This window comes from Maylandia zebra, linkage group LG7 (assembly GCF_041146795.1).
Source record: "Maylandia zebra isolate NMK-2024a linkage group LG7, Mzebra_GT3a, whole genome shotgun sequence".
NCBI lineage: Eukaryota > Metazoa > Chordata > Actinopteri > Cichliformes > Cichlidae > Maylandia > Maylandia zebra.
The window spans coordinates 43,693,815-43,765,903 of record NC_135173.1 but is presented as its reverse complement, the minus strand read 5'-3'; the positions used below and the strand labels follow the sequence as shown (position 1 = coordinate 43,765,903).

General features: G+C 39.5%; 1 protein-coding gene across 3 annotated transcripts; it reads right to left on the bottom strand.

The window, feature by feature from the left end:
- Nucleotides 1-13,885: 13,885 nt before the first annotated feature.
- sfswap (splicing factor SWAP) lies at nt 13,886-68,380 on the bottom strand. 3 transcript variants are annotated; one of them, XM_076886421.1, is made up of 19 exons: nt 67,996-68,380; nt 66,354-66,517; nt 57,479-57,610; nt 54,923-54,999; nt 49,214-49,439; nt 48,927-49,027; nt 48,095-48,233; nt 44,785-45,037; nt 44,323-44,475; nt 44,057-44,150; nt 38,974-39,040; nt 37,644-37,747; nt 37,390-37,519; nt 34,270-34,466; nt 28,247-28,662; nt 27,241-27,372; nt 26,107-26,247; nt 24,344-24,416; nt 13,886-14,571 (listed from the first exon to the last, which is right to left on the bottom strand). In XM_076886421.1, the coding sequence occupies exons 1-19, from the start codon at nt 68,187-68,189 to the stop codon at nt 14,506-14,508; spliced, it is 2,859 nt and encodes a 952-aa protein (XP_076742536.1). In that variant the 5' UTR covers nt 68,190-68,380; the 3' UTR covers nt 13,886-14,505. The 3 variants fall into 3 exon arrangements, with proteins under 3 accessions (XP_076742536.1, XP_004538293.1, XP_076742537.1); XM_004538236.4 differs by having other exon boundaries at nt 44,785-45,034; nt 67,996-68,379; XM_076886422.1 differs by having other exon boundaries at nt 66,936-68,134.
- Between the last annotated feature and the right edge of the window lie 3,709 nt (nt 68,381-72,089).

Genomic DNA, 72,089 nt, shown 5'->3' with positions numbered 1-72,089 from the left:
TACAGCAGCATTTCTTCATCACGTACAAAAACTGAGACAAACTGTTAAAATTGCACTTCTTTTTCTCTTGTTGTGTCTCGTAGTGAACGTGCAGAGGGTCATTTTTCTACTGTGCCGTTTGAGTTATTCTCATTTTCGATGGACTCACCATTGTCACAGATAATAAACGTGTGTGCTTTAAAAAAAAAATTACCCAAAGGAATATAATTTATTCAGTCTGTTCTCCAAAATTGGCTGTAACTCAGGTCAGGGTGGGTTAACTAGCAAGAGGTACTTGGACCTGAATGTAGGCGCTGGTACGCACCAGGTGGATGTACAGGCAATTTACAGCAACAGTTGGGACCAGACACGTAGGTCAAAATCAGAGTGTCTGCAGATTGGCTGGACGTCAAAATCAAATCAGGCAAAAAAATTTTCTGACAATTGCAAAAGATAGCAGATGGGAACAGCTGAAATGATAAGGGATGAAGATAACACAGGAATCGAGCTGGTACTGATGACAGGCCTATACTGGAAGGCTCGTGAAGGAGTGATTGACGGCTGAGTTAGACCAAAAACCCATTATATTTTGTCCGAAGCCATGTAATGCAAACACAAGAGGAAGGCTCGACTGGATGATGTTTGGTTACAAGTACATATTTGTATTTTTGTTTCCAAGTTTCAGTTTGGTTATGATCTTTCTATGTGTAACCATTCTGTCATTCAGTGCACAACATGATTGAAAAATGTCCGAGAGAATGACGGAAAAGAAAATTAGAGCCAGCGAGGGTGAGCGAACGAATAAAAGGGTGCAAGATGAGAAAGGAAGAAGGCATTTTCCACGTGCATAAGCAAGTTAAACACGTATCTAGTGAGAAACACAAATGAAATTTTATGCCACACTGGCACCGGTCAGCCATCAGCTTGTCCACTCAATCCATCTTAAAAACATGTAGCTTACTGCAGAGCCCCAGACAGATACAGGTACTGTAGAATACAAACTACAACAAGCCCCAGAAGGATAGTCAATCCACATAGACTGAAACAAGACTGACCAGTTCTCTCTTTGTTGCATTTAAATGCTGATAGTTCAACCAACAATTAGATATCATTTTAATAATCCTGTTAATTACACTGGCAACTTGCAGCAGATCAATGCATTTTAACTAAAATGAGATTTATTTTTTTTTTTTAGCTCAGGCTGTAATGAAAAGATATCCAGGATAGCTTCGCTGAACACAGGCAAAGCATTTAGGACAGTAATCACATTAAGTGGATCGGATGGGGCCATGAAGCAGATCGTCTGCTCTGTTCGGTTTAAGTGGGACAGACTTCAAGCCCCCACTACCACCGCCTTCACTATAGCAGCTACATGAAGCAAAGAGCGAGGGCACCTTTGTCTCAGACAGAGACACAGTGGTCTATTTAAGTCCAGTGGCAACAAGGCGGAAAGGAGGGACGTTAAAGAAGTCTCTGATTTTTCAGCTTCCACAGCGATCAACAGACTGTAGAATTAGATAGATAGATAGATAGATAGATAGATAGATAGATAGATAGATAGATAGATAGATAGATAGATAGATAGATAGATAGATAGATAGATAGATAGATAGATAGATAGATAGATAGATAGAATATGAACAGACACAGAGAAAATCTTTACATCTGTCTCATCCTCGACCATGTTTACCACTGGGATTTCAGCCAGTCTGCTCTCTTTCTTCTTGCCACATGTCTTAATTAGACCACTGTGTCTCTGTCTGGATCTGTGGCCAAGGTGCTCCGAGTCCTGACTCTGCTGTAGCTCCTTCTACTTGGTGGTCAGACCACATCTGTCACAGCCACTTGAAATATATTGGAACTTTGAACCATGATTACACTAAAGTACTGCAGTATTTCTTTAAAATTAAACACCAAATAGCCAAGCGCAGAAAAAAGAAAGTCATATGGTACATCAGTGCCATGTCAAATTCTCTCCTGTCACGGTTGCTTGAGGACTGAATCATCTTAATGCTCACCATAAAATTAAGAATATAGACATGAAATGCACTTGGAGATTGAACACTTCCATTTCACCGCCAACTTTCTTTTTTATTCCTCCTCCCTTTTCCCTCACATGTCTCACTGAATTACAATGCATTCAGGTCCCGTAAAGCAAACAAATCACTCCCCTGCCCTCATGTTTCTCTCTAACTGCTTGCCTGAGTCACTTTGTCCTGCACACACTCTCATCCTGCTTCAGTGTCTTGCTCACACCCACACACACACGGTCTCTCTCTGCCAGTATGAGTTAATGAAATTGCAAATGCCAGGCAGCAATCGAGTCTGGAATCAATCAGTGCAGATGTGATGAGCTTGATTTGATTACATATAAAATTGTGATTTAATGTTTGGCTGAGGTCTTGTGGTTATTATGGCCACCACTGACAGGGGTTTGAGCAGGCAGACTGGAGTAGCTATTTAAATGACTTATTGACCTGTTTGTTTTTGTTTTGATGGGTTATTGGCACTAATGTGTCATGATAATAAGACTTTAGTATTGCCCCTTTTGTGAGGTTGAAGGCTTTTGAAAGTTTGCCATTGTCCTCTAAATATGGCAGATGTTTGAAAAAAAAAATATGAGCATAACATTCTGATCCAAGAGCAACAGCTTCAGATTTGTGCCTTTGCTGTGCATCTGTCTCAAAATGAGCTCATAGGGTCATAAGCCATGACTGCTTTGCTGTTTTCCACTGTCACTCTTTGATGCTCTAAGATGGCATGTGTGGGATCTGATGCCCAGAGATAATGGACCTCTTTTCACTACAAAGTGCTTTATGAGGCTGGAGGAGTGCCAGTGTAGTAAGTCACAAGTTTGCCAGCCATGACATCACAATTGATCTGCCAGTATTTGGAGTTTTGTGCTTTGTGTTTTGTATGTTCGTCATTCATACTTGTTGGTGAGGTGTAAAGACCAAAAAAAAAACACATATAATACCAAAAAATTATTAAATAAAATACTTTATACTTTAAAGTTTAAGTTGAAACACTTTCGTTAAATACAAACCCTCACATCCTTAAAAAATTGCTCTGAGTTTAAATGCGATGCAATGAATACCTTCACAAACTTTGATACGTATAAGTTGGGAGTATTCATATCCATCCCACTATTACAATAAGGATATGTGGGGTATCATAATTGTTTTTAATCCTGTAACGTCCAGTATATCATATTTGATACATGAGTTTTTGCAGCTTTTTGAGACCTCTGCATCATCAGTGTGATTTTCCCCCCTGAAAAGCCTAAATAAATTGCTCAACACATTTTTTAACAAGAAATTGTAATAATGTAAATTTGTGAAAAGGTTCAATGAACACTCCAGTTTCCAACAATGTTAATTTTCTGTCAATTATCAAACAGTTCCGGCTATACAAGGTTAGATTATAACCACTAAGTAAAGAAATAAAAATATCAAAAATACTGCATTTGAATTTCAAGATGAATTTTTGACCATTTAAAGCAGATCAGAAGTCAGCGAACACAACACTGGCTCACATGTATGGCAGTTGTGGTGTATTATTTACATAAAGTCATGGGCACTTGCAGTTCTTTTTCTTTTGTCTGATCCCTTTAGGGATTTAGCTCCATCTCACTCTATCCCTAGCATCCTCTTGTGTCACACCGGCGAGCCACACGTCCTCCTTCAGCACACCCATGAGTCTTCTCTGTGGAGGTCCTTTTTTCCTCCGTCTTCAATATCCTTTACCCGATGTATCCACGAGCCCTCCTCTGCACATGCCCACACCTTCTCAGCCTCTCCTCTCTAAATCTGTCTCCAAGCTGCTCATACTGAGCTGTTCCTCTGATGTACCAGCAGTACGTTTCCGCTGTGGAGACACTCTGCAGTTCACAAACCCCTGTTGACTCATGATTGTCTTATTGGTTAAGCAGAATTTATCACTTACTTGCAATCATATTATTTGTTTTAAAAAAACAAACAAACAAACAAAAAAAGAAAACCTGACACATCCACATACAAGACACACGTATTGCCACTTTATTCCAGCTATTTATCACGCCTTACAGTCCACACTTTAATTATCCAAGTTAAAAAGTGCTAAATGTGACACCAAGGAGAAGAATGGAGGTCCAGAAGACCTTATGCATCCCAGTCCTCATGATTTTTGCAGCCTTTTAACAGAATGAGAGTTAACTACAGGTTAACTCTACTTGGTCTCTGCTGTGATTTAATGTGACTGTTGCTACAGAATAACCAATACCTCTTTGTTTGGAAAGTAAGATGCTAATATATAAAGTAAATAAGGGCATAAGATGAGGGGGAAATAGTCTATAGTATCAGCAACTTGTTTCTTGTCTCTTTTTGACATCTGTAATATAGGCCAAAAGAGCTGAGAGTTACCAAAACTTTATACGTGCTTAGAAGTACTATAAGACTATCTGCTTTAGTAATAAAGGGATACAGGCTCATCCCTCACATAAATCTTCCTCACTAGACTCTGTTTGACTCATACTTATCTATTCCTCAGTGGTAGCGTACAATTACCCCTTGAAAAATGCTGCATAAGGCATCACTCGCCTTCCTTATCAAAGGCAGCGCAGCTGTGCAGACAGATAAAGAACCAAAATAATAAAATAAGTGTCTTTTCACACACACTGGATTGGCCAGATGAACTTCTTGCTGAAATTCTGACCTGTGTGTTGTACAATATCAAGGCGAGACACTTGCTGATAGAAATAATAGAATGCCAAAAATTGAGTTTAAATTATTTATCAGTTATTACTGACTTTAGTTCAGTCATACCCCAATGCATTTATTTTTACATGGTAGTTTATTTACACGGAAAACAGTTCTAGATCATTCAACCGTGTAACAAACAGTCTCGTTATTCATCTGAGAAATGGGCCAAATCTATGGTTCTGCCTTGATTGTTGTCTGTCTTCTATAAACTGTACAGATGAAACTGGTGAAAGCAGTCTAAAGGGGTGGACATGACTGGCAGCAATGCTCAGGCAGGCTGTGGTGCGCCAAGAAAATATCCCCTACACATCACCACCACCAGCAGCAGTTTGAACTGTTGATACAAGGCAGGATGGATCTATGTTTTCATGTTGTTTACATCAAATTCTGACTCTCCCATCTAGATGAAGCAGCAGAAATTGAGACAAGGTAAATTTGGAGGACAGCAAGGTGTTCTCCAAGCCAGTTGGAAGATGTCATGTCTCCAGTCCGTCATGGGGCCTACACCTGTTGGGACATGCCTAAAGGTTTACCACTGTCACCACTGGGATCCTCTCTTCTTAACAAAAGTCCATAAACATCTGAGAACCAAAGGGACCAGCAGCTGGACATTTGGGAGAGGAATGTCCCAAAAGAAGAATTTAAAAAAAATTGTTTGGCCAGAGAAGTTTTTCACTTTTCTACTTTCCACCCTTTTGTTTCCCCAGTCCAATGTTTTTTCAAGAGTTGCTGCTGCCATCAAATTCAAAATATTTTTCTTAAAATGATATATGTTCCCACTTATTTCCCACTTCCACATATTATTATGTGAGAGCACCTTCAGGTAAATATTATTTAATTAAATCTTTATTTGATTAGATCCGGTATAAAAGAATGTGATCACAAATCACGACTCCCCAAATAGTGTAGAAGACAGAGCAGTTAAGCTGCCTTTTGTATTTTAGCGATATGTTTTATAACAAGTGTGGTGTTGATGTCTTTTCACCTGCAACCGTTCATGTCTGCACAAAGGGGGTTGCACTTGACTTCAGACTTGACTGAAGAACTTGTAACTTGACTTAAGGCTCACACTTCACTGACATACTGCAGTCCGTCATTTGGACCTGTTCCACTATCTCTTTTTGAACCTGACTTGAACGTTTCTGCACTCAGCTAAAGGTTTAGTTTCAAATCAATAAAGAACCTTTGAGTTTGGAAAAAAAAAGGCTAGTTTTCAGTACCTACTGCTGTTCTCCTTTGACTTTTTCCATCAAATGTTTGGCTTCAGTTCCTTAAAGCAAAAAAAGAAGAAGAAAAAGAAGAAAAGTGGAGTGTGGGTTCAGGTTTGTTTCTTACCAGAGCATGTCAGCGTGATGTCAGTCTGTACCACATGACCCCACCAGTCTTGAGATGCTGCAGCTCATTGTTGCCTGATGGCAGAAACAAATGTCTCCTTCCACTTTCACTCCCTGCAGCATGGCACAGCCTCTGTGAATGTTAACTGTAGTGATCGATGGATATATTGCTAGCTATTGCAATATGCTAAATATATTATCAACTTCATCAGTGAATGGATTTAATTAACTTTGCTGTAAATTATGTGAACTCTTCTTATATTGCTGTTTTTGCTGTAAAACATTTCCTGCCTTAACTGTGTGAGACTCTCCCCCCTCCAACCCCACTCCTTACAGATTTTATATGATTAGATAAAAAAAAGTCTGCAACATAATTGGATACATGGTGTTATTAGAGAAGCAATTTCCTTCCAATCTATTTCTACCCATAAACATTTGGGTTGCAAGACTTTGTGTTCAATAGACACTCGTGATTTTAATTAAATCTAGTTGATTATCGACAGATTATTTTTGCCTTTTTTTAAGAGTCTCATTTGCAGAGAAAGATTTAAGAGCTTTTTAACTTCATTAGGAGACAATTGTTGCTGTTTCCATTATGCAATGCAAATGTGATTAAAAACCTCTATCGACCAGATAGAAGCAGAGGCTGGAAGGAAAAAGTTTTGAGTCATATTACTCTGGCAGATGTATTTACATTTTTACATTTATTATTTCAATGAAAAAATATGTATATGAATTGTCTATATGCTAAATAGTAAGTATTGAGATTGGGGTCGGAGGTGTCATCTGATTGTTGGGTATATCTGTTTTCTTTGTATTATTGCAGGGTCCTTACCTTATGCAGCGCCTTGGGGCAACTGTTGTTGTGATTTGGCACTATATAAATAGAGTTGACTTGAACTGAACTGAACTGAATTGGACAACTAACTTGGACAAAGTAGTTCCAGTTGAGTAGACCAAACGTAACAACACCCCCGAGCCCTCTTTGGACAGCAGAGTGCTAAAGTTAGATTGAACACATGCAAAATCTTTCCAGCATTTTTGGGCTTGAACTAAAGGGACAAGTTTTTAGAAAATATTGCTATTGCTCCAATAAACCCATTGGAGAATAAAGCGGCCAGGAACTGAACCACCAACCTTTAGTTGGTGGATTAGTAGATGACCTACTCTTCCTCCTCAGCTACAGCTACCCCCTTAAAAGTGCTTGCTGTAGATTTTTCTCTGAAATACATTTTAAGACTTCATAAAGGGAGCAGGGATACAAGTTAAGAGATAATGCAGTCAGTAGTATCAATGCTTACTGTAATAGTTTGACACTGGTGAAGTGGTAACATGTCTTCTTTAATAATCTAAGCATTACAGCAGGAAGCAGAGTTAATACCAAATAGGGAAATGACAACAGGTAAGCTCATAAGAGGGGATTACTATAGAAGGGAAAAAAACAAACAAACCATCAAAAGCAAAGTGTGTCGGTTTCATCTGTTCATGTTTTTCTGAAGGGAGGAAACATTTTCACGGCCGGAGGCTTGAAGCAGCTCTTCCTTTATTCTCGTTATGTTTCTGTAGAGTTTCCCTGGTGGCACGGGGGCAGAACTGAGTATTAATGCAGTCAGAGGAGGTTTTGAACTGCTCTCTGTAGAGATTTTGCATCAGCAGGAGCACTAAGGATGTGTGTGATGGTGCATATAGAGCACAGGAACATGCTGACTTTGGATGGCAGAGCACTTTGTTTCTCCGACTGAAGAAGTTTTGTCCTCCAGATGCTATCGCGTCAGGTCATCTGAGTTATTGCGCTAAATATCCCTCAAGTGTGCCTAACTTGAAAACACTGCCATGCTGGCACACAGCTGTAACTCACAGTTAATGTAATGGATTATTATCACCTTGCCACAGCGTTGCAGGGCTCTGCAGCGCTCTGCTCAGGCTGCTGGAGCAAAACTTTAAATGTGAGCAGAACAAACAGAAGCATCAGTGATTTTGTAATTAGTTGCCTGTTTGAAAATAGGTTTTACATTTTAGTGATTAAAGACATGGCTTTAAATGGATTATGGTTCAGAACATTTAATCACCGGTGAGCCAGCGCTCGCACCCCAGTAATTCGAGCTGGAGTTTACCAACAATTTCTGCATCCTGGTTTAAGTGAGCACTGGGTCGCAAGGGCCATCGCAGCACCTGCCTGGAGGGTATGAGGCAATCAACAGTCTTCAAGGTTTATGCTGCAATGCTGCTGTGACAGTAAACTTTATGCAGTCAATAGAGGTTATTGCTTGGGGGCAGGAAATCTTTTTTTATTTTCCTTATAAGCTGGGCACCCCAAATAAAGAGAAGAAGAGAAAGACTTAGATAGGGGGTAAATGTGCTGTTGAGCTTTGCACACCTGTCTGTCTTAATGGAGAGGGAGTCACAACAAAACCCCTTTAGAATTACTTGTTTCTCTGCTTTAATTAGTTTAACAATGTCACCTAATCCCCAATAACACACAGACAATTACAGCATTTCATTCCTTTGTTATAAATGTCGACAAATAAATACTTTAAATCTCTGAAATTACTTTGTAGTACTTAGTGGTGGGACCTTTCCTTTTTGATTGATATCAGATAATTCAGATCAAACTGAAGATGTGTTTTCAGTAAGCTAAGGCAGCTCTAACAAACTTTCAGACTTGTTTCACTAATTCCACTCATGCAGTAAGTGACATACTAACCAGCCACGCCGTTCAGTGGTTTGTTTCAATCAATATAGAGACAAGAACACCACCGTGGCTCTTTTTCTTAGCTGAAATTGATTGTTGGTAGTTGCTGCTCATACAGTGCTGTGCAAAAGTCTTGTGCCACCCCAAATGTCTTTGTATTTTTCTAGAAAAATGCAAAGTGTACAAGGCAAAAAATATTTTTACAATTCTAACAAGATTGAAAGTCCATATTTGGTTTGATCACCTTTATTCTTCTACACAGCCCGAACTCTCTTAGTGAAGCTCTTTTGTAGTTTCTTCAAGAAGTCTTCAGGGATAGTTCTCCAGGCTTCATGAAGACATTCAAAGCTCTTCTTTGGATGTCGGCTTCCTTTCGTTCTGTTCTCTGTCAAGATGATCCTACACTGCTTCAGTAATGTTGAAGTCCAATCCATGACTGGTACTGTTCCAGTGTTTGTGCTTTTTTCTTTGCAGCTGGTTTTGCAACTTCAAATCTGATGATACTTTTCGACCTTCGTTTAATTCAATTTTGACAAGATCTCCAACACCACTGGCTGCGGCCCCAATGACCATTTTAAATGAAACTCAGATACAGCTGAACTCCCGACTGTCAGTTTTAATTCAGGGGGCTGAACAAAAAGATTACATAAAAATGTGAGGAACTAAAGTATTTTTGAATACACTCCCTTCATTTCAGGGGCTCTTAAGTAATTGGACAAATTAAATAACTGAAAATAAAAATGACAATTTCTAATACTTGGCTGAAAACCCTTTGCTTACAATGAGACCGAAGTCTTAAACTCTGTCCATCTGTATTATGGAACGCTGCTCAATCAATTTGACTGCATTTAGCTGGATTTGAGCAGACAGTATGTCTCTGAACACCTCAGAATTCATTCGGCTGCTTCTGTCCTGTGAGACGTCATCACTAAACACTCTAAACACTAATGTCCCAGTGCCACTGGCAGCCATGCATGCCATCACACTGCCTCCGCCGTGTTTTACAGATGATGTGATGTGCTTTGGATCATGAGCTGTTCCAAATCCAATTTTCCTTTCTATTCCTGAGACTTATGAGTGGCTTGCACCTTGCAGTGAATCCTCTGTATTTACTTTCATGCAGTAATCTCTTTATGATTGGATATCGATACGCCTACCACCAAGAGAGTGTTGTTCACTTGGTTTGCTGTTGTGAAAGCATTCCTCTTCACCATAGAAATGATTCTGAGATCATCCGCCACTGTTGTCTTCCATGGACATCCAGGTCTTTTTGTGTTATTGAGTTCACCAGTGCTTCCTGTCTTTCTTGTTTTCTCAAGCTGTACCAAACTGCAGTTTTTGCCACTTTGACATGTTGTCTGTTCACAGTAAAATCTTTCTGCTCAATTGATAATGACATAATGAAGGAACTGCCCCATGAAATATCCTTTGAGTCAATTGTCCAATTACTTATGGTCCCTTTAAAAAGAGGGTGGCACATGTTAAGGGGCCGAAACGCCTAAACCCTTCATCCAATTTGAATGTGGATATTCTCATATGAAAGCCGAGAGTCTACACATTATAACCATGTCCATTATATGACTATAACTGAAATATGTTTCAGTGAACAGGTAAAAAACAAAAAACAAAAAGAACTTGGGTTCACATATATTTGGACAATGACAACTTTTTTCAGGCCTGACACTTCTGTCCTCCACTTTTCCAGGCGGACAAGTGGAGGACAAGTATCTTAAGTACACAATACACAGCAAGCTAAAATATGCTGAGTTTTTGGGTAATGGCTCTGTGTAATCACCTTATTGTTGCAAAACCACTATTTTATCCCTGTCGAACTGTGTTAGCTTTGACATTTTTCAAAGATTTTACTAAAGAAATGGTGGCAGATTATGTGTTTTTGTGACAGGCTGCTGTAACAAAAGATATTGGTTTGTAAAAATACAATTTAAAATTGGTTCTTTGTTGCCTGTTATATGTAGACAGAGCACTCATTCGTCCCTTGAGGTTACATTTGACTCGTGGGGAAATTATTACATTGCTACATATACACTGAACAAAAATATAAACGCAACACTTTTGTTTTTGCTCCCATTCCCCATGGGATGGACGTAGAGACCTAAAATTCATTCCAGATACACAATATAACCATCCCTCCCAAACAGTGGTCACAAATCAGTCCAAATGTGTGGTAGTGGGCACATCTGCTATATTGAGATAATCCATCCCACCTCACAGGTGTGCCACATCAGGATGCTGATCTGACATCATGAGTAGTGCACAGGTGTACCTCAGACTGCCCACAACAAAAGGCCACCCTGGAATGTGCAGTTTTGTCTCACAGCAAAATGCCACAGATGCCACAAGCAATGAGGGAGCGTGCAATTGGCATGCTGACAGCAGGAATGTCAACCAGATCTGTCGCCCGTGCATTGAATGTTCATTTCTCAACCATAAGCCGTCTCCACAGGCGTTTCAGAGAATATGGCAGCACATCCAACCGGCCTCACAACCGCAGACCTCGTGTAACCACACCAGCCCAGGACCTCCACATCCAGCAGGTTCACCTCCAAGATCGTCTGAGACCAGCCACCCAGACAGCTGCTGGAACAATTGGTTTGCACAACCAAACAATTTCTGCACAAACTGTCAGAAACCGTCTCAGGGACGCTCAACTGCATGCCCGTCGTCCTCATCGGGGTCTTAACCTGACTCCAGCTCGTCGCCGTAACAGACTTGTGTGGGCAAATGCTCACATTCGATGGCGTCTGGCACGTTGGAGAGGTGTGCGCTTCACGGATGAATCATGGTTCACATTGTTCAGGGCAGATGGCAGCTGAGAATGTCCCAGTTCTTGCATGGCCAGCATACTCACCGGACATGTCACCCATTGAGCATGTTCGGGATGTGCTTGACCGGCGTATACGACAGCGTGTACCAGTTCCCACGAATATCCAACAACCTCGCACAGCCATTGAAGTGGAGTGGACCAACATTCCACAGGCCACAATTGACAATCTGATAGACTCCATGCGACGATGTGTTGCACTGCATGAGGCAAATGGTGGTCACACCAGATACTGACCGGTTCTGGGTCCCCAGACCCCCAATAGTGCAAAAAACTGCACATTCCAGGGTGGCCTTTTGTTGTGGGCAGTCTGAGGTACACCTGTGCACTACTCATGATGTCAGATCAGCATCCTGATGTGGCACACCTGTGAGGTGGGATGGATTATCTCAATATAGCAGATGTGCCCACTACCACACATTTGGACTGATTTGTGACCACTGTTTGGGAGGGATGGTTATATCGTGTATCTGGAATGAATTTTAGGTCTCTACGTCCATCCCATGGGGAATGGGAGCAAAAACAAAAGTGTTGCGTTTATATTTTTGTTCAGTGTATGATACACGTGCACAGGAGGTTGTGTTGCTCCAACATACAGACAGAATCTATTCACAGACACACACAAATACCACGTCTAATCCACGTTTGTGGCGATTAGAAGTGTCTTCCCATTCACAGAGAATCCAGTTTCAAATTTTATTGATCACTTTTGATCACTACATAGTACGACTCCATTTTATATCTCGACACTCAGACTTTGATCAACCACCTTATTTTGAACTCAGACCCCTCAGATCAGAGAATCAGTTACCATCAGAGGTTCCAGAGTGCAGAGTGCTTAAATCAAAGGGGGAGTTATACTTGTGCTGAGGGTTTGCTGTGGGATAAGCTCCAGTTTGATTTTTTCCCCTCCCTCTATATATATTAATTTACTTCTATAGAAATAGACTGGCTTTGTTTTTTAATAATACATGTCATGTCACTATGGATCTTTTGTCTTTTTTCCCTTCGTTAATTCTGTGAAACACATTTTAAGTGTTTTTGAAACAAATACCAAGGGCATTATCCCAGCTGGTGAAGAGGGAAAGCATCCTAAGAATAAATTATGACACTTCTACTTAGTTTGCAATCTGCAAAAGTTGATTCTGTTCATCTGGACGTAGCGTTTTGTGGGAGGAACGTTTCGTCACTCATCCAAGTGACTTCTTCAGTCTCAGCTGACTGTTTCTCCAATCTTATAAACAGTACATTTGCATAATGACTGAAACCAGCCCACTGAAGGAACAATGGGCTGGGAGGTCAGTTCCTTAATCTTAATTATGCAAATTGTCATGACCATTGATCAACAACCACTGATCAAAGACCACTGATCAATGGCCATGAGTACCATTCAGAGAGAGTTGGGGAACGGCTGCAATCACAGCATTGTAAGATGGTGATGTACCCTTAGGCCCCCTCCTCGATTCAGAGATGGTTTTTCCCTTTTCACGTAAATGGCTTCCTTGACTTCCCGCTCAAACCAGCGTTCCTCCCTGTCCAGGATGTGTTCAGGATCCTCATCCTTGAAAGAGTGTCCACTGGCCTGTAGGTGTAAATAGACTGCAGAGTCCTGGCCTGACGAGGTAGCCCTTCTGTGTTGTGCCATCCGCTTAGCCAGAGGTTGTTTGATTTCCCCGATGTATAAATCCTGGCAACCCTCCTGGCACTTAACAGCGTACACTATATTACTCTGTTTGTGTCGGGGGACCCGATTCTTGGGGTGGACCAATTTTTGGCACAGTGTGTTTTGGGGTTTAAAAGCCACAGAGACACGGTGTTTAGAAAAAATGCGTCTCAACTGCTCGGATACTCCGGACACATACAGGATCACTACAGGTTTTTGCTGGGGCAGCGGTTGTCCTTCTCTCTTGGATTGGCTGGAGCTTCCTTTAGATGCTGGGATAACCACATTTACTCAGGGCCTTCTTGATGTGCTGTTCTTCTGCCTCCCTGGCTGCTGTGTCAGTGGGGATGGTATTCGCTCTGTGTTGAGTGACGAAACGTTTCTCCCACAAAACGCTACGTCCAGATGAACAGAATCAACTTTTGGAGATTTACTTTCCTGGATGATTGAGAATGCATCATTAGTTTCTAATCATTTTATATTTGAATATTCATGTTCCAATTATGTAATCTTTTTTTTTTTAGCCACAAGTACAATTTTTCCAATATCTAATGCACTATAACAACCTGCATTGTATCCATTTTCTTCTCCTGACGGTTTATTTTTTGTTAAAATAAAACAACTGAAGGCCACACGTAAATCATAAAAGAACTTTTATTTCATTTTGGATTAGAAAGTTGTTCTGCATTACTCATTACAGTACAAACCAGGAACCAAAATTCAAAGGCTGCACATTGCAGCTGATGGACAGAGTAAAAACAAATTACTTCTCAGGTAGTAGAGTAGGCGCTGAAGAGAAAAAGGAAATGAGGAAAAATGATGGGAAAATTAAATTATCAAAACATAAGCCTTCATAGAAGGAGAGCTTCCAGATTTCCTGCAGCTGATGCTGCAAAGAGTGACTCGTAGGAGAAAAGCATCTCAAAACAGGAGGCAAACATTATTTCACATTTGATTCTCCGTGCACCAAAAACATAGCTGTGACTTAATCTCCTGTGTTATGAGCGGTTTTCTCACACCGGCCGTGAAACCAGGTGCTCAGGTTTCACTTCAGCGTACTTCACACTTACGACTTGGCACAAGACGTAACACAATCAAACTGAAACTGTCGATGCTCAATTCTTGATGAACTGATAAATCATGGATAAACAGAGGGCTCTGAAACCGCTGCGGGCCAGATAAATCTCCGGGAAATCGGAGAATACCACGCGCCTGCAGGCAAAAGTTGTCACATCCAGAAGAAAGCAACGTCCTTTTTAAGAATTGGGAGGCTGGAAGGTCTTGGAGGTGGCAAGCATGGCTCGCACTTTGGCCATCAGATCCTGCACAAAGAAGAAGAGAGAGAAAAACAAAACATGAGATGAGTTTTAATGTACAGCTTTCCCACTAAGACCCCCAGTACAATGTTGCAACTGGCATGGCAAGAGATATGCCATGCCTCGGTGGGTATAATAACAATACAACTAGTAGTCAGTTAGAACCGATCAAAATTTAGGAGCGGAGCAAACACACTGCACTGGAAGGGGACAAAACAAAGCACTTTATTTTGAAAGAACTACAAAATGGAAAAAGTAGATCTGCCAACGCTTTTCTTTTCTTGTCACAGTGTTTTACTTCTCCTTAAAGAGGAATAGTTTCTCCTGTAATTCTTCAGCAAACTATTCCCTGCAGTACGAAAGAGCTGCTAGTAATGGTGTTCCCACTGAGAATCAACCATGCGGCTGACAGACACACAAGTTCATCCATTTGTTTTTTTGTTGTTGCTTGTGGGATGAATGAAGGCAACACTTTCATTCATTTCATAGAAGAAATAAAAAGCGAAGGAAGGAAGAAAACGAGTATGCAGGAATGTATAAATAGTCACTGAAATGTTACACCAGCCTCAAAGTTTTGTTGCACTGCTGTACATTTTAAAAGATTAACAACAGAATCCCCTTAAAGGCAATTAGAAAACACATATATGAACTCCCCGGCCAACCCACACATATCCCTGACAACTGTAAACAGGTTATTTACTTAAAACAATATAATTAATAGGAAGTTGCAACGAGAGTGCACAGCAGGGAAACAGAAACAAAGTGGAAGAAACTGCCAAACAGCAGTTTTTCATTTCCACTTTCTCCTCCTTCACTCTTCAGGTAGAAATGTAAACTTTGCACACCACGGGGGCAAGTGCTTACGCTGCAGAATAGGAAGTGTTAATTTGCATCGCGGTGCACGAGCGATTCATGCACGCATGGACAAATATCCACCCTCGAGCTCTCCTGACAGATGAGACGAATTAACAGCTGTAATCACAAGAGGGGGGAAAGCTGTCATATCAAATCGCTCTAAAGGCCGTTTCTCTCAAAACCCTGATGTTCTCGGATATACACAGATAACGGACACGCACAACGACAACGCTCAGAATTATCATCAAGTGGCTGGACGTGTGCTCTAAATACAGCCACAAGTGTCCCGTCTAACTAATGTGCAGCTAAATTCTGGAGGTCTTTGCGTGCTGCACTTCAGTCGTCATGTATGAGACCATGTTGCATGACTTCTGGGACCAAAAAAAAAAAAGTTTGCTCATGAGTAAACAATCAATACATTCATCCATTTTCTTAACCACTTATCCAGTTCAGGGTCGCAGAGGGGCTGGAGCCTATCCCAGACACAGTCGATACAGTATTAACCTAAACAGTCCCTGCACTGCCCCACGTTCTGTAAAGAGAAAAAAAATTACAAAGATAAAATCTGAGAACATCCAAAAACCAGCAGGCTGCTCAGCATCAGTGAGACACAGCACTCTGCTCGCGTCACTGTAAGTCAGCAGTGGCATGTTTAAATCTGGAATCTAAATCTAAAGCTAAATTTAACCAGCAGGAGTCGTCTAATTGGAACGCTTTCCTATTACTAAATTAATTAAAGACAGACACCTGAGTTTGATGTTGAAACTTTTCATAAAGTTCACATTCGACTTTTTGTTTGATGCTGGAGTTTTAGTTGAGTGTGACAGTTAAATTGCCAGCTGTACTTATACCTCTGTAATAATGAACAGGGATACCTGTAAGAAAAGCATGTTTTTTTTCTCCACACTTGTGCATAATTTAAGTCCTTATCATTTTATTATATTTCTCTCATCTACACTGGAGTAAAGACCAATGGGCAGCTGCTACTCCACAACCCCACCACATATACACTTTACACCAACATAGACGACATTTAACGACCTCCCCGCACCCATAATGACGGTTTTGACACCTCAGTATACATCAATAAAGATACAGTTTGATAACCACTAGAACAGTTTTGGGTTTTTACACGGGTACCAGCAGAGGAAGAGACCACCCTGACTAACTTCTGACGCACACCCACTCATTTTGTTCTATAAGAAGGCCTGAAGACACACACTGGTCGCTTTACACAACGCAACTACAAAGCTACTTTCTAATTGTGTGTCTGTGCTTTTAAATGCCGTCTGGCTTTAAGCTGAGAAGTACAGCACAGTATTTCCTTATTTGACTGCAAAATTACACCAAAAATGTAAAAAACTTTTCCACAGGAAGCTTTAGTATTAAATGTGAACATTTGTGATATCGTAACATTTGTATGTTGGTAATAGTGGGGAAATTGAAGGAATAGATCGTGCGAGGTGCACACCTTCATCTGCTAAAGAACACGGCCTCTATTTAGACGGTTTTGCTGTTGTGTGTGGGGTGGAAATCAGATTGTGGCTGCGATTATTATTGACCGGCTTCTTTAGAAAACAATGTGAGACTGTTTGGAAGCAAACAGATATCACGCCTGCCTTTCTGTTGTATGTCTGATAAAGCTGTGCCAGAATCCTGTCATGAACATTACAAGGACAGCTTTATTTTTTCACTGAATTGGGATGTTGGGTTTTTTTCCTCATTAGGACAAACTATTTTCCTTGTATGCTGTCAGTTAACCACATTTACCTGTTTAGGATTGAAACCTAATTTTACAAACACTAGGCCTGAAAAAACTAACATGGAAGCACTATTTATAACTCTCACTGGGCCCTTAAGACAGTTTTAAAACTATAACCAGTGGGTCAAGTTAGGAAGTGAGATTACAGAAATAAGGGTGTCACATGTTTGCTTTTAACGGCAACAACCGTTAAACAAACAAAAAAAACTGTTAGGAAAATCTTGAGGGAGCAATGTAGCAGCCACATGTATTGATATCTAGCCTTTCTGTCATTAGATCCCCCCCCCCCCAAGAAACTATGCAGTGTTTGAGATACCCACACTCCTAATTTAAAACACTCCCGGTCCCAGTGCAGTTCACTGTAAAGGTGAACAAAGTATCTTTCAAATGTACAGCAACAGGGAAGACGGGAAAGAAGAAAGAGGAATACAGACAAACACGAGAGAAATAAGAGCTGGAATGAAGCAAATAGCAACTAGGCACCCGGAGGGAAGCAGAGCCCATTAGGCAGATGAGGATGTGCTGAATTATTCAAGATGTGTTTGTAAAACATCACAGATGGGGTATAAGTAGTTAGCAGTTTTGAATCAGAGCATGTTGCAGCAGCATGTTTCCACCAGCTAGCTTGTGTTGCTATGTTGAGATGAAGGTGGGAGAAGCGACTACGAGATAATGAAAAAGAAACTGAAATAGGACTTTTTTTTTTTTGTTGTTGCTGATGACAGAAGAATCAAGAGATGTTCATTGTGGAACACACACACACGGCCAGGTGAGCGAGTTAGTTTCACTTCAGTTGAAGTTATTCCAGTGTTCATAGAAGAGTTAGTGTGAACGCAGAGGCAACAGTATCGACCTGCATTACATCAACTCCCAGAAGCTCTAGAAATCCAGCACACTGCAGCCTCACTGTAAGATGCTGTCTAGTATGTACAGTATTCAATACATGTGAGAGCACCGCTGTGTTTATTAAATGACTTAAAACTGTATCGCCGCTTAATTAATGCATTAGTCACAACCGGAAAAAGAGTATCTCGCCTTTTAAATGGCGTGGATATCGTGATGTGAACCGCTGACTTGTGAAGACCGCCTTGAATCCTTAAGATAAACATTTTCACCATCGCTGTCTTAGTATTTTAAAATTGGATGTGAAACTGCATGCCCATTCACTCCTGACTCTGCTCTAGGCTCATCTTTTTATATCGTGTCCAGTTTTACACCTACAGTGAGGTGAAAAAAAGCTTTTAGTCACGCTAAAAATGTTTCAGATCCTCAAACAAATTATAATATTTGGCAAAGATAATCTGAGTAAATACAAAATGTAGCTTTAAATGAGGACTTTATTTATTAAAGGGAAAAAAGTAATCCGAACCTACCTGGCCATGTGTAAAAAAGTAATTATCCTCTTGTGAAAGTATGAATTAAATGATTACTCACATTTATGCAAAGTTGAGTTCAATTTCCCTCACCACACCCAGGACTGATTAATGTCAGACTTACTGAATAATGAAATCACTTAAACAGCACCTTTCTGACAAAGTAAAGCCTAAAAGATCCTAAAAGCAACTCATCATGCCATGATCTAAAGGAGCAGCTGGAACTGACATCTATCAGTCTGGAAAAGGTTACAAAGACATTTCTAAGGCTTTAGGACTCCAGCGAACCACAGAGAGAGCCATTATCAACAAATGGAGAAAACCTGGAACAGTGGTGAACCTTCCCAGGAGTGGCCGGCCTACTAAAATTCATTTCCCATCGAGGACTCATCCAGGAGGTCACAAAAGAGCCCAGAACAAAATCTAAAGAGTCACAGGCCTCGCTTGTCTCAGTTAAGGTCAGAGTTCACGATTCATAACAAGAAAGAGCCTGGGTAAAAATGGCATCCATGGGAGAGTTTCACAGCGAAAAACACTCTGCTGACCAAAACATACAGAAAGGACACAACACGCACGCACGCACACGCACACACACACACACACACACACACACACAGAGGGGCTTTGGAGAGTCTGGACCAACTGACATGCTTGGCATGACCTTAACAAGAGGAGCTATTAAAGTGTGACTTATATGCAAAAGAGAAAAAGCACTGAATGGGCTGCATCTGTCTAAAATCATCACTGATCTAACAGTTCTTCAGGGAGACTAATGATACATTAGAAAAACAAATATTAAATACAGTTGAAGCAATAATCAGGAGGTAGAGAACAAGCCATGGTCCCACTCAGAATCAGAGTGGCTGTTCGCTGCCAAACACACTGAACTACTTGCACATCTTTGAAAACAGACGGACAAGTGCTTTACCCTGGGCACAGGGGTTATCGCTGGAAATTACAGCTTCTGTGTTGGCTCAGGCAGTGTGAAGAAAATAGCATAACATCAGCTTCTATGGACAGTGCCCCCCCCCCTAAATACCATTTGCTCTTCAACATAAAGGTGCAAGATTACACTTTGCTAAAGTACCAGAAAAGAAGCCTGACTGACACTGGGAGCACCCCCTTCAGTCAAATGGGAATATTTTTGATATTTTCCTCTGATGAAATTAGGGCTGCCACAAACGATTATTTTGATAGTCGACTAGTCACCGATTAGTCAACTAATCAGATCATGCATCCATTGGACGTACAGCGTTCAGCTTATTGCACCAGCATGAATCTGCTCTTATATAACTATCATTAGCTTACAGCTTTAAGCTTTTAAGGTGCTAACTAAAAATAAAGACAAGATGGTAGTTTATTAAATTTTAATGAAATTTGCAGATTGTTTCGGTGAAGTTTAATAAACTCCTTGCTATCTAAAATATATCAGGACACCGGAGTAAACTCTCTACCATCTCACACTTCTGATAATCAGCTGTCTGCTTGACGTTTATTCAGCTGTGTAAAAACTATAACTTTAATCTCAGCCAAACCGATTTACTCAGGAACAAATAAAACACTAAAAAAAGCCAAACAATAACATTTTTAATTTATCTAAGTGACTCATATATATTTAACCTGAGTAGCGAAAGACGGCGGTGGGTTTGAAAACAATCTGTCGGGAGTCCGGTGTTCTCACCGGCTCTAGTGAGCCTTGCCCCCGGCTAACACTCGAGCTAGTGGGTAACAGATGCCTCCGAAAACGTCGGCGCGCTTTTGAAAATATGTGGTGTCTTGATAAACTGAGCAGATATTTGAGGTTTACACAGCTACATTCTCGCCTGAAAATATGTTAAACATTTATTTTGTGGCCCAAAAAGAATAATAAGAGTAATATTAAAACTAACTAGCTGTCGCCATTGTTGGAAACTGAGCTGGGCTGCGCTATGAATTCTGGGACAGAGCTACTTCTTCTTCTTCGGGGTTTAACGGCAGCTGGCATCCTTGTACATGCAGTGCTGCCATCTTCTGTTTCAGTCCGTTATTGCACTCTTAAATCCTGCTACTTATTCCTGCGTCTTTTGTGATCTTACAAAGCTTCAAACGACACGTCGACTATTAAATCAGTCGTCGACGATTTTGATAGTCGACGTAATCGTGACTAGTCGACTAATCGTGGCAGCCCTAGATGAAATCCAGCAGGCTACACATGAACCTGCCCAAGACTGCCACAGTGAATGCATAGTCATAAGAGTAAAGAATGGAGGTGGAAATAAAGATGAGATGGGCTGCACGGACACAAAAAGTGTTGGAAGAGGACACAGATGTCACCGTGAATGCCTGAGGATATGACAAACTCCCGTCAGACGAGATGACCTCCAGCCTCCAGAAGCGCGGCAACAGAGGAATATTCCTGCATGATAACAATCTAAAGCACACAGCAGACACACTGTGATGTGGTTAAGTACGTCACCTAATGTCAATCCAATATACCTTTGGAAGATTTTAAAGAAAGGCAGAGCAACATAAACCCTCCAGACTGTTTATGAATAATGGCAGAACACTTCTCCAGATTTGGCGCCACATAAAAATCGATGCGAAAGACGATTAAAAAAAGAAAAAGAAAAGTCAGTGGACAAACAAAGTACGGAAGAAATAAAAGATCCAAGTTTACATGCGAGTAAACGCTCTGCTCAGCTTAGAGAAACACATTCCCAGTAAGGTGACACAGTTCTGAATAATCAGTCTTTTAGGTGATATTGCACAGGGCTGTACTCCCACGTTTGACACTTTATGTTTACCTGCATGCTAGGTTTATTTCGCTCAGTTGGAGGAGAATCCGTGTATCAAAATAATGCATTGCAGAGGCAAGTATAAATTAAATTACTGACATTTAATCAGAGAGGTTTATGGTGATGTAGACTTAAAAATCAAAGTACGTACAGACATTTTTAGGCTTCTCAAAGTTCTCCTAAGGTTTTCAACAGCAGTCAAATACAAGTAGATTAGGAGCAAAACAAAGAAGCTTCAGGAAAGAGATAAAAGCTACATAATAAATATGAATCTAAATGAGCACAATGTCCAAATGAGGACTGACAGGACTCAACAGTAACTGCTCGTGTTTTTGCACTTTTGTTTTGTGGATTTTACAACAATTTTAAGGAGAATCATTAAACAGACATTAATAAAGACAGTGTTTAAGAATATCAATGATCTCTGTGGATTATATAATGCTTCGTCTGTAGAAGTGATACGCGTGAATGCACTTAATCTGAGGTGCACTTCTGAAAGCAACAAAATAGTGGCTATAAATTGTCTATAGCAATTTAAAAACATGCAGGCAAGGACAGTGCCTGCCGGGGTCAGAATTTATTGGCGAGCCGTGTGTGAGGTTACACTGTGAGTTACGGGTGTGTAGCACTTACTCAGATGCAACTGTTTTTCATTTTTCGCACCCAAATGAGACAAAACACCAACACAGCCTGCCACTTATCTACATTAAACAGGCCCAATATGACCCAGACGCACTATAACAATACAGCAATAATTATGTGACACCAATAAACACGTTGGTTCTCCTTTGGTCTGGAGGTGCCTCTCACTGTCAAAATCAAAGGAGAACCTGATGCTACGATGTGCTTTTATATTTTGAGGCATTCTGTGCTTCAGCAGCTTGAGGAACAAATACCCCGTTGCATAAAACAAGACTGAGATGCTGCACAAGCGCTAATTTTACTGTTGTGTTGTTTTGTGTGTGTTCGCAGAGTTTTCAGCCATGCAGCCTATTTGTCAGCCACAAAATGAAAGGGTGGACTAACTGGCATTGTCCCGTCTAGACAACTACAGGATAGCTGCTGTAATCCATGTCAGTGCCACCTTATCAGGCTGCATCAGAAACAATTGTATGCAAATGTTGGATTACTGTTAAATGCATGGCACTGATGTAAGCAGCACACACACACACACACACACACACACACACACACACACACACACACACACACACAGTATTTTAACATTTGGTTTAGTCAACTGTCAGAAAGCGGCTACACGCAGAGCTCTATGTGCAGTTACTGTAATTTTACAGCTGGAAGTGTCTATGCTGTGCTCATCACTCAACAGGAGACTATGGGTTGCATTAGGGCATGACGACAGTGGCAACTATCCAATCAAACCTTTTCAGTAAGTTTTCTTTGGGTGTTTTTTATTAAAACAGAAAAGAAAAGCCTGACAATTAATTTTTTTAAGCAATTTGGGGAATGTGACTTCTCATCCTGCGCTCCCAGGATGAGATGCGCTGGGCCGAAGAGCAATCTGGAGCCAAGATGCACTGCCACGACGAGAAGTGATGAGAAGCAAAACTGACACAAGGTTCAGGTTTTAAGTTGAAGCGGCAACTTCTTAGCAAACACTCGCTTATTTACACATCACGTGTGTCGTTTAGTGCCAAGCAGGTAGTGTATGGCGAGCTTTTACAGCTTTAGGCTTAAACCCAAGCTTCCAAAACTGTGGGCTTAGTTTTTACACAGCTAAGTAATAAACTAAAACAAGTTATAAAGTTATGTGAAGCCAACCTCTGCTTCTCTGTTGCGTTATAAAATGTAAAAGAAAAAAAAACACATGGGGTATAAAACCATACTGAATGTTGAAACCTGCCATTTTCTTAACTTGAACTGACAACTTGCTGAACTTGACCTTGTGTTTCTCAGCAGTAATGGTAATGGTCCTTCTTGTCTGAATTTACAAGTACCACTGGAGAAAACATTTTCAAGACCATGTGCTGCTTCTGCCTCCTTCCTTTGCAGTGAAGTGAAATCCATCTCCCAAAAGACTTCGGCAAGTTTGCAGAGGTTTCTGTTTTTGCCTCTCGCTTGATCGGCGCCAACTAATATTCAGTCTCTCTTATCCTAAATTCTTGGCGAAGCTCCCAGGATGAGATGCGCAGGGCCGAAGAGCAATCTGGAGCCAAGATCCACTGCCACGATGAGAAGTGCTGTTTGTTTATTAAAATAAGAGCACATGTACCCCAAACAGTGGTAAACAAGACCTCAGCAACACGGTTCAACAATGTTATCCAACAAAACACTATTAGAAACCTGCGCCATCAACCGGTCAACCATCAGTCGACTATAAACTTAGCAGACACTTTTAACAAATCGAGGCCATCTACAAATCCGTTCTCACCGCTTTGTTTTGACAAGTGTTACTTCCAAGGTTATGAGAGAAATGTTAAGTTACATTTTTATCCAAATCAAAATTGATGACAAGTCCCAGAGGCAAGCAAAATCATGACGGTTTAATATCGGTCGTTCGGTGGCAACGAACCAAATTCAATTTGCTGCGGATGATCATTCAATATGGCTGAAACCGAGTGAACCTGGAGTCCGCACAGTTTTCTTAACAACAGTTTCAAACTGTCAAGAAACAAAATCAGACCGGCAGTTTTTCTCCAGGTATGATGCATGAGATTGGATTACACTGCCACTGAATACAGAGTGCAGCTTTATCACATTTGCACCACATATAAATGTAAGACATCGGCCTCCCCATGGTTCAAACAAACAAATATAGCACACCGACATGCTGTAAAAACACACAGAAGGTACCGGGAGAAGTGGATAAATATAAAATGAGTTCAAGTCAAAAGCTCTAAAAACTAGCTATATTTTGGTGTATGAAAGAGAACAGCACTTTCCATCCTTCCTCTTTGCATGATGGAAACAAAGAACACCACTAAGTACTTTCATTGGATGGGATGGAAAAGTTCAGCAGGGGATGCATCTGGGATAAGAGCAAAGAACAATACCTGAGTTATTTTAGACTGAACAGAGGATACTATGGATGAGGACACTGCCTTGTCTTTCTCCAGAGAACCACCCCTGAAAAGAAAACAGAGGAGAAGGACACAAAAGAGTCAAAAAGCATAAAATCAATCATGTAAACAGGAGAGAATATTCAATATTTATGATGTTTCTCTGAAATGCCCAAAGTTCGACAGGCATTGAGAGCGATAGAAAGAAAAGATGGAAGGAAGGAAAGAGGTGAAAGAAGTGTCCTGTAACACTGAAATTTCCATCTAGAGTTAAAAGACCAAACACAGACAGAGTATTTAATCATGCAGACAAATTTCAGGCCTCAAGTTCAGCTTCACGGCTCCTTCCGAAGCTTAAATGTCTCTACAGTCCAGCATTTCATAATTCATCAAGAGATTAAAAAAAAGGAACAAATCATGTACAAGTTGATTGAACACAACAGGTGAACATAACTGCAGAAAAGACCGCTGCTCATGATAAAAAGTTTAGCTTTTCTTCCTCTCACGAAGATGGAAGATTTCAAACGTTTGTGTGTGTGCACGGCACTCAGTATAAAGTACTACCTGCCCCTCCCGCTGTTATTATGGCATCATGATCTAGTTTCCTTTCCCCGGAGAAAGTAAACAGCAAAACCTTTCATGCTTTCACCCACAGTTTAGGAAGAAAGGGCAACAAAAGACTGTCTTCTATTGGAATGACTCCTGCATCTGCCAGGATAATTGCGCCCCACATGAAAAGACGAGCATTTACTAAATCTATGGAAGAAAAAGCATTCTCCTTCATAACAAAGCACATGAGACGGCTGATATACTGGTTAAGCAGAGCTTTTAAAAACATTAAATTATGGTGCATGCAATACTTCAGTTTGAACATAAAAGGAACTGTTGTGTTTTTCCAATTTTGCAGAAGTCAAAAATATTTACATTGTTTCCTGTTTTCCCAGAAGCCTGTTTTTTAATGACGGCAGATTTTAAAAGTTATGCTGGGTTACACAAACTAAAGACTGAAAAATTAAACTTTTAAACTACAAAACAAGTGAACATCCACAAACGCACTGGTTGGTATCAGCTAGAAGGCATGACGCTTAAAATCTGGAAACTTTGCAATAAAACTTTGGAAATAAAAGAGGTGGAATTTAAAATATTGTTATTTTGTAATTAACAGGCTCTATTTACCAACAAGCCACAAGTTCATAATGAGTCCTTCTCTTTTAGTAAGATATTGAAGTGAACAGAGTGCGCCTGGCCAACATTTAGTCTTCTTGCATTGAAAAGTCAACACGCTGCTAAAGTGGCAGACTACCAACTGCAAGTCTTATCAAGTCTGTGGCCAAGATCATTAATGCGCTTTTGCCCTTGTGACCTTTAAGCTGAAAGACCCAAGCTGTGCGCTGTGATATCAGGAGAGCAAACACTGTTCAGTAGAAGGAGTTTAGAAACAGAAAAAAACAACAACAACAACATAAAAATAAACATTTCTAAACATTAGTCAGTGAAAAAGAGTGCATCAGCATAACCTCTGTTAGGTTCTTAAATCGGCAGCAGCTGGAGTGTTCGATTATCAGACCTAAAGGAACAATCTATTGTTGCAAATAAGAGAGATTTAAATGCAAGAATACATCTTCTCATTTACTTGAAGCTAAAACAAAAACAAAAAAACCCAAAACAAAACATTTAAGCCTTCAGTAAAGAGACTTTCATTTACATCTACATGCTGGATGCAAGCTGGATTATTGACAAGCGTCTGGAGGGGTTACCTTGAGTGAGCCAGGCTGGAGGCGGGGCTCGCTGATGGAGACAAAACTCTGCCGGGTGAAGAGTATGGTGAGAACGAGGAGGCCGCAATTTGCATCTGTCCTGAGGATGCCAAGGAGCTCCTCTGCTGTTCAGGAGGAGACCTGACAAACGCAAGAAGAGCACAGCAGGAGCTAAAAACTAAAACGTCTCAATCAGATATTAACACTGCACAATAAACAGTGGTGGTTTGTATCTGCCAAGCCTTGCATGAAATATTGGTGTACTCAAAACAAAATGTACAAAATAAACGTCTTTAATTATAATTTAACTGAGCATATGAACTGCTGTAATATACACCCTTAACTTCACAGGCCAATTAAACTCTATTTAAGAGGCATTTTGCATAGTTATTCCCAGTCTCTTACTCTGGTTTGAACAATTCCCTGCAAATTTCATTCAGTTACAAGATTTTTGAGGATTTTCTTGCTTGTGCTGTTGTTTGTTTATAATATTGTAATATTAGTATTGCCTTGTGGTAACAACTAGTCCATTTCATAAGGCTTCATTCTTTCATCATTATCGTGATGAGAGGTCTGTTTCTGGTTCAGCTCTTTCTTTTGGACGGATGCCTTAAAAATCTTTAGAGACTCTTTGGTATGTTGCAGATTTCCCAGGTGAATCAATGACAGGAGGCTGCCCAGTGCCTAAAGCAGTGAAACGCTAGTGAGCATATTTTTTTTTAAAAAGACTGTACTTTTATTTTTTGTAACAATGCCTATTTATCTGTCGGTATCAAGCGACTGTTGTACAATTATAAAGACAAAACTATATTTACTGGGATGAACTCTGCAATGCATTTGCCAAAACTTCCTCATGCCCTCCCCTTTTTGGGGAATCAAACTGTCTTCGAGTTACATGAAGTTGGCCTTAATGACACATGGAAAACCTTGAACACTGATAACGGTTCCCCCGCTGCTTTTGTAAAAATAAAGAAAACTGAAGAATATCAAGAAAATATGGACTAACCACCCAAGAGTCGCATCATTTGTGCCCCTTCTCAGCTTTAAAGGCAGCAAAAATCAATGTTTTTAGTGTGAAAACAAAGCTGCATGTGAGGACCTATGACTTGTGAAGACACCTGCTGTTAGATTTACCTGGATCTTGAAAGCCCCCTGGGCAAGTTGGAGCTGCTGCTGGGATGATGGTGTTCCCGCTCTTTCTCCTCGCGTCTCCTTTCTGATGAGTTGCCTCTTCTGTCTTTTCTCCCTGGGGAGTGTGAACGGGATCTGGACAGAGAGCGGAACAAAGAGAATGAAAGATGGAAGAAATCGTTAAATATCAGAAGGCAGAATATGAGAGAGAAGCAAATGAATTGGAAATAAAGAAAAAGAGGAGAAGAGTGAGGCAAAAACAAAATGATAAGCCTAATGGCGTTAAAGTGAAAAAGAAAAAAAAGGCGACATGAGGGCTTTGCACAACTGAAAATGAAGAAAAGATAGGTTTGAATAAGACTTTCAATTATTTCAGTAAACTTTTGGAAGACCTGAACGTGGTGCAATTTACAGATAAACACTGTTTAAATACTGAGGAACTGAACAGGAAAAAAAATCATTATTCAGTTCATTACTTTAATACAAGTTATATAAAAGGACTCACAAAATGGAAATACTACTTTTATTCTTAACTAGGCAGAAAAGCATTAAGTATTCATAAATATTTTAAGAAATTAATAACCTTGTCAGATTTCTTTCCATAAAGGGCAGTCAAATTTATTTTGTCCCACTGCCTAATATGCAGAACATGCATGCCATTTACAAACACAGCATAGCAAGGCTGGAAAATGAAACAACCAGGATAAGATTAAGAATACAGCCTGTGTGTGTGCGTCTCTTTCCTATCACAATGTTCTAATAGTTGAACCTCTCAGTTCAGTTACCTTGCTCAAAACAAACAAACAAAAAAAATCCCCAAACCCCACAAATCTGTAGAAAGGCAGCATAAACTCAAAGCAAAACATAATGACAAAAAAGAAATAACAGAAGCTTCTTTTCAGCCGCCTGTGGCTGGAGTGAGCAGCATCACTGTTGCATTCACTCTGACTTTTTTGTGGTGGATTAAAAGAAATAAAAAAAGGCTGACTTTTCAGTGGGAGCGTCTTACCTGGACCTGCGGGATCTCCTGTAGGCACTGGGAAGGGAGTGTTTGCTCTTTGATCTCGATGCTGACCTGGATCTTGACCTCCTCTTGTGTTTTTTCTTCTTTTTGTCTTTGTCTCTCCCTTTGTTCCTATCCTTGTCTCTGTCTCTCTGTCTGTCCCTGTCTCTGTCTCGATCTCTGTTTCGATCTCTGTTTCGATCTCGATCTCTGTCGCGATCTCTGTCGCGATCTCTGTCGCGTTCTGGACCTTTGGAGGAGGTAATATACGAGGAAGATGATGACGAGACGGATGGGGGCTCCCTGCTGTGGTGGCTTCTATGGTTCTCCACAGACAATCTTTGATCCTGAGCATAAACAGGTGGTGCAGGGGATACTTGAGGAGGTGCAGGATCCACAAAAGCAGAAAAAGCTTCTTGCAGCTAAAGAAAGACAAAATGAGGACAGAGAGCAAACAAACGTCAGTTTTATTTTGTTGTTTATTTCCCCCCACATGCACAGTACCTTCCTATATCTGATATTGTGGACAATTAACAAGCTTGTCTACTTAAAAAGATGAAGGCAATGGACAACCCTGGCTGGAATGTGTTTACCCTAGCTGGGGGAACACTGTGCAAGTAATTAGGTTAACTGGTGACAGATCAGTAACATAACCGGGTATTAAACGAGCATCTTAGAGAGCCATTGTTTCTCTAAAAGACAGGCAGAGATTCACCAATCTGCAAAACACATACGTCTACAAATTGTGGAACTATTTCAAAATCCATGTTTCTCTGTACAACTCTGAAGACTTTGAATATATAACATCAAAAGATTCCTGGAATCAGTATTGGATGCTTGTGATCTTCAGGGCCTTGAGTGGTACTACATTAAAAACAGGCATAATTCTGTTATGGAAATCACTGCATGAACACAGCTCACCGTGACATTCACAAATGCAGGTGAAAGATTTATCGTGAACAGAAGCCACAGATAAACATGAACCAAAAACGCCACTCTGGGCTAAAGCTCATGTAAAATGGACTGAGGCAAAGTGGAAAACTGTTGGTCAAATTAATTTAAATGTGAAATGTCTTTTTGGAAAACATGAATGCTCCGTCCTCCAGACTAAAGAGGAGAGGGAGGATGTGGCTTTTTCCAAAGCAAAGTTCAAAAGCCTGCATCTCTGATGGTAGCTTGCATATCTGGAAAGGTGCCATGAAAGCTCAAAGGTATATACAGGTTTTAGAGCAACATATGCTCCAATTCAGACAACAACTTTTTCAGGGAAGGTGTTGCATATTTCATATCATTCCATATTTACATCTAGATGAGGCCTTTCACAGCAAGACATTGCTCAACCGCATAGTGCATCTATTCCAACAGCATGGCTGCCTGCAGTCCACACCTTGGACCAGCTGACAGCATTCGTTGTATCACTAAATTTACAATCCCAGAAGTCCCACAATTGTTGAGCAGTTGGCTACTATCAGACAACAATGAGACAATAGGCCTCTCTCAAAGGGGGGGGGGGTTGCTACACAGTGGCCTTGTCCCACGTTTTTTGACACATGTAGCTGCCATCAATTTTAATATGCCCTTTTAAAAAACAAGAAAAAGAAAAAGGACATATACTCCTAGAAATATTTGATATATTCTCTGTTTTATATTGTAAGTAATGATTGTATTTTGTTTTTATCCACATTTACACAGTCACACAAACGTTTTGGAGGTGTGGTTGCATTACACTATATTATGCTATAGATAGCGGAGCTACCACGGGAAATATAAGGGTAAAATATGCCTAGTCTGTATTCACGTATGGTGGTTAAAAATGCTTTAGATAAATTTGATTAATTGTTTTCTTAATTTTCTAACTTGACTTATTTTCTGCTCTAAGGCCTACAGCTGCACAGTGTCTAAAATCACAAAAGGTGAAGAAGAAAAATGTACTTGAGGGTTTTTTTTTCTCTCTTTAGAGACGGTACTATAAATAGTCATATGCACACTGAAAGGGACAAGGGATTGTAACAAGGCTGGCTCAGGAAAAGTGAAAGTTTCTTACTCTCCTGGGAAATTATTGCTCATATTCTCTCCTTTAAAACAGAAGGAAAACTGTGGTTACACAACACAGTGCAGCCCTCTGGCTACACACTGAGTTACAACTGTCAGCTGCAAAGTGCCTCTAATTACCCCAGTGTGAGTCAGTCTGTTCATTTTAGATTGGTCAGCTGCTGGATTCACACTGAAAAACTGGCTTCAGTCCATCAGCGGATTAAATATAGCAATAGATTTTCCAAGGACAGACTTTATCTAACAGGGTTAGGTCTTAGATTGCTCCTGAGACGGCCAATTTTAAATTTGTGTATATTCCTGGTACTAAAGGGGCATCTGGATGAAAAAGAACATCAAACGGCATCCTTTATGTGGTGAGATAAAAAAAAGATTATGAGCTCTGCAATAAAGCAATCCAAATAAATTTTTCCAACTTCAGCTTAGTATCAACAGAGCTGTCTCATGGATCTAATTCCCCTCACCCATCTGCTAAAATTTGTAAGAAAACAGAGAGAAAGGGACAAAGAGAAATATGGGGTGAGAGATGATGATGATGAAACAACATGAGAGAAGAAGCCAAAAAAATAGAAAGAAAATGTGCTCATGACAGAAGAAAAGAAGTGTCTTAAAACAGACAGAAGCAGAGAAATGGAGGATATTTATTACACTGCAGTTTTTACACCCAATCTGGTGTCTAGCTTGAGGGAAAGATAATGAAATGATAGGAAGAAACGATGGTTTCAAATTGGGATTGGCATATGGGAGGCTTATCCCAACACCAGGCACACAAAACGTCTGCCCTCTCACACCTGTTCTAGCAAGATATAGAAGTTCAGACAGTAAGAGGCGCGGGAAAGAAAAGTACTGTCCTGGGAGCATAAAGATGGTAAATGGTAAATGGCCTGTATTTATATAGCGCTTTACTAGTCCCTAAGGACCCCAAAGCGCTTTACATATCCAGTCATCCACCCATTCACACACACATTCACACACTGGTGATGGCAAGCTACATTGTAGCCACAGCCACCCTGGGGCGCACTGACAGAGGCGAGGCTGCCGGACACTGGCGCCACCGGGCCCTCTGACCACCACCAGTAGGCAACGGGTGAAGTGTCTTGCCCAAGGACACAACGACCGAGACTGTCCAAGCCGGGGCTCGAACCAGTAACCTTCCGATTACAAGGCGACCTCCCAACTCTTGGGAGGAACAGAAGCAAAGGGAAACTACATTTTCCAAGTCTTCGAGATTTCTCGTATACTAAAAATGACCTCGTATATAATAATAAAGAAAGCATTTATCACCTAAACCATGTGACCAACAGAGAAGAGCTCTTACACAGAGAATGGTCGTATATTAAGCTGTCAGTTACTGAGCAATCATTATCTGCTACTGTTGGTAGCCAGTTAGGGGACCGAAAACAATATCACTGCTTCATTATTGCCCTCCATTTCACTCCTCTTACCAACAGAACCAAAAGGTGCCATCTTTAGCACTAACATGTTCGAATGAAGCTGTAAGAGCAGCTGAATTGAAATAAAATGGTAAATGGTCTGTATTTGTATAGCGCTTTACTTGGTCCTAAGTACTCCAAAGCGCTTTACACTATACACAATCATCCACCCATTCACACACTGGTGATAGCAAGCTACAGTGTACAGAATTAACACACCAAATCAGCTGAACAGATAAATGACACAAGCAAAGCCAGACTGAATCTGCACCAATCTCTGAGTATATCAATCTGCAGGAAACACAAAGCTACATATCCACCACCGTCACCATTTCAGCCAAAATGTAATAAGAAATGGCTAAAACGGCAGCAAATCACAACACTGAAAGTGTCACTTGGAAAAGGATAAATTGCCTGGGCCTGAAACGCTTAGCCAGCGGGATCTGTTTACTCATGTCAGTTTACACTATCCACTACACTGCTGCAGGATAATCAACATGATGGGTACTATGGGAAACATGGAGCGCTTACATCAACAGTTCCAAGTCAGCTCATTTTGCATCGCATCAGCAATCACATCTGTCCTCAAAGCTACTAAGAGTTCCACCAAATTGTACTAGTGGATGATCCTTCTTTGTGACCCTCCAAATTACTGCCCCTAGGATATTCACAACAATTCGTGTTAATCACATTAATCCCTTTCGATTTCCATACACTTGCAACAAATTCAGGTAAAATTTGTTCTTCAAAGTGACTCTCCAAATTAATAAATTGGTGAACATGTCTTACTTAAAGGGGGTTAATCTGCAAAAAGCTTTAATAGAAACTGAAAAACCTATTGACTCGAACAATTACACTGCACTACTGTCTGCCTTGAGGATGTGTGACTTTTTACAATGTCCTATTCAATGTGTACCTCATACCAGCATTACATAGATTTTACTACTTTTTCCCACCACTGAAACAAAATACTTTGAAGACTGAATACACACAAAATTCAACCTTTTTTTTTCAAATATTTAACTAGTACACAGCTAATTTACAGTAGGCTATTGGCCTGACTCTTTCCTCAGGATATTTACGCTCTGATAGCCACTGCAGAAGACGGAGAACATCTGGTAAAGAAAGAAAGAGCTGGCACAGTAGTGACAGCAGGCTGTCCGTTGCCACCTGGTCTAACAGGCAATATTCCAGTTCACCACAAATCAGTTGGGCTAACATGAGGAGCTTACATGCAACATCCATCACACAGACAGGCAATCTACACATCAAATGACCACTATCAGAGACTTATTTACACTATAAAGTATTGCTGCCTTTTTGTGACAGACAAAAGGCTTTAAAAATGTGCATTATTGCAACACCTTCGTAGTACTTCACAAAGGAGAATTTTAAAACAGAATCTCCGTACCCTACATGAGGTATGGAGATTTGAGAAATAGAACAAAGGAGTGAAGAAAAGAAGTTTTCTATAATTCAGTTTGTATCTTTAGAGTGACACTGGGATATGCCGATAGGCTCTGCTCCTCTCCATTGGAGTCTATAAACATTTTAGGGAATCAACAATTTAGGTAACTACAGCTGCATTAAGAAATTTACATACATTCATCACAGGCATGTATGTCAGCCTAATTTTGGGCTTTTAATTCTTTTTTAACAGTTTTCCCCCGGCTGGAATGAGTGTACAGCAGACAGCTTTAATGACTAGGAAAAAAAAAACTGGGTGCATTTTGTACTGTATTGTGTATTTTGGATTTTTAAATTATTTGTCTTGACATAAATAATAATAATAATAATGGATTGCATTTATATAGTGCTTTTCGGGACCCCTCAAAGCACTTTACATGCTAGAGTTTATCGAAATGTGTTGGTTTTTCAGCACGGGCCCAGCTTTTAAGATCAATCCACATATTTTCAACAGGGTTGAGGTTGTGGATTTGGGAAGGACATCCCAATAGCTTAATGAAGGCCTGCTTTATACAGTCCAAAATCAGTTTTGATGTATATTTGGGATCATTGTTATGGTGGAACACCTGATACTGGTGTTTCTACCATTTATCGGTGAAGTTGACGAATTTGGAGGTAGTCGTCTCTCTTCACTACTCCATCCACTTTGTGCAATGTATCAATACCACTGGCAGCAAAACAACCCCAGAGAATGATGCTACCACCACCACGCCTAAGAGCTGGTACAGTGTTCTTGGGTTTGAAAGGCTCACTGAGGAGAAATTCAATTTCACCACAGTCATTTATAAAGTTATACCAAGGACTCTAGAACAAAATGCAAAGAAAGTAGCATTTCCCACACTTTGAGTAAGAATAACAAAGCTTAGTTTAGGACTCGTGGCTGTGTAAATATGCATGCAAAATGTGGTGACTACATATGGTGGGTATGTGCCCCACTATATTTATGCCATTTTAGTTTTTGAGTTAATGTAGACATGTGTAACATGAATAATGATTCATATTACACTTACTATCATTTGTTAAAAATAGAAACACACAGTGACGAACACTATGCAACCGTTGCAACCATGTACCTACCTCGAGTTGAGCACATGCATCTAGCTCAGCTCTCTTTGCCTCAGGTTCTCCAGCGAATGGGCTGCGGAGAGTCTGTAGGAAGAGTGCTGCCTTCCTCTTCCTCTCTGCCTGTAGCTGTTTCTCCTTAGACTCCTTAGATGCCTGGGCCAGCTTCTCCCTGGCTGCCGCCGCTAGACGATCCTCCAGTTTCTGCTTAGCTAAGTGACGAGAGATGAGAGGGTAAACACAGGAGACATGGTTGGATTGCAGGCATTGTCCCTTTTTTGTTTTTCTCACTGCCAGATATGCAGCTACTAAATGGCGGGAACAAAGGATTGACTTGCTCTGAGAGAAAAGTGAGAGAAAAGGAAAGCTTGTTCTGGTCACAAGTAAATTCCCTGTGGAAATAAAAGAATTAAAAAGAAGAGAGAGCAGAGAGACACGGAATGAAACATGAACAGACAAACAGTGCGGGGAAAAATTCACATTTGTGAAGCGAAAAACAAGCAAAGACTTTAAGAGTACATTTCTGCCCTAACTAAGGTAATGTCTGGCATTTTTCTGACTTTCCAAGTGCTGAAGACTGACAAAGTTTCTACTCTAAAAGATAAGGCCCGACGAAATCCCCGATGATGCATAATTTCATGCAATTCAAGGTTTGTACAGAGTAGGAGGGAACGTGGGTGGAGAAGAGAAGACAGGCATCTAACTGACAATGGGAGTGGAACAAAATGCATGGTTTGAGAGATGAGGAAAGGAGATGAAGTGACACAGATGGGTAGGGGATACATAGGTAAGAAGAGCACAGCTAATGTAATGGGGCACAGGGAGCAACGGCATGAGCGAGCAAAAAAAAAAAAAAAAAAAAAATAGGGAAGACAAGACAGTATAAAAGCAACTGCTTGCGGAAAACAAGTTGTATAAGTTATGCAACCTCTGGGTCTACTGTTATCTCTTTGGGGTTAAAAATAGGCTAGCTGCTAAGGCAAATCATATTTGAGTACAATGAACAACAGTCAAGTGGAGCAGAATCGGTACCCTAGACACTGACATAGTCCTGCCTAGCCTCAATCTGACTCCTGTATTTATAGATACATTTGACTAATGTAATAGAACAATAAAACTAAACCAAACTCCTTACTTCCGTTTACTTCCACTTCATCATTTGGAGCTCTGTCAAGTCGTTGTTTCAGTCATGTATCAGGTAAACCGTCAAACATGATCTACCTTTAACTGTTTTTCTTGGTTTAACGCTTAAAATGTTGACATGAAGCCTTGTGACTGTTAAAATAAAAGTTTATTAAAGCCTTTCTTGACTTCTTGCAAAGAGCCAGAAGCCCAAAAAGTGAGGCAGCAGGCATTTCCTGAATTCTCCTAGCTGGAGGCTTCAGGTCGTCTTTTATTTCCTCCAACAAATTAAGAAATGTCTCGGCAATCGATATGTTCTGCCAAACACCTTCCTCGGGCATTTCAAATAAAGTACCTCAAGTGGAGAAAAATTCTCTTTCTTCTACCCCACACGCTCTTGTTCGTCACAGAGCCCGTTCTTAGCAGCAACTACTGCATTCATATCAAGCACAAAATGGGTTACGCTGCATTTTTGAGTGTTGGGGTGCACTCACCATCTTTAGTCAATACCAATTCCATGTGAATGAAATAAAATAATGAAATGAAAATTGTGTTTGTACAAAGACTAAAAACACACACATTTAGTCGAAAATGATGGCAGTCTGAACAATTTATGCAGCTCTCCCTAAAAACCGGACATGATGGCGCTGTTCCAGGCCATCAACACAGATTAGTGTTTTGCAGCCTGCCACCATTTCTCCTATCTGATCAAGTTAGGCCAGCTGACTGACAGCCACTTTGCCATACAGCAAAACCAATTCAGTCAGCTTTTTATTAGGGTCTTCTAGTCTTTCTCTTTTGTCTGTCAGCTCCAGGAGAGGCCATCACACTCAAAGAGTGTTCCACTGAACCTAAACGGCACCGGTCAACTATCTTGATGCTGAAAAGTGACACATTTGTCTTTGACTGTCTGTCCGTCTATCGTTTCAGGCTCCGTTCTGCAGCTAAGAGATTATTACTCTTGCTCTCTATCATCAGACATCAATGCGGCATTCTTACAGACGTAGATGTCTGTTGGGCATTAACTGGCAAAAGGCCGGCATGTCAATCACATCTCTCTGACAAGCACGGAGATAGACATTTAATAACACAGGTTTAAGTCATCGGGGAAGGTGTCCAGTTTTGCTGAAGCTAGGCACCGATTGCAGGTTTCTGAAGTTGGCAAATTATAACAAGATTAAAAAAAACCAAAAAAACAAAAGAACTTCAAGTACAATCTGTTTTCAGATTCCAATAAAATCAATTCATAAATACATAAATAAATGATACAGCTTTAAAATAGATAAAATAAATAATCGAGTGGATAAAAAGTTTTTGAATATGTGACTAACCCTGAAAACTTAATGGGCAAATTCTTTTCTTTTGATTTTTAAAATCTTTCAATCGTTTTTGAAGAACATTCTGTAAAAACTATCATCAAAGCCCTGATCGGACCACACAGTGTAAACTTCTTGGAGAACAAAGGTATTTCTATATTTTAGGCAACATATTTTCTGTTGGAAGACTTTGCTGAGCCAGCATGATGACACTCTATATCTATAATTCCATTATGCCTTTGGGGGAGATGTATATCATGCACTTTACTATACTATATAGCTAGATTCTTACCTTAGGGTACACCCTGTTAAGGGAATTCATAATTTAGACTTTTGTGGATTTATGCATCTTCTCACTTCTTTTTTAAAATTTATTTTCTACCAACCCTCCCAAAAAGCCAGAAGGTGTGAGAGAAATCACTTGGAAGCTGAGCTCATTTACAAAAGCCTCACTTTTAGCAGGCCTGCATTAAATCGTCATCGAGCTGGGGAAATCATCCCGTTTTTCCAATATCCTATCAACTGTACAGGCAGTGGGGCAGTTTGAGAGCACGAGAATATTTTATGACTTGTCCAAAATTATTCTCCAAATATATTTTATACTGCTTTCTGTTGCAGACATGGCTAAAATTAGCATTTAAAGAGCTACAGAGCTTTCATACAGTCATTGCATTATCATTTTTTTTTAGACCTTTACCTTGCTTTGCTTCTAACTCCTCCAAACTGAGGGTGGGTTTCTTCTCTTCTGGTACGCTGACTGGAGGAGGCTCCTTATCAATCATCTCAGCTCCACCCATCACAGCTTCCAGCCCCTCCTCTTCCAACAACTTCAAGCAAACACATCAGAACTTATTCTTAAAAATGGTACTAAAACAAAAATGAGTTTTAAATGTGCAAAAACTACCCCAAGATCTAAAGTGAGTGCAATAAACAGACAAAGCTGAGCTAGACCTTGTCCTCATCCGAGTCATCGTCCAGTCGAACTCTGTTCTTCTCCAGTGGCAGCATGTCATTTTCCTTTGCCTTGATGGCAAAAGAGATGGGCGCAAAAGAGGCTGTAATGGCACAAAGACACGAGTTAAAATGATTTGAGAAAAGACCAAAAAGGATTCAGGTGAGTTGATATTGGAGAAAAAAAAAAAACAAAAAAACATTGCACAACTGGATTTTTTTCTTGACAAATCCAAGTTAAAAAGAAAAGTGAAGCATGGAAAACATTCAGGAGAGAAAAGACTTTTGAAAAATAAGGGACAGACAATAAGAGCACAGAAAGACAGGTGAACATGAGAAAGACTGACATGCACAATGAAAGGTAGCATTTTATAATCAAATATCTGTGGTCTACTGGAGATGAAAGAGATCTATTGTTTCCCATTCCCCCACATAACCTTAATACAAGATCCTGATTCTTATTGTGGAGGGCTGGATAGTTTACTTGTGCAACTAATCCAACTAGTTATTAGTTTTGCCTTGCGTGCACCCTGATATACTGCGTCTGAGGAGTCTGTGAATGCGGGCCTTAATTTGAATATGCGTGCATGTTTACGGCTCCCGCCAGCGTAGTGGTAAGCAGGCTCTTTCATCTTTGCATAGCCATTTCCGGCCTGATATTACCAAATGAAATTGCCCGCATAAATACCAACAGACTCACAGGCGGCAATGCAGAGACAACAGCATATGACACATACAAACATCCACATGCACACCAGAGCAAATATACTCATATTTCCCCAAAGGCTTTGCATCCCATTCACTGAAGTAATAAACTTATAAGGCCCTGCTTGGACAAATGCCCACCTACATTTGCGATCTGCTCACACGGAGAAGTACTGTTTCTTACAGCCTGCGTTCAAGCGATCTTTTTTTGCTCAATGTTCCATTTGCCAGAACTGAACTGGGAAAGAGGGCTTTTACTTATGCTGCCCCTTTCACATGGAACATGATGCAAAAAGACTGGAAGATAGCAGATCTTATTTCATTAAATGCTTTTAAGTCCAGATTGAGAGAGCCAGAGAAAAATGTTTTTAAAATGTAATTGTTATTTATAATATGTATGTAACTTTGTAATTTCAACGTGTTGTCGCCTCTTGGCCAGGACTCCCTTGAAAAAGAGGTTTTTAATCTCAATGGGACTTTTCCTGGTTAAATAAAGGTTAATAATAATAATATAAACTAAAAAAAAGGGAGAAAAAAAACCGCCCAAAACAAAACAAAAAACAAAAAGTGCAAGCAGCCCTGCAATCTGAGAATGAGTTTATTTTTGCATGAGTTTGTGTCCTACCTTTTGTCAACTTGGACTCCTTGGCTGCCTTGTCTGACTGAAGCTTAGAATCCTCTACCTCTTCGCTCTAGATGATGAAGCACGAGAGAATAAGGAGAGAAAATGAGAAAAGGATCATCCTGCTTTTCTTTAAAATGTTAAAAGCTAAGCCATTAACATTTTCCAGAGGCTTCACAAATTCTGTATGTCTAAACCTTGTTGCATTTTTCAGCAATGAGTCCACGTTATGGGTAAACCAGTAGAACACGAGACAGATGGTGTTGTAAATGGTATTTCTTGGGAACTTGCATGCCTTCATTTTTATAAAAGATACTGTAGATTTGATGTAAAGCAGCACAATGAAAAAAAAAAAGTTAGTGCTGGGAAAGTTTTTAAAAGATATACCATCTATCCACTGTCGGTACAAGTAAACAATATTTAATTGGCTGGGTGGTTGAAAGAACCAACCTTTAGTGTTGGTGTATGTTATAGTCAAGGTATAAATTCAATGATGCATGGATCACTGAATGAGTCATTCCTGTGGTTTCCAATGAAACAATAACTCTTGTGTATAATTATTGTAATTATCCATCTGCAGGGACTTTCACAGTGCGCTAACTATTTTTTTTCAGGGTATTATAAAGTAAAACCAACTTGACAAGTCTGAAAGAGCACATTACGTTTTCTCCACATAATTTAAGTAGTTATTAGAAATAGTTCTCCAGGCTTCTTGCAGGACATTCAAAGCTCTTCTTTGGATGTTGGCTGTCTTTTGTTCTGTTCTCTGTTGAGGTCCAGGCTCTGGGGAGCCCGATCCATGACTGGCCTGTTTTTCTGTCCAGTGTTTGGGATCATTGTCAGTATTAAAAATAAAGCTGTTGTTGCCAGTTAGACACTCTCCAGATGGTATTGCACAGTGGATCAAAGTATGATGGTATTTTTCTGTGTTGATGATTCAGTTTTTGGCAAGATCCCCAACACCACTGGCTAAAATGCAGCTCCAAACCATGACAGAGCAGCTACCAGTTTATACACGGCTTTAGATATTCACTGCAGGACCTCTCATGACAATCATCTTGTTACTTTTATAATACTATTGAAACTTGGCTCTTTTTTGAAGTCGTCTATTATATGTAGACAGAAAACTCGTTAATCCTTTGAGTTAGGTGCCTTTTTTAATGCTTGAATGCTTCATAGGTCAGTGTTAAGTGGCTTAACAAACCAAAAACAACATTCCTTTGAAAATGGTCGGGTAGCCAGTGCATGAAGAAAAGCTTTCAAAGACAGCCTGCAGAACTATTGCTCAAGACCACATTAAACAATTATAAGAAAGTCTGATTTCGTGGAAGCAAAATATAAAAGAATGAGAGGTAGCTCAAGGATACCACTGACAATAGCTCGGGAATGTGATGAGATGTCAACTTTTATTTCCCACTGAGCAAGTGCATAAGAAGAAGGAAATCATTAACTTGTGTGCAGCAGTAGTCCCCTAAGATAAGTGAGAGTTTGTTCCTGCACTCATGTCAACATCAGCACCTCTTGTATCTAACTAGAGAACACAGCACTTACTGGAAAATCATTGGTCCTTGAATATGGTTTGAGGGGGAAAGACACTGTTGACTCATATCCTTCAAATACTTTTGTTAGGAAAAAAATTATAGTAAGAAATTAGATAAATTAGAAGACAAAGCCTGTGATTTAACAAAGAATTCACTTTTAACTATTTTTAGTTTATTTCATTAGATAAATAGTAATTTAATTTCCTCAATTTTTCTATCAACTTCCGAAGCTGTATTCATCACAGCATAACCTTCTGCACTGCAAACTGTAACGAACATTTTCTTTTTGTTTTATAGCAGGAAAAAATTAAAAACTGATTTTTGAATATTAACTGATACACCTTAAGTAGTTAGGCATTTCATTGAGCACTCATTTCTCTGAATGATAACTTTTTATAACTCAAGATCAATTAATATCATTTTTACAAGTTTAATTTCACTTCTCGTTCTCCGTTTTCACTCCCATGTACTTAATTAGAATCGAAATTACACCCTTACGTTGCCTTCTAAAATTCCTCTGTTTGGTCTGTTACTCAAATCAACAGAGTATCTTCACAAAGCCTTTTTAACAGGCTTGTGTGCACAGACCAGATCAACAGAAACCCTCTGTGGACCAAGTGCTCTTAGCTGCCATCCCAAATTTAAACTACTGATGGGATGAAATGGAAAATTGATGATGAAGCCAATGCCACAGGAGGGAAAACCCTCAGGAGAAACATTTTATCATGTTTGAAGAATGCTTCAAAGGCAACTATCTACTATTCAGCTGTAATTGAACAGTGCTTTCAACAGTCAAAGCACTGTGAAACGCCCAGAGAATAAATCTTAGGAGAAAAAAACAACTTTCAAGTCAAAGCTTACAGAAGAAGCACACTAAAACATTCTGGAATAACCTCAATTGTAAAATGCAGGAATTTGATTGCTCTCACAATTACACCTTTAACTTAGCTTTTACGTCCTTAAGTAAACGTATCTGCAGGTAACTCTTGAACACAGAACAGTTAAAAGGGTAATAATCCTTCCTTTTCTGGTGCAGCGCTCCAAACTTGGGCTACTCAAGGAAATTGGTTGGATTTCATAGAGCTTTATAGCAACACATTTTCATACTTTCCCACAGCCTACAATTGACCCTTTGCCAAACGAAATAGATTGAGGTCCCTGCTTTCATTCATTTCTCTGACTTGTTCCAAAAAACACTTTAGCCCCTATTGAGATTAAATTGTCAACTCAATATAAAAGTAAATTGGAAAATAGGCACAGCTATTGTGACATTTTGTTTTTGAAAATTAAATGAATTTAATCTCACATTATAGTTTTCTAGCAAATACAGAACATTGTACTTGAGGCGCAAAATTGATTAAATCATGGTTAATATAAATCAGAGGGAATGAAAACAGCTGTGCTGTAGACCTTACATGTGTATGTGTCAAGTGCTATGCGTAAATTCAACCTGTCAGCTTGTAACCCTGATATAATATCCTTACAAATCTGACTTCAGTTTTGTTTTATTTCAAAAAAAATAAATAATCTGTTCATGGTGCAAATTCTAATCCCAGTTAGACCGTCACTGAGATACTCCAATGTTTTATTACGTATTTATTTTTTAAAATTATAAGATGCTTCTATAACTGATGCAAAAATGAAAGCATCCATTCAAATATTGAAAGCTTGGGCTTTCAGAAGGTTTCACATTCAACCTAGAATATCAACATAAAAGTGTGAGGAAGGTTTGGACTATTTACAAAAAAAACTCCTTTTAATATAATTATATTTATACACTAATAAAGTGAAGAAAATTTCAAATATTAAACATTTTATTGATACTATATGAAGCAACATTAACTTTTTTCATCAAGTATGAAACTACAAATAATAGCACTGACTGAGAGCAGCAAACCTCATCCCATTAGCCAGCAAAAAATAAACACAAGACAGATTTTCTGATAGAAAAAGCCAAGCACTGCTTGTTGAAACAGCCTGTGCTGTGTCATAATGGACCACACTTCTTTGCACTCTGACAAGCTAATAAATTTGATTTGACATAAAACAAATCGCTCCTTACAAAATTCACTTACTTCTTACCATTTCTTTCTAGCTCTGACATAAAGCCAATATATAGTATATGAAATATGCTTATGTATTCATACGTATGAAGGATCTCTCCATCCATCCATTTCACTGTTGACATCACAGAGGCACCTCCCGGGAGCAAAAAAAAAAAAGGACTGGTAGCGATCTGACTTACAAACAGATGAGAGAACACCAATGCTCGGCTCGGAAACTCGAAAAGCTCCCAAGCTGAGGGACACCGAGCATGTTAAGCAATTTCTTAGTAACTCAACTTAATATCTTATTTTTTGATTGCTGTAAAGTACCAGATGAACTCAAAGTGAATCAAATTTCTAAAACATGGGAGACATTTCTGGTAACAGGTGGGATTATCTCAGCAGCAAAACTTTGAGCTTTAGAAATGTTGAAGGTACAGACTGAAAGACAAGTTAAGCTGCTGAGCTAGTGTATTACTTTGCTTCTCAGTAGGATGGCTGGATCCACCTCTTGTCATTTAATCTCTTCCTTGTTCCCTGCGTTATCCTCATTTATCAATTCCAAATTCTGGTTAAAGATATCTGTAGTGGATACGCAACAAAAGGAACTAATTTCAAAGTTGCAAAAGCATTAATTTAAGAAAGAAACTACAAATAAGATGACAATAATCCCAAGCATACCTGAAAACCATGAACTACATCAAGAAGCACAAGCTGAGACTCCCCAGAGCTCTAACTTTAGATCTGCAGGCAGATTTTATAGACACTGAGGGCAAGACAGACTAAAAATATCACATATGGAGCCCATCCTTCAAGCGCAGCTGAAAATTCTAAGATCAACAATACATGGGGAAGAAATAATAAGAAAAAGGAAATGATAATACACATACTGAGGAGATTTCGCTTAAAGTCAAGTCTGATTAATTGATTATCAATCTTATTTTGTTTGTGCAGCATTTGTCCCTACTCTGGTACTTTCTATTGTGCATTTAATGTCGTCGCTCTGGATGAAATTTAAAAACTTTCCATTGGTTTGGTTTAGTGATTTTTGAAAAATTAGTCACACTGATCTTTCTGTAAGAAACATTTCTTCACAGTCTTTGTAAAACTGCTTCTAGTCAGTGTCCATGACAGCACCGCTGCTTGTGAGCCACAGCTTTATTAAGCTCTTAAGGGCTTTATGCAGTAATCTTGATCATTTGTGGATCTGTAGCAGTGATGCAAATGAGAGAACTGCTTCAGTGCAGTCATTATTAACTGTTATAATTCATTATTATTCATTATGTAGGAACAATATTTAATACTTAGAAGTTTCATGTCTGTAAATGTACATATACCATTAACCAAACCACACACCTTGCAGGGTATTAAAAAAATAAGTAATTAAAGTTTTGATTGAAGGAACCATTGTTACATTAATGTTAAATGGCAAAGAAAGATAAAGAGAGTTAGATTAATACGCACAGAAGCATAATGTATACAGCGCAATGCTTATATTACCTCTGGCAAGCCTTTTCCTTCCTTTTGCATGAAGTATTTCTTCTTAAATTCGTAATAGGTGTTGTATTGATGCCAGGACTGCAGAAATTCAAACCTACAGTGCACAGAGAAAAGAAAACATACAAAGATGAGAGGCGAGCGCTCAGAAAAATGAGCCGGGGGATGATAAAGAGGTTATGCCATATCTGATGGCAAAATTACTAACAGGAGTTCCTAAAGTGAGACCTGACTGGAACAGCAGGTTTATTTCTGGTAAGAAAACTTACCGCGGATCATTCTTGGCACGGACGCTCGCCTCAAACTTCAGACCATTTCTTGCAACGTACTCAGCCAGCTTGTCTATGACCGGCTGGATGTCGGGTGGTGGGGGAATGATGGCTGCTGCTGATGGGGTGGAAACTGGAAGTTCAGCTTTTGAACTGTTTGGAGGGGAAATTTAAGATGTGAATACAATTTATCTTTGAAAGTTTCAACTTTTAATATGGCATCATTTTCATTCTTGTATTTAAATACACTATGTAATAATTGAATTTAAAATGTAACTTCAGACAATTTAAGCAAAACACTAACTTAGCTTTTTGGGTAAATAACAGTCATCATTATGCTTGATCAAGGTTCTTAAAGAAAACACATTTAATCATTTCTGATTAAGGCAAAATTAAACTAACTGATGTCAAGGCTACCATAAAGAAAAGTGAAAAGCGTTTCCATGCAGTGTCAGAGCCCACCTGATTTCTGGTACACTTGCTGGAGGAACAGAGCTGGAGTCCTGAGTGGGGGCTGTAGCTGCTGTTGCTACTGTGACAGTTTCAGCAGGGGTGGGTGCAGAGCCCAAATTAGCCACGGCCTCGGTAGAAGCAGGTGGTGCCATGACAGCTGAGGTCATATTATTATAGTATGAGGTGGCATCTATACCTGGGGGAGGCGGAGCTAAGCAGAACGATCCATCTGGCAGCATGTAATATCCATAGTACACTGCTGCTGAAAACAATTGAGGCAGGAATTAGATCAAATACACATGCCTCCAAGAAACTATTTAACTGTGTGTGATAAAACAGAAACAACACCCCCACCAAAATGAACTAAATATATCATATATTGTAAGTTGATGCCTCTTTGTTAAGAAACAACTTTCACATTTATACCCAAACATGCTGTAGCCAGTCATATGAACATTTATTTAGCCAGGAAAAGCTTCGCTGGTATGCAAATATAAACTATTAAAAGTTAAATAGCAGCACACGTCTGAAAACATCCTCACACACTCACTGCTAAAATGCTGCCACCTGTTGACCAAACTGCATGACCTAATTCAAACCATTTCCACACTTATCCAATAAATAATAACTTTAGGAGGATAACCAGATTCTGCTTTAGTTAGGATACACTTAACCACTCAGCCAACTTGTCCTTGAGTGTGGAGCACTTGTTTTGTGTCCACCTCATGTGCAGCTAAAGTGAAAAGTGTGAAGAACTGTGAAATAGCTGTTGAGATTTTATATAAATTGATGGGGCATTATAATAGATTCTAACATGATGAAGTATTTCATTTCAGACTCAATTGTGCAAACTTTTCATTTTAACCTTGGTAAATAACAACCACAGGTCAGACAAAAGTCACCTCTAACTGAATATGGAAACTGTCACACCAGGCTTGTTCGGTAAACCTTTAAATAACTGATACATTTTCAAGATTTTCAAGGCAGGGAAAATGGGAGAGGTGGAGAAAGACAGCCTCCTGATCACAGCAAGAGTGTTTTTCAAGTTTAAATTGTTTCTAAACCAACATTTTTCACCTTTTATATAAATAAAAGGTATCTATATATTTTATGTATTTGTTGATGTGAAATTCAAATGAATTTAAATTGTTTATAGAGGTAATCACAAATGCATGTTTTTCCACAGACTTCTGCAGGACCAGAAATCTCTTTTTGCAAAGGTACCAAAACTTGATCGTCTTAAAAAGAACGCAGTGTTAAGGAACTTCTGTCAAAGTCAAATAATCTCTTCTTTTAACATTATAAGTTCACTAAACAATCAACATGCAGTTATTTCGATTGGACCATGTGAGAGATCTCGAACAATCCATATACAAAGGCATCTGCAGTTAATAATCCTGCATCAGGTTTATCGAAAAAACTCAAAGTTTTACTTTTTTTTTAGTGAGCCGTTTCAGTCATCTTAGCTTGAACTGAACTGAACAGTGAGCAAATGTTATAGAGGACCTTAATTAAAAACTTAAAAACAAGAAAAATAACTCCACAAAAGATCTGTTGCAAAAATAAATGTAAAACAATAAAACTTTTTAGCCAGTTTTATTAATTAATTCATTTTTTGCTAATCATCTGCAGACAGAACTCTAACTGTTTTACCTAGTCCCAACTTACAGAGGTTTACAGGTTACACAGGTACATATTCAGGTTAGGGTGGCTCTGCAGAAAAATAGTTCAGCCACTAAACTGGCCTGCCTGCTGTGCAGCCACGACACCCATTTAGTGTCATCAACTGAAAGCATTGATAGCAACTGGTCTCCATGTTCCCAGAGTGTTGTCAAAATTCTGTACTGCATCATCGTACTACTGTTAAATAAATACAGAATTGAAATCACTGGCAAATTTACAAAGACTTCCAGCTATTTTGGCAACTGGGTTATAAAAGTCAATGTGTGGCCCCTGTCCAAGAAAAGTTTCTCAGTCATCAGCAGGTTTATATCACAAAGACTGTTATTGAAAAAGAAAGAAGAATGTGCAATAAAGGGACGAGGACAAAATAAATGGTCAGTGTCAAAGTGGAGGCTGGGATATATTAACACGTTAGTCACTAAGCTGGTTGACTTTAATGACATATCCAATTTTCTCTATCAAGAAAACTGAAAGTGTTTTTAGGCGTTTTGACAGATTGCCTGGGGTTTTCACCCTTACATGCAAAAGACTTGTTGCACAACATCACCCAATGAAAGGATGTTCGCTCTTAAATTCAGAGAGATATCCCTCTTTTTAATATTATATTTGAATACCCGTAGCTAGGCGTAATAACATCCTCAGTAGTCTGATGTTTTGCGCAGAAATATGGAAAAGTCTTGATGTTCAGACCTTGAACATCGAACATTAGAAATTGATTAGATTTTTTTCACCCTGACATTACTGCTATCATCTAAAAGAAGGATCTTAATCAGAACTGAAACTCAAGATACTGGAGTGTGTTATCAAGAGAAAACCATCAGTTTAAGTCACAGCATGCATTCAAGTCTTGTGCTACCTTGAAAGTTATAGTAAAATCCCATTATGCTCTGACCTGACGGTCAAGTGAACTAGGGTGGCATTCAAGCACGAAGCCATGTTTAGACGTTATCAGATTAACTTAAAAAAGAGTGAATGTATTTAAAAAAAAAAAAATACAACTCGAGCTTTTTTAAAACTCTTTAACTCATTTCATTGTTTGCACATTCATTACTTGAACTATTCTTTAAATTTCTAGGATACTCATTTTATTTATTTTTATCTTGTTAGAATTTTTATTTTGTTATAGTAGAAATTTTTTTAATGGAATCTGGCAAGATAAGGATTTCATCGAACAATATAATCTCCCTGTGTTTATTTATACATGAAGTCTGAGCAATCACTTTAAAATCACATGTGAAACAGTTCATTCAAACACTCATCTGATACCCAGATTAGCACTGCAGTACACGTTTATCATGTTATCAAGCCTTCGATCTCTTTGCCTGTCATGACCCCAAGCCAAAGGTCTTTCTGGATCTGAATACTGGCTCAGGTCAGGTTAACCGTTTAGTACGCTTGGCCTACCATGGGAAAAAAAACCACTGAATTCAGTATTTCTTCGCTGCAGAGACTGGAAACCATTTTCCTCAATGATAGACTACACTCAGTATTTGTTGAAGGGAGTTTCGATGAATAACTGGCAGTGTATAAGACAAAAGCTGAACAAAATAGTACAGAGGGACCCATCATGTAAAGACCATGACTGAAAAACTAAAAATGTCAAAATGCGTTTTTCTATCAGAATGACTCTACTCACGGTCGGCGCTGTATTGTGTTGGTAGACTAGCTGGAGCTTCCTCTTGGTTTGTTGCCACTGCTGCTGTCCCATTTCTTTCCTGTTGGGCTTTTTGAATTAGTGCTGCCAGGGGATGATCTGGGTCCAACACCTTAAGAGGCTACAAGACAAAAAAGGCCAGTCCGGTGAAAATAACATTTCACACCATTATGTTGTTTGTTGCAAAGCGATACTAAAACATTTGAGTTCCTGCAAGCATTACATGAGAAAGGAGCATTTAATGCATTAAAATATCTTCAAAGCCCTCTAAAATGGCATGTATTTAAATATCTTGCATTATTCAAATCATACACATTAATCGTCCTTATTGTGGTATTACAAGTCTACAAGATTTAAGCTTTAACCCCATGAAACCTTAAACATTAAAATATGAGTCTTCAGTAGAAAATTACAGGGGAAAATCTAATAACGAATCCCTCTTGATGGGAGACAACTGTTAGGCAGCTTCTACTAAAGCTCTAAGATATTAGTCTCAGTAACAGACTTGGGTTGCATTAAAGGCATGTAAATCAATTTTAGATGCCAGATGGTGCTACTGGTTAGAAACGGATCAGTCTTACAGAACACCCCCAACCCCACAAAAACCCCACCCAAAACATTAACTTATGTTCACAAATAAAATTATGCAGCTCAACATTTGAGTATCTTTTCAGAAAAATATCAGCATTATATTTGGCTGAGAAATTTCTCCTATTAATATTCCAGTCGACCTAAAAAGAATTCTGTGGTAACAAGCCTGTTTGTGGAAAACTTTCTACTATAAGAAAAAAAAGAAAGAAAAAATTTACAATACCTTCATTAGCTCCTCCAGGCGAGAGCTCCTTTTAGGGGCAAAAAGGCTGGGATGGAGGTAGCTCCCATCTCCATCATCATCTGAATCATCAGAATCAGATTCTGCAGAACGAAAAAAAACAATGTACAGATGAAACAAATTATTGCCAATAATGAATGTTTTTAGTGTATTCCGCACTGTTTGACTACTTATACGTTGTGATCAATCTAACAATTACACATTAGTTACCGTACGAGACACATGCATATGCAATGTGGTGGATCCAGTGAATGCTTTCTGTAACTCACCCTGCGACTGCTCCTTCTTGCTGTCAGAGGCAACATTGTATCGACCTTCCTTCATGGACCGCAGGATGTATTTGTAATAAGGGTTCAGGTAATGGTCAAAACGAAGGAAGTCAAACTGGGAGTTACCAGACTGCTTCGCTTTCAACACTATCTCAAACTGAGCCCCCTGCTGACAGACAAAGTTGGCCGTCTTCTCAATGATGTTGTGGGTCTTGGTGGTTGCAGGCTACAAAAGAGTCAAGAAATTAAGAAATTGCATTTAAAAATGCAGACAGTTTCTATTATTATATTTCAGTTTCTGAAAAACACACATTTTTTTTTTTTTCAATTTGCAAAGGAAAAAACTTTTCTCCTTTAAGACACGTGGTGAAAAATTTGTGACAAATAAGCATCGGCACCACAGACGGGGCATTAAGATGCAACACACAGTACACCAAGAACAGAGGCAATTTTGTTACAGAAACATTTTCATGCCCAGCACTCTTATGCTCATTGTGATGACATTAATTCTGAAAATACACATGGGGTGGAAATCAGTGGAACAAGAAATGGTCCATTATTCATTCATTATTGGTCGCCTTGTGTGCTTTCAATGATTAATCTTTGCCAATACCTAGAGAGTACAGAGAAGTGCAGCAGTCTTCCAAAGAATACACATATCCCATCAAGTTGAAAGTCATAATAAATACCACCTTTCAAAACACTGCCAAAAAAAGACTGGCGTCCAACAAAAACAGATCATTGTTATCTTTTAAGCTGCCAAGGACTTTCTGACATACACAATCCCTTCTCACTTCCACTTATGAACTTAGCAATTAAGGGAAAAGGGTGTTTGGAACTTTTACGTACTTATTTTATCTCATAAAAAAAGAGAAGAGCATGGTGTCTCGCACCTATTATTCTACAACACTGTTACCCAAAGAATAGCCATTAGGAATGCCAATGTGAAAGTAATATGTAATGTTTCCAACCATATTGTCTCTCAGTTAACAAAGGTTAGTGAGTAGAGATTAATTTGCACCTGTACTTATTACTAGAGCTGTACTAAAATGTGACACCCTGACCTTATCTAAAATGCTCAAAGACATCCTTGGCCAAGGACCTTTTGAGGTAAACTGCTCTGCTCTCTCTCAGTGTTACCTATTATTAAGCTATACTTGTGAAAACAAGGGCAAATCTAATAATCATAAAATAATTAATAACGGCGAATGAAAGTGGCAAAAGTCCACCTTAAGACTACTAAAACAGAACTAATCCAATTAATGGACTGGTAGCTGCTATAATAAAAATGTCTTTTTCATAGCATATGAATAATTTAATTTTACCAGCTTAATAATTTTGAACCAGGCCTTGAATAGTTTCATTAAGAAGCTTGTGAGAAATAAGGCACGTCAAACTGAGCCATGCTCTTATTTTAGTGTGTCACAGACATATTTATCTATCCTTCAGGAAAATATTAGAATCCCATCAGGCTGTGTTGTGAATTTGCCCAATATTCAAGGGCTTCTCCTGGTGATATTCCCTACAAACCAAGGAGTAGAGATTGATAATATATGCAAATCATACAGAGCAGCAGCTATGCTGTGTTTGTATATGTAACGGAGCGGAAAGGCTGATTTTGTTTCCACAGTATCGTTTTTTTAAAGGAAGGAAACCTTCCTCCAAACGGACAGAGCAGTGGAGCCGCCAAGAGAAAGCACACGATTAAAAAGTTGTATAATTAAAAATATAATTTATTATATTTAAATAGTTAAAAATGCAAAATGAATTAAACCAACCTTGGCCAAGGGGTAACACAATAAAAAGCAATAAAACACAACATCAACAGTCCAGTGGCATCCGCCACGATATAAAAGTCCAAACGGTGCAGAAACCAACAGGATTGTCGCCGTCCTGTCGGCCTCTTCATTCTGATGCCAACTAGAAAAAGGAGAGGGGGCCAGCGGCAGTCACCATTCTTAAATTCCACTGGAGGTTCGTCTTAGACGGGATGAATCGGGACCTACCCCAGATGGGCAGAGCTCCTAACTCCGCCCACCACTGTGTTGTGCTTCACACGCGTAGCCATAGACTCGCCGTCCCGGGGACATAAGGCGCCATCCCGCTGCCTCTCTATCCCCTGCCGTGGGCCTCTCTCGGCGAGGAGCTACCTCCCGTCAACACCAGCACAGACCTCTCTGCTCAGCTCCGATCACTCCCTCCAGTGCGCGGTCGTCCGCGATCTCTGGTCTCGTTCTCCTTTGCCGCACGCCTTGGCCAGCTGCCTATAGCCGGGCCTCTGTGCCGCTCTGCGCGGCCGTCGCCCACACCTGTTACCATGCCATGTCTCTCCTCCTTTCAAGCCTTCTCTCAAGCTTTTTCTCCCCCCCTGCTCTATGGTCTGCCAGGCCCTCTTATTGGCCTCTCTGGGATCTCTCGCAGGTGTGATCAGTTTACTATCAGGTAGGGGCGGAGTCTTTACAGGACAGGTGTTCAATTTAAATAAGATAAAAACATGCAATAAAGCTCATACAAACAAACCCAATATACAATATTAAAATATTAAAACAGATAAAACATTGCAAAACATGCATAGTAGAAAAACTTAGATAACTTGTCCCTTTCCACCCTGTGACATCCCCCCACACTGAAAGATTAGCAGTCCCTGCTAAAAACCCAGCTTCCAGTCATGAAGCTTTCTTTGAGTCCGGTTCCGTCTTCTACCCCCAAGCAAAAATATATAAAAAAAGTGCACCATTCAATCCAAGGCCACAAACGAGCAATCACTCTCACGTCCTCGTAGCATAGCTACCCGGAAGCCATAAGGTCCTACACTGCACCCGGCTGCTACCGTGGGGATACTTCCAGGCCTAACCTGGATCTCGTGCTTAATCCCAAGCACTGCTGCCTAGCAGCAAATCATTACCCCACCTCCCGCAAGCCTGCAGCTGACCTCCCATGACAACCTCGGTTGGACGTTCTTCATTCACTCTTAATGTGGGCAACACTCATACCTGCGCACATTATCCATACCCATCTGCTCAGGGGCCCTTGGCTTCGGCTCCAACAATCCATCCTCCATCTTCTTTTGTCTAACCCTTTAAGCTTCAAAAATACCGGGGCACCAGAATACACATACATCATCAGAGTTGCTATTCCCTCAGCTACCCCAACTGCTCTTGGCTCCGTATCCTGTCGACAACGCCATTTATGTAACGGAGCGGAAAGGCTGATTTTGTTTCCACAGTATCGTTTTTTTTAAAGGAAGGAAACCTTCCTCCAAACGGACAGAGCAGTGGAGCCGCCAAGAGAAAGCACACGATTAAAAAGTTGTATAATTAAAAATATAATTTATTATATTTAAATAGTTAAAAATGCAAAATGAATTAAACCAACCTTGGCCAAGGGGTAACACAATAAAAAGCAATAAAACACAACATCAACAGTCCAGTGGCATCCGCCACGATATAAAAGTCCAAACGGTGCAGAAACCAACAGGATTGTCGCCGTCCTGTCGGCCTCTTCATTCTGATGCCAACTAGAAAAAGGAGAGGGGGCCAGCGGCAGTCACCATTCTTAAATTCCACTGGAGGTTCGTCTTAGACGGGATGAATCGGGACCTACCCCAGATGGGCAGAGCTCCTAACTCCGCCCACCACTGTGTTGTGCTTCACACGCGTAGCCATAGACTCGCCGTCCCGGGGACATAAGGCGCCATCCCGCTGCCTCTCTATCCCCTGCCGTGGGCCTCTCTCGGCGAGGAGCTACCTCCCGTCAACACCAGCACAGACCTCTCTGCTCAGCTCCGATCACTCCCTCCAGTGCGCGGTCGTCCGCGATCTCTGGTCTCGTTCTCCTTTGCCGCACGCCTTGGCCAGCTGCCTATAGCCGGGCCTCTGTGCCGCTCTGCGCGGCCGTCGCCCACACCTGTTACCATGCCATGTCTCTCCTCCTTTCAAGCCTTCTCTCAAGCTTTTTCTCCCCCCCTGCTCTATGGTCTGCCAGGCCCTCTTATTGGCCTCTCTGGGATCTCTCGCAGGTGTGATCAGTTTACTATCAGGTAGGGGCGGAGTCTTTACAGGACAGGTGTTCAATTTAAATAAGATAAAAACATGCAATAAAGCTCATACAAACAAACCCAATATACAATATTAAAATATTAAAACAGATAAAACATTGCAAAACATGCATAGTAGAAAAACTTAGATAACTTGTCCCTTTCCACCCTGTGACATATATATGCAAACACAAGGTTGTTTTGATTCTCATATACCCACCATGGTATAATACTGGCATTAAAGCATGCCTTTTTTCACATGCAACATTTGCCGTAGCATTTCCTTAGGGAGGTGTTATGCTTCCCGACATGTGTTAATCCCTGACAGGGGAGAATGACTCTTTTATATTCATCTTTGAAAGAAGGAAAGCAGGAAAAACGCATTCGTTGCTTTCACATAAAAAGACTCTCCCTATACACTGTCACTAATTCCTAAGTGGGATGGATCACTTCTCAACATCTGTGTACAACGGCAGGAGAGACCGACTCTCTTTGCATAGGACAGTGGCTACAGGGAATCATCAGGCTTCTGGCCGTGGATATCAGACACAACAAAGCAACAGAAAATCTTATATTTTTCTATTACTTCAACTGTTTCCTTCTTTAGATGGTATGTCAATGTGAAACATTATCTTTTGGCACAGAAGTGTTTTTTCACAAACAAAAACTATGTGGCATTCTGCCTCAGAGTAAGGCTGGACAGCCATACAATTTTAGGACAAAATCCCCTTTCAGCAAACCCCTGTGAAACTCACAGATTTTCAACTTATTGCAGAGTCATTTCTGTTGCTTTGGTTTGCGTGTTATATAGAAATTATTTGAATCTGTGATTCAAAAACAAAGGCAGACAACACAACATAAATCTATAGTTAAGACACGTAGAATGTCGTGACATCACATTTAAACATAGAGCACACTGTACATACAGCTCATTTTGAAAGTCTACAGATCATTAAGTTTTCTGCATAGTTAGTTTATTCACTGAAAATAAATGCCTGAATTTGTTTTTATATGAAGTATTCGGATCCTTCCCATATTACTTGGTTAAAGGATTTTGGACAGACTTAAATCTTCTTGGGAATGATTCTACAAGCTTGGCACACTTCTCATTTTGAAGTGTTTTCAACTAGTAAGTAAGTGGCAGCCATAATAAGAGGCAGCTGAATTCTCTGAATACAAAAGAAAGGCGCTTCAGTATTTTCTCTATTAGCACCTTTAGCACAGGCTGCACCAGCCTATTCTTCATGAAGGAAAAGGAGATACAATTCAAAGTGACCACCACTCGATCATCTACAAAAGCGAATGATCAGCATGTCTGACAAGGTTGCAAATCGGCACATGAATTACATTTCCAGCTCATCACATTAGCTAGTATTCTGATTTTGTTTTGTTTTCTAAAGCAAAGTAACCTAACCCCAGCTTGGTTTTCACTCTGACACGCCATCATCTGTGAGCTCACTACTTATTGTGAAAGTAGCGAGCATTTGTTAAGTGTGTACAGTATTTTTGTTTTTTAAATATTGTGATAATAGGATTTTGAAAATGGTTTTTTGGTCTGTGAGAAAATGAGAATGAGAAAAAGAAAAGCATGAACTGAACTCATTTAAAGATCCACCTAAAAAGACAGAAAAAGTCAGAGTTTCAAGAAACGAAGCAGAATATCTAACACTCACCAACTCCACATCAGGAGGGATAGAAAGCCCTGCGGGAGCAACGAATGGTTCTTCACTCTCTTCAGGCTCTGCCTCCTCTACACAAATGAAGGGACATGAGAATGGAAAATAAATATACCGATAAACAGATTAACTTTTGACAATCATCGGCAACAAAAAACGAACAAACCCCACTTTATATCTACCCAGTTCAGCAATAACATTAAGATTATTTCTGAACTCCTAAAACATTTTAAAAATGGATGAAACTCATGCCCTCTACCAACCTCCCCACTACACAAATACATCAAAGCAAAACAGCACTCTAGCCTTTACCTTCATCTTGATGACAACATACAGGTCAGGTGGAAACGAGCTTAAATATTTAACCAGGTACTGTAGGGAGTTTGCTCCAATAAGGGGTCCTTTATATTAACAAAAGGCATCTCTGAAGCAATTAAAAAAGAAAAAAAGCAATGCTTATGGATTCCACTTGGGTGCATGTGGAAGGTGTGCCATGGCAACAATATGTAATCGACAGGCTTATAAAGGGCTATACAGTAAAAGCAATAAAAAAGCAATACTGTTCAATATAGTTATATAATAGCACTGTTATCAGGGTTAAACTACTTGCAACTTTATAATATAGCTTGTTCTTAAATCTTATATAAAGTAAATCTCATTGGTAATTACACATTAAAATAAAAACCATTGAAACGGATCATTTTTAATGGGAAGTCCAGCATTGTCTTTATTTAAAGCCACACTACAGAGTAGCTACTCAGTGAAGACAGAGTGAATTATTTAAATAACCTCAGCAAAGAGATACTGCTTATTCAAATTAGCTTCCTTATTTTGACAGGATGTTAAACTAATTGGTATATTGTGAAATGACTGGCTAATGATTGGTGTGGGGTTTAACAGAGAGGCTAACAATAAGACGCATTTATCATGTTTTGACAGAACACGTAATAAACTGTACTGAATTTAACCTTCTGGTTTGGCTATCAATCAGAACCAAATAATTGAAATATAAATCCAAAAAATTGATTCTGTTCATGTGGACGTAGCGTTTTCAGAAGGAGAAATGTTTCGTCACTCATCCAAGAGACTTCTTCAGTCTCAGCTGACTGCAGGTGAAACCACTGATCAGCCAACTCTTTGTGGTAATCATGGCCATTTGTCATTGATCAATGGTCTTTGATCGGTGGCTGTTAATCAATGGTCATGAAACTGACCTCACAGCCCATTGTTTGTCAGTGGGCTGGTTTCAGTCATTATGGAACTGTACGGTTTATAAGGTTGGGAAACCTGCAGTCAGCTGAGACTGAAGAACTCACTTGGATGAGTGACGAAATGTTTCTCACATTGAAACACAATCAACACAAACACAATCAACTGTTTGGGATTTCCTTACCTGAATGACTGAACTTGGTATATTACTGTGATATATTTCCTTAAGCGCTAATGCTCTCTTTGGTAAGAGGGAAGTTCTTGACCACTTTTTTATTAATGTTTCAGAGTTTAAATAGAGCTCGACTCAAACTAGATCAAATGTGAGACCTTTCTGACTTTTTCCACGAAGTCACCCTCTGCAGGCATCTGAATCTTTAGCAGATGTTTGAATACCATGGGGTCAGCTCTACAAATTCACCAGAGACACAGAGAGGCATCTAGTCTGCTTAACTAGTCTGTGTGTATATCAGATATTTAAAGCAGAAGTAACTGTGTCAGGGTCAGTGTCTATCTTTTAGGAAGCAGTCTTTTTTTTTTTTTCTTGAGCATGAGGATGTTTGGGAAGTCATTCCAGACATGACAAGGGTGTGTTGGAGGGCAAAGGGTCTGTTTAGATGACATTTGGGAAAAAGACTGTTAGTTTAACCTCCTAGGACCTGGCGTCCACATATGTGGACATCACATTTTGGGTTATTTAGACCAAAATACTCAATTTTGCTCTACAAGGGCCTGAGATCCACTTACGAGGACATTATGCTGCTACTCTTCTATCAAAATTTTAAACAAATATCCTCATATGTGGCTCTCATTTTTCTTAGAAACAAAAATCAGGTAAAAAAAAATAAAAATCTGGTCATTCTTTGTTTTTACATTCATTGGGTCCCAATATGCCCAAATATCAAAGAGAAATCAAAAATGCATGCCGTGGAAGAGTTCGGGTCTTAGGAGGTTAAGGTTTGCACAAGGGAGCAGGGAATCCATGAAGGCTCCTCACAAAATAAGTCATAACAAGAAGTCACAAACAGATAGAGGACTAAAAGTAACACAGATGGTGCGAGGTGATTACATGAGGTGATATTCTAGTGCAATACTGAATTTTTTGCACATTTGTCATGAGCTTTTTTTTGGGCAAAAAATAAACTTCAGCAAACGTCTCAAGTGTATGAATGGGCAGATGGCTGTTTGGATTAAAAAAAGTTGGTTTTTGTAAATGTTATATATCAGAAAGAGCTGCTGTGTTCTTCACAGCTGACTGCAGCACACACAATCAACTACAATTCTAGACGTGACACAGAGCCCACGGTAACTACATTACTCTGGGAAGTTGTGACGAGTTCTCACCTGATTCCTTGTTAGCATCCTCCTCCTCAGTGGGCTGAGAGGGGTCATAGTAGTCAGCGCTGTATTTAAAAGCCACGGCGTTGTAAGAGCCTTCATCAGCCAGAGCCTCACTCAGACGTTTATACTCCTCCTCTGTGAAGGATTAGGAAACACACATAATCAGGGAAAAAAAAGAGACTGCAATGTTGAAGAACACTTTAAACCAGTCTGCACAAACTGATGATGACTTTTGATTTTGATGAAGGACATCTATCTGTGAAGATAACGAATGTTACTCTTTTTAAGTTGATACTGTGTCAGTTTTAATTAGATATACAGTATACAGACGTGTAGTGGATGAAAAATTAAACAAAACAATGACGCAGTCCTGTCTTGTGTGTTGATGAGACCAAAATAAAACTTTGTGGTTTAAATGAGAAGCATTCGTTTGCATTATTTACTGCATAGGTAGTAAGGTAAGGTAGAACCTCCTGCTTCCCATCTTTGAAACACAGAGGGGGTTAGAAGTGTCATCGTATGGATCTTTGTGTGTCACGCTTGGGCCAAAACAACAGACCATCATTAATAGAAAAGAAAAGGGAATTCTGAATAACACCAAGGAACACTAAAAGAAAACGTCAGGATGCTTGTCTGAGCTGAATCTCATGAGAGAGTTGGTCATGCACAAAGAAAGGTACCTTTTGCACACAAATCAATTGTACAAAGAAAGGTAAAAGATGAATTGGAGTGAGTACAACCCCAACTGCCCTCCAAAATTGGGATGTTATATAAAATATAAATAAAAACAGAACACAATAGCTTGTAATTTCCATAAATACATATTTCATTAATAATAGAATATAAAAAAGTATCAGATGTTTTAACTGAGAAAATATTACATTTTACTTTGTATCAATAGGTAACTTCACATCTGAGCAGACAAGTATCACATGTGGAGTTCCCCAAGGTTCCATCTTGGGACCCCTTCTGTTTAACATCTACATGCTCCCACTGGCACAGATTATAAACAACAACAAAATAAACTATCACAGCTATGCAGATGACACACAAATATATATCACAATGTCACCAGGAGACCGAGGCCCTGTACAGGCTCTTGGTAAATGCATTGAGGAAATCAATGACTGGTTGTGCCACAATTTTCTCCAGCTAAACAAAAACAAAACTGAGGTAATAGTCTTTGGCGCCAAAGGAAAACGATTACAGGTCACCAGAGAACTTCAATCTATACATCTAAAAACCACAAACCAGGCGAGAAATTTGGGTGTAGTGATGGATGCAGACCTAAACTTAGAAAAACACATTAAGACAATAACAAAGTCAGCTTACTATCACCTCAAGAATATATCAAGGATAAAAGATCTGATGTCTCAACAGGACCTGGAAAAACTAGTCCATGCATTCATCTTTAGTAGGCTTGATTACTGTAACAGCATCTTTACAGGTCTACCTAAAAAATCAGTCAGACAACTACAGCTCATTCAGAACTCTGCTGCTCGAGTCCTCACTAAGACCAAAAAAGTGGACCACATCAGTCCAGCTCTGAGGTCCTTACACTGGCTGCCTGTCCGTCAGAGGATAGACTTTAAAGTTCTGATGCTGGCCTATAAAGCTCTGAATGGTTTAGGACCAAAATACATCAATGACCTCCTGACCCAGTATGAACCATCCAGATCCCTCAGGTCATCTGGATCCGGTCTTTTATCAGTTCCCAGAGTCAGAACCAGACACGGAGAAGCTGCATTCAGCTTTTATGCTCCTTATATCTGGAACAAACTCCCAGAAAGCCTCAGATCAGCTGAAACACTCAGTTTATTTAAATCCAGGTTGAAGACTCACCTGTTCTCAGCTGCATTTGAATAAAGCACCAAATCCACACTTTAAGCTTAAATTTCAAAACTTACATTTAACTACTGATTTTATCTACTGTTCTGATTTTATCTGTTTTGATTTTATATACTGTTGTTTGTTTGTTTGTTAATTAGTTAGTTTGTTTGTTTGCTTGTTTTAATCAATTTTAAATCAAAGGTTTGTATTTGTTCTTGTTTCTAATGTCTCTGTAAAGCACTTTGAATCACCTTGTTGTTGAATTGTGCTATACAAATAAACTTGCCTTGCCTTGCCTAAGAATAAAACAAGGTCACTTTGAATTTGATGGAAATGACGTATATCAGAAAAGCTAGGGTCAGGCTGTGTTTATCACTGTGCAGCATCCCCTCTTCTTTTAACGCAGCCCGTAAACAACTGGGAACTGAGCAGACCGTCGGACTTCTGAGAGGAATGTTGTCTCATTCCTGTCTGATAGAGGATTCTAAAAACTCAACAGTCCTGGATCATCTTTGTTGTATTTTTTCCATTTCATGACACGTTAAATGTTTCAGTTGGTGAAACATCTGGACTGCAAACAGAGCATTTCAGCGCTTAGACTCATCTACTACAAATCGATGCTATTGTAATAGATGCAGTCTGCGCTATAGGAATGTCTTGGTGAAATATAAATCTTCTGGATGGGAGCGTATCTTGCTTTAAAACCTGTATATAACTTCCAAGACTGGTGGTGCCTTTCAGATGTGCAACATGTCAACTCAGCCGCCCCCTTCAGAGATACAGGCTTTTGGACTGAATGCTGGCAGTCCATTTGAACTGAGTTTAGGCTCAGGGGAGATGGCAGCATTTCCGGATCACGTTAACATCATGTCTATTTTTAATGCAGGGGCACCTGAGGGTCCAAAGATCACAGGCATCCATTATTTATATCTGGCATTGTCCCTTGCGCACAGAGATTTCTTCTGATTCTCATAATGATATTATCTACCGTATATAATAAGATTTTAAAAGTCTTTTATGATTTTATGTTAAGATAAGATAAGATAAGATAAGATAACCTTTATTAGTCCCACACGTGGGAAATTTGTTTTGTCACAGCAGGAAGTGGACAGTGCAAAAGTTATGATGCAAAAATTAGAATACAATAAGAATAAATACAGTACACAGCTGTACAGAATAGAATAAAATAATATACTATATACAGTAGAATAAAATAGAATAAAAATATACAATAAGATAAAAATAGAATACGAATGCTATATACAACTGAGTAAAAATACAGAGACATCATTGCAACATTACTGTTCCACAATTTGTAGAGAGTTTTTCAGCCGATTGGTGAATGTCTGTCCATCTTTACTTCTGAGAAATCCTGCCTCTCTAAGATGTTCTTTCTCTAACCAACGATGCTACAGATCTGTTACCAGTTAACCTAATTAGTTGCAAAATGTTCCTCCAGCTGTTTTTTTTTAGTACCACTTACTTCTCCAGCTTTTTGTGTCCTCTCTAGCTTTTTGTGTCCTCTCTCCCAGCGTTTTTGAGATGCCTTTCTGCCATCAAATTCAAAACGAGCTAATATTTTTCGTAAGGTTGTACAATACTGTTGTTAATTGTTTTTGTGTACTTTTAGGACATACTCGTGCAGATATATAGAAAACTTTAACAGGCTCACAAAATTCTTCTTACAATTGTCCTTTAAAGCCTAATGTTTATTTATTCTGGTTTGAAAACGTAACATATCTTCCCTTAGTTTGGTTGCTTTTCACCCAGAAAATAAATATATGAACTAAATTGCATTTTAAAAGCCACTGAAGAACGTTTACTCCACTCCGAGATGAAAGCAACAACCTATACATACATACAGCTGGCAAGCAGTGCACAAATGGCTTGTTGAAGGACTGTACTTAAGTGTGTCTCAGTAGCCTCTGTATTTTATATATATCTATATATCTATATCTATATATATATATATATATATATATATATATATATATATATATATATCTATATATATCTATATCTATATATATATATATATATATATATATATATATATATATATATATATATATATATATATATATAAATAAAATCTCAAATAGGGCTGGGCCATATTATACCGTTCACGGTAATACCGGTATAATGTTAGGCAACGATAGGAAAATGAAATATCGCGATAGAATATGAGTAAAACGCGCATGCGCAGTGCCTTTGTTTTCATACGCACATGGCTGATTGTTGAGTGAAACAGATGAACCAGAATTGGTTTGTAAAAATGGTGCAACTTCAGTGATGTGGAACTGGTTTGGTGTTTGTCCTTCAGATACACGACAAAGCACATTTTTTTGCAGAACATGCAAGCGGACGTCGTTATTGTCGGACTAAGATGCTCTTAAATCTGGGAGTAATCTGGGTCCTAAACTCCGTATCGTTCAAGTCAAACAACACTGCAGCATCACTGAGAGTTAAAAACTGTCTAAATTCTTTCATCTTTAATAAAACGATCAGCATTGCTGCTTTACCAGGTGTAACTGTGAAGTTTAACTTCCAGGCATCCATGAAAACAAAATTTATTACATTTAACGGAGTTAGAAGTTAGCAGGAAGCTAGCGGAAGTTAGCTCGCTAGTTTTGCTAGTTACCTTAGCATGATATAGCATGTTCTGACTGAGAGATTTCTGAAAAAAATCAAACGTACAGCTCTGCTATCACTTCCAACATAAATGAAGACAGGAAACTAAACAGCAATGACGTTTGTAAGGTTACTGAAGTTGGGCTAGCTGGTATATAATGATGTGCTATGTGATCGCTAGCGACACAGCTATGTTAGCATAACATAAACAGTGAAGCTGGAGGACGAACACTAACACTTTTCCACTTATAAAAGTTAACGTTAAGGTTCCTGATAGTTAGAGACAAATGCAGTCGCATGGCAGGATGCTGTAAACGGACCAAACTTCAGTCAGGAGAACAACTGAGATAATCCATCCACAATACAAGGTTAGTCATTAATATACTGCAACAACATGGGAATAGAGCAGCTGCCAGAGAATTCAACATTAATGAATCAATGGTACAGAAGTGGAGGAAGCAAGAAGAATGAGTTGAATAAAGTTTGATTTATCTGACTGCTTTGTTTCGCTTAATGTGCCTTATAATCCCGTGCACCTTATGGTCCGAAAAATGGGTACTGCACACTGCAGTTTAATGTTGCAAAGCACCTCTTTTTAACTTCAGTGGATATTATACATGGTTATGCTCAGGATATGTCAGCCCATTTCTACTGGAAATGCCTTTTGGTTAAACTTTCAGCAAGGAATTTGAATTTGCACTGTTACATTTTTATAAAGCTTTAATGTACATAAAAACCAGCTTCTTGTTTAAGTGAAAATAAATGAAAGGTTGTCTTTTTGCGCTAGTAATGTTGTGGAGTTGTATTTTGTCTCGCATCAATTATATCGTCAGTTATATCGTTATCGCAAATTTTCAAATATATATCGTGATAAATATTTTTGGCCATATCGCCCTGCTCTAATCTCAAATAACTCATGATCATTATGATATACAAATAGTTATAATGCTACCAATGTAATATATAAAAGGGGACAGGAAGTATGCATGTTGGACCCTGTAGCCAACCCTTTTCTACTGAAATTCATTGAACTCTATAAATATTTCTTATGCTTCCCACTGCCCCTTAAGTGGACAGATGGGTAATCGCCTCAGCAAAATGGGGTCAGATCTCCAAATTCAAGGGCAAACCGGACTGCAAGATCCACCTTCTGCAGTGTGTGTGTGTTTTACACAAACCATTAGCTGATTCCTTCTGACCTGTCAGTTTGAGCAAAAGAGACCATATTTCACTTAAAACTGTGGCTTATTAAATTCAATTACAGTCATTACATCTGTCTTTTGGAAGGATGCTTTGTCATCAAAACAGCCAGCTTCATTATATTATGTAAAATGAGTGAGATGCAAGTATTCTAGATGAGTCAAATGTGATTTCCATAGAAATTGCAGCTCTTCAACTCAAGAGTTAAAGCCAGCCCTTTTTAAGAGTCTAAAAGCTGAAAAGGCCTTAGAAAGGGGGCGTCACTCTACTCTGAAGATTTGGCCTGGGAAAAAAAAATCCAGGGATTTTGTTAAGAAGCATAGATTAAACTTTTTAGCAAATGTGACTTGTCAATTTTTGTTGGGATAAAATCCAAGTTTTATGTGCAGTGGCAGTCTGCAGAAGAAGTCTCATAAGATGATGCATGCCTGAAATTAAAACGCACTGGATAGTAATTAAAACACTGTCACAGACTGCCTTTGAAGAGAGTGAAGATTTCTAAACTGTGAAAAAGCAAGACAGGCATGACACGAGTTCAAAAGAGGACCTGATAAATTGAATTAGTGTAATATGACAGGCATGACAGAAGCAGCAATAAACATTAACCTACTAAGTTTGTAGTAGTTTTTCATAATGCAAACCTTCCGTTTCACCACATCCCTAAGGTGCTCTAATGGATTGACATCTGGTGAGTGTGGAGGCTATTTGAGTGCAAAGAACTCACTGTCATGCTAATGAAATAAGATTTAGGTGATCTGAGCTTTGTGACACACATGCGTCATCATGCTGGAAAGCCATCAGAAGATGGGTAATAAAAGGATGGACATGGTCAGCAACAACACTCAGGTCGGCTCTGCTGTTTAAAGTTGGTAACAACGAACCCAAAGTGTGGCGAGAAAATATATCACACCAATACATCAGTGCCGCCAGCCTGAACTGCTGATACAAAAGTAATGGATCCAAGCTTTCATGATGTTTACACCAATTTCTGATTCAACCATCCAAGTGTCACAGTAGAAATAAGGACATCAAGATCATTGGTTCAGTTCTAGCCAGAGACTTAAACTCCTTCCCAGCAAGAATTCTGGCTTCCACAGACTGTGTCCATGTAGCACACAGAAGATACTCAATTTGTTTCATTCCTACTTTTCCACCAGGGACAAGATCATAGACCTGCATAAGGCTGGAATGAGCAAACTGTTTGATGAGAAGTTGATAACTCTCGAAAGAAATCAAATGAGCATCAATTATTCTTGCAAAGCCCACAAAGTCCCCCTGCTAAAGAAGGCACGTGCGATGGTCCATCTTAAGCTTGCCAGTGAACATCTCCAAGGCTTGGGAGAAAGTGCCGTGGTCAACCCAAAGTGCAGCGTTTGGGGAAAGAGAAATGCTGATTATGACCCAAAGAACACCATCCCCACAGCCAAGCACAGAGGTGGTAGCATTATGCTTTGGGGCTGTTTTTCTACTAAAGGTACAGGACGACTTCACCACATTGAGGGGCTAATGGGCGGGGCCCTGTATGATAAGATCTTGGATGAGAACTTCCTTTCTTTAGCCGGAACACTGAAGATGGGTCATGGATAGATCTCCCAGCATGACGATGACCCATAAACATCCGATCAAGGCAAAAAAGGAGTGGCCGAAGAAGAAGCACATTAAGGTCATGGATAGGACCAGCCATTCGTGAGTCCTACAGAATCTGTGGAGGGAGCTGAAGGTTTGGGTTGACAAACACCAACTCTAAAGCCAAAGGACTTAAGCGTTTCAACAAAGAATCCCTCCTGAAACGTGTGCACATGTGGTGAATAACTACAAAAAAAAAACAAAAAACATCTTACCGTTGTGCTTACCAACAAGGTATTTCAAACAAGTCATATTTAGCTTCGGGATCAAATATTTACTTCACTCAGTGATATGCAATTTAATTTATAACTTTTTTCCCTGGAGTTTTGGATGATATTATGTTTATTTCCATTAAAATCGAGCTACCCGTTTACCTGACTGTTCATTTTTTTGGAAGCAAACAAATTTACAAATTCAGCAGAGGATCACTTAATTTCTGCCCCCAGCGTATTGACAACAAGCTGTAACTAATGCTGGGCAGACACTGTGCGATTTTTTCAGTGGCGCGATTCAGCTCCTGCTCAAACGGCACGATTGACTCGCAGGGGTTAGAAGTTCATAGGTCACGATGCAGGGTCTCACACTATACGGTCCGATGCTCTGATGCGACCTGAGTGCTCACACTGTGCGTCCATAAAATGAAGGTTATAACAGAAATTCTGTCGCTCGCTCTCCCTCTCTGTCTTTCACTCACACAGACACACCACCACCATCAACTTTGCTAAATTGCTAATGAAAAACATTGATCAGGCAGCTGTGATTGAGCAGCAATGTAAATCCAACTATTTTCACGGTTGTTGTGGTCGTGATAATTTTGTGAGGCCACATTGAAAAGGCTCGGATGAGCTTTCCAAAGTTCTACAAGTTGTGCCTCCATCGCTTGTGTCCAGATCACATGCTGCACTGCTGTGCGCAGTGTGAGAAACTGTGGTGACACCCTCACGACGGTCGCGAGGATTTCAAACAGGTTTGAAATCCTCACGACCAAGCGATTGATGATCGGGAGCTGGTCGTGAGGTGTTAATCGCTTCTCGTTACCCCACGTATACTACACGATGCACGACGCACGATGAAGGCCAAAATCGGGCCGATCGCCAAAACGGTCGTAGGACTCAGAAATCGGCTCAAAATGGGCCAATTTGAGTTTGAGCAGGAACTGAATCGTGCGACTGGGAAAAAAAAAAAATCGCACAGTGTCTGCCCAGCATTAGCAATAAGTAAATGTCAGTGTGTTCATCACAAATGGGAAATCCTAAGAAGCAGTAGACATTACCTTAAAATTTCTACTGGAGCAAAAGATGAAGACAGCAAAAATGCTGTTAAGTGAGCATCCCCTGACATATGAGCCCATGCAACTACATCTTTATTAAAAAGGCCTGACTACAAACGGAAAACAAGTTTGAGCTACTGACACAAAATCAGCTTTTGAAAACAGATTACGAAAGTAAGGTCATGATATCCTATTTAAGAGCTCCAGCAGATTTAAGGTATATAAGATGTTTTGAAATTATTTTTCCTTGCCTTTAATATCACTCTTTTTTTTTTTTTTTTAACTATTACTGCTAAATGTTTAAACGAGCATCCTGCTCACCTTGTCTAGCTTCCTCTTCCAGCAGGTCAGTGTGCAGTGCCAGGTACCTCTCCTCATCGCAGAGCGCCTCAATCCTGGCCTCTTCCTCTGACAGCTGGTAGGATGTATTCCATGACCCACTGTCATACTCTGAAAGGTCATGTAAGTGACCACGTCCATCATATCTGTTGGATGATAAAAAGGATTAGAGAAAAGGAAGTAGACAAAACTTTTCATACAGAACATGGGCCTACTTACCAAGGTTGTAAAACCTAAAACCCACAATATAAAAGATATAAAACTGGTCTACCTCTGTAAGTCCTCCATGAATGTTTTCTCAAAATGGATACATCACAATAATGATACTAATTAAGTCTTTGGGAATTATTTTGGATAGAGCTCTGATATACCTAGCAAGTTTTCTGTCTGTATTTTCTTCCTGTTTTTACAGGCCAACAACATTAGAAATGAAAAAGAAAAAAAAAGACAAACAAAGCAACTCGCTTCTTACCTTACAGGGTTCAATAATCCCCTGTAACACTCATCATTACTTCTAAATCTGCAAAGAAAGTTACATTCACACAAACCCGAGCACATAAATACCTATCCGTAAGAACCCAAATGGACGACATTTTCCAAGGTTCGTCCCTCTACGCCATCTCTCACTTGCAGTTTCTTCATGAAGACAAAGAAATCTGGAGCTGAGGTTGGCATTCGGGGTTTGGAAGGACCCCTTAGCCTACCTTGCTGTGGAAAAACTGGGTTATGTAATAAAGACACACAAACAAAGGCTGTACAAATGAAACATAAGTTGGGTCTGAACACTAAGGTGATTCAATTGATTTAATATGTTTAAAGAAATACAAGACTCAAGGAGGTTTACAATGACTTTGCAACAAGGACAATTTCTATGTAAAAGGTGGAAAAAATTAGTCAAAATGATACACTGAATCACCTTAATGACAGTAACTTTTGTCTTTGCTAGAATTTGCTCTGGCAAACAAAAGCATAGTAAAATACCAAGTTTTGTAGGGACTTCACCACTTTATATTAGAAAACGTCCGTTTGAAAAGAACAGGAAAAAGACATGTTATAGCTTAGACATATTATTCATGTGTAAAGCATGAAAAAAGCTTCTAGAGGAAATTCTCATAACATGCCAAGATGCAAAGCAGATTTCACAGATAACTTGAGTATTTTTATATATTTACTGCAATTGCCAATTTAAGAGGTACATTTAGCGCGAACTATGCAGGCCTATGTGGTCTTAAACCAGTCTCAAATAAACTTTATTCAATCCATTTGTCCAATGTTCTCTTATAATGTAAGCTGGAGTGTATAATAACTTGACAGCAAAAAGCATAAATAGGTCAGTCATGGCTAACATTAGCAAAGACTGACAGGCATTTGCAAGTTAGCATGTTACCGAAGAAACTTTAGATACCAGGTGTTTTTCTTTTCCCCCCAATTTTCTTTCTTTTTTAGTTCAGGACATCCAACAAGACACGTTAGGAGGCAAGAAATAAAACAATCGTCGCGAGTTGCAGGTGTTTCCAAGCTTCAACAAGCAACAACTCCAACGTGGTCCCTTGAATTTTGAGACAGGCTAGCGGACAGGAGAGATTGTTAGCATAATGTTTCGGTCTAAGTTTGTTCAACCGACCTATCAATCATGATGCTCTTGTCCCCCATCCATGGGATAAGATGCTTTCCGTGATCATGGTAAAGAGCCCTTTCGTCGTCTCGGAAGAGTTTGCAGGCATAGCCGAAAACCAACAGATCGGCGTATTTATCACTGTCACTCACATCCTTCTTCACCGGCTTGCTGTCTTTCTTTGCCGCTCCGCGACGATACATCTCCCAGATAGTCGAAGGAATAGATTAGCTTAAAGGACGTAACAACAATGACGGTATCGTGATAGCTTTTTGTTTACCAGGTGGCTACCAGGTCCTCCAAATGTTACATTAATCCGTGGGATTTTGCACCAAAACAAAACACTACACGCCAAGAGCCGCCATGTTGAAAAGTGAGTAAATGCATCTGTGTATCCGGTCGGCACTTACGACAATTTCACGAGAGCACAGTTAAAGTTTACACTAATGTTCAGTAAGTAGACGTCCTAATATGTAGCTAAACATGTCCACTGTTATGTTATACTTTTTTGCTTTAAAGTACTCTGTATATAAACCACATTTTGTGGTTCCCAAATTATCGAAAGTGCTGCTGTGAAATACCCTATTATATTAAGCTTTTGTTCAACAGATAAATTCCTGTGTTCAAGGTAATTCAACAGTTAGTTACTTTAAATATATGGAAACAAAACATTTTTATCATAATCTTAAAGTGGATTTGACAGCACAGCTGGATGTTTAAGATTTGTAATTATTCAGGCTGTTAATTATTTTTGATAAAGCTATTAAAATATATTAATTAAAAAATTTGAAAACTGTGTTGCAAGCCATGTGTTTTGGTGTTTAATGAATTTGGATTTGCATAACCTGATTAAATCACATGATGCTGAGTAGTTCAAGGATTTACTAGAGACATCTTTTACATATGAATTATGAGTGAGATGTCAAGCACTTTGTGATGAGAACAGGGACAATTCTAGGATCAGAGCTTTGGGGGTGCTGAGCACCCAGAGAGCTGCCCATCCAGGCAAGGTAAACTTTACTCGTCACGATGAGACTTCTTCCCTGTCTCTGTCAGTCCCTGCATCCTTAAATGTCTCCAGTTGTCCCGAGTTCCCTCTGACTGTCTCCTTGGTGCATTTAAACCCCTGTTCCTCCCTGTCCTCATCGTCTGTTGTCTTCATCTCCATTATCAGTCATCATAATTTTACCCTCTCTGTGCAAGTCTGCAAATTTCTTTATTATATCATAAAATTCTTAAATTCATCAAGTCTCTCTGTGCCTGGGTCCTCGTCACAAAACATGACATCACTGTTTTGTACATTTTAACACAACTTAATCCCCACATTTGTGAAAGAAAAGCAAAACACTTTTTTTTAAGTCTGTAACAAAACCATCAAATCTGATAAAGGTTATTTAAATGCTGCTAAAGAAGAATGGATTGGAATTTTTAAAAAAAAAAAACATATCCTAACCTTAATTACTGCAGGAGAATAATGAATGATGCTCATAGTGAGTAAAAAGTAAACTAAGTGCATTTTTTGGACAGAGATTCACTTTTAAAGTGTATGTATAATACAATACAGATACATAAAAAAATACACTCCAAAAATAGAAGAGTCCTTGAAATGTACAAATTATTATTAAAAGATTAGAAAAATGGAGACACCCTGGCTTATGGTACAATGTACACAATGTATGAAAAGATGTTTACTGCAGATACTCCTATGGCTCTGCAGATCTTTGCTTTTCTTTTAACCTATGTCGCCTCACCTTGAGGTTGGCAAATCTGTCTATCACATTTTGGTGGTCAAGTCTCTCAAGCATCTCTTTCTCAACTGACATCACAGCCAGGTGCTGGAGTCTGCTTTGACCCATGGTCCTTCTCAGCCAGGTATGGAGCTGAGTCAAGACACTAAAAGACCTTTCACAGCTACGGCTGCTAACTGGATTTGTTAGGGCAACCAGATTAACAGTTCAGTGTGGGGAAGATCTGATTATCCTGAAGATTGTACAATGTTAACATATCTGGGATGGCACCAGTCTCACTCTTGAGCTTCAAAAAGTTTTTGGCAACCGTGACTTCCTCTGACTGAAGTTCAATATGGTAATGCTGCATTACCATTTTGAACTGCATTACTAATGCAGTGCCAGGGCTGACAACCCAGTTTGTTTTTCAGATTAGTTAGTTGTTTGTTTGTTTTTTCTTTGCCAGTTTAACAGTTTCTGTTATGCCTGTTAGTACTCCCTGTCTGTTTTCTTACCTGGTTCTTCCTGATCTTGTACTCCTCAGGTTCCCCTCTTTCCTCTCTCCCTCTTTGGACTGACAATCATACACAAATAGATTGTATTCAATTAGATTAAAAAAAAATACTATTAAGATCACTAATAAAAAAGTCCTCTCTCAGTGTACTTTCAACCAAAAGGCAAATAACCAAACCACATATATATCTAATAAAGGATATAAATATTGAAACACTGATCCAACATTATCCTTTATTGACGGATCATTTGATCTTACACTTTTACCTGAATGTTTCTCCTTTTTTTGAAAAAACATCCTCATATCCATTATGAAGCTGGCTGTCTCTCTGCACACACACACACACACACACACACACACACACACACACACACACACACACACACACACACACACACACACACACACACACACCAGGAGTTATAAGGTTAATGGGCATCCAGTCAGTTAGCTAGTCAGTACCTTGGGTTTAATATCAGCACATGCACATATGACAAAGTAACCAGTTTCTCTCATTACATTTCAAACAGGACAGTGGTAACAACAGTAGGCTACGGACAATGTTAAGTTTTAGATTTTAAATAGGCTGTATAAATTTCAATGGGAGCAACAGGACGGTCAAATGTTGCTGATTTTACTACAGAGTAGGACAGATTGTAGGGTAGCAAACATCGTCGGAAAACAAGTTTTCAACACTGCAGGTTACCTGAGTGTAATGTTTTTCAGCTAAAAAGAAACATGGTCTGTCTCCTACCTAACTATATAAAGAGTAACTGAAGGTTAAATGCAGCTAATATGTCCTGTTTTAAGCCAGGCACTTCCACCTCCGCTCCGCTGCGTCTCAGCCACCATCGCTCTGGCAGCAACGGCGCTAGAGTCAGAGTAGGGGAGAGGTGGGCTGGAACAAACCATTTTGCTGAAGCACCCCCAAAAATAGGCTAAAATTGCCCCTGGATGAGAAGTATGAAGATGAGACATACTCATTTGTGTCCATCTATTATACATCATTTACTATTTAAGATGAACAGTTTGTTTATAGTCAGATGATTTATCACAGACAATCAAAGCAGTCCAGTAAGCTTAACAAAGTACACTTCTGAGCTTTTATACTGCAGCATTCAAAGACAATAGAGATGCATTTACTTTGCAGCTCTTGCCACAAAGACTGTATTGGTCCTTTCTATTATTTACAGCTTCTGTGTGTGTTTTTCTTAACATTTCTCCATAGGTTCTCAGGGATGTAGAGGCTAAAAAAAAAGTAGGACAGAGAGAGAGAAAAAAAAGGCAGAGAGCATTGTTCAGAGGGCTGCAGTGGATACACTTGTGTATATTATATATACTGATCTGGAGAAGTTTCATTTTTATTTATTTATTAGATTTTAGTCACAGGGGTCTGTGCACATTTGGAAATACTCCATTAATCGCCTCTGTCAGCGCGCCCCAGGGCGGCTGTGGCTACACTGTAGCTTGCCATCACCAGTGTGTGAATGGGTGGATGATTGTATATAGTGTAAAGCGCTTTGGGGTCCTTAGGACCAAGTAAAGCGCTATACAAATACAGACCATTTACCATTTAATCCACTCTTAATTACTTGGCTTTAATGTAATACACACAGGACACTATATGCAAAAACAGCCAGAGAACAAGCTAAGGTTAAGCTAGGTAACAAAGTTCCTATACTCTTATGGATTTAACCTCCTAAGAGGTCAGCTTTTGAGATTCCCTTTATGCTGTATTATCAGGTACAAAATGGAACAAGTAATGCATTTAGTATAGATCCACTAGTCACTTTGTGATGTATACCTATTTAACTACCTGTTAATGCAGCTGTGGTTGGCTAAACATGTATATGTGGTCAAAA

Coding starts and splice junctions, on each gene's coding strand:
- sfswap (XM_076886421.1), bottom strand. CDS start 68,189: ATGTATCGTCGCGGAGCGGCAAAGAAAGACAGCAAGCCGGTGAAGAAG. Junction 48,234..48,926: donor GCCTGGAGGAGCTAATGAAG/GTATTGTAAATT, acceptor TTTGTCTTGTAG/CCTCTTAAGGTGTTGGACCC. Junction 28,663..34,269: donor ATGCATGTGCTCAACTCGAG/GTAGGTACATGG, acceptor GTCTTTCTTTAG/CTGCAAGAAGCTTTTTCTGC.